Source organism: Triticum aestivum, chromosome 2A (genome assembly GCF_018294505.1).
Source record: "Triticum aestivum cultivar Chinese Spring chromosome 2A, IWGSC CS RefSeq v2.1, whole genome shotgun sequence".
NCBI classification, from domain to species: domain Eukaryota; kingdom Viridiplantae; phylum Streptophyta; class Magnoliopsida; order Poales; family Poaceae; genus Triticum; species Triticum aestivum.
This window is the reverse complement of record NC_057797.1, coordinates 715,373,586-715,445,674: the sequence shown is the minus strand read 5'-3', so window position 1 is coordinate 715,445,674 and position 72,089 is coordinate 715,373,586. Positions and strand designations below refer to the sequence as shown.

At 45.6% G+C, this 72,089-nt stretch overlaps 1 protein-coding gene across 3 annotated transcripts; it reads left to right on the top strand.

Moving 5' to 3' along the window:
- The first annotated feature begins 51,894 nt into the window (after positions 1-51,894).
- Positions 51,895-57,149, top strand: LOC123190477 (polyamine oxidase 3). 3 transcript variants are annotated; one of them, XM_044603126.1, is made up of 12 exons: positions 51,895-52,119; positions 52,440-52,748; positions 54,008-54,099; positions 54,596-54,708; positions 54,823-54,911; positions 55,035-55,148; positions 55,228-55,315; positions 55,404-55,489; positions 55,573-55,675; positions 55,761-55,858; positions 55,946-56,375; positions 56,462-57,149. In XM_044603126.1, the coding sequence occupies exons 8-12, from the start codon at positions 55,425-55,427 to the stop codon at positions 56,777-56,779; spliced, it is 1,014 nt and encodes a 337-aa protein (XP_044459061.1). In that variant the 5' UTR covers positions 51,895-52,119; positions 52,440-52,748; positions 54,008-54,099; positions 54,596-54,708; positions 54,823-54,911; positions 55,035-55,148; positions 55,228-55,315; positions 55,404-55,424; the 3' UTR covers positions 56,780-57,149. The 3 variants fall into 3 exon arrangements, with proteins under 3 accessions (XP_044459061.1, XP_044459060.1, XP_044459059.1); XM_044603125.1 differs by lacking the exon at positions 54,008-54,099; XM_044603124.1 differs by lacking the exon at positions 54,008-54,099 and having other exon boundaries at positions 55,761-56,375.
- The last annotated feature ends 14,940 nt before the right edge of the window (positions 57,150-72,089 follow it).

The window sequence follows — 72,089 nt, the reverse complement described above, 5'->3', positions numbered from 1 at the left end:
TCTTCTCCACTTTAGGCCCATGATGCCCATTAACCCCCCGGGGGGTTCCGGTAACCCCCCGGTGCTCTGGTTTTATCCGAAACTTCCCCGGAACCCTTCTGGTGTCCGAATATAGTCATCCAATATATCAATCTTTATGTCTCGACCATTTCGAGACTCCTCGTCATGTCCGTGATCATATCCAGGACTCCGAACTAACTTCGGTACATCAAAATGCATAAACTCATAATAACTGTCATCGTAACGTTAAGCGTGCGGACCCTACGGTTCGAGAACAATGTAGACATGACTGAGACAAATCTCCGGTCAATAACCAATAGCGGGACCTAGATGCCCATATTGGCTCCTACATATTCTACGAAGATCTTTATCGGTCAGACCGCATAACAACATACGTTGTTCCCTTTGTCATCGGTATGTTACTTGCCCGAGATTCGATCATCGGTATCCAATACCTAGTTCAATCTCGTTACCGGCAAGTCTCTTTACTCGTTCCGTAATACATCATCTCACAACTAACATATTAGTTGTAATGCTTGCAAGGCTTATGTGATGTGCATTACCGAGAGGGCCCAGAGATACCTCTCCGACAATCGGAGTGACAAATCCTAATCTTGAAATATGCCAACCCAACATCTACCTTTGGAAACACCTGTAATGCTCCTTTATAATCACCCATTTACGTTGTGACGTTTGGTAGCACCCAAAGTGTTCCTCTGGCAAACGGGAGTTGCATAATCTCATAGTCATAGGAACATGTATAAGTCATGAAGAAAGCAATAGCAACATACTAAACGATCGGGTGCTAAGCTAATGGAATGGGTCATGTCAATGAGATCATTCACCTAATGATGTGACCTCATTAATCAAATAACAACTCTTTGTTCATGGTTAGGAAACATAACCATCTTTGATTAACGAGCTAGTCAAGTAGAGGCATACTAGTGACACTCTGTTTGTCTATGTATTCACACATGTATTATGTTTCCGGTTAATACAATTCTAGCATGAATAATAAACATTTATCATGATATAAGGAAATAAATAATAACTTTATTATTGCCTCTAGGGCATACTTCCTTCATCCAGAACCAGTGCGGCGAATCCGCCATGACGGATACTAGTGGGATCGTCCCTACGATCGAAAGTGATCGGATAGGAGGACCATGGGTTGAATTTTGGGGCGACTGGCTCCAACGCATATAAGTCCCTAAGCGCACGCTTCCGCTCCCTCTTGGGGATGTGGGTTGTGTATATCATGTTCACCGTCCGTACTTGTGGGGGAAACCTCTTCTGTCCTCTGGTGTGTGGCTGCCGGGGCTCCTCCTCATCATCGCTATGTGGCCCCTTGTCCTTGTTTTCAGCAATTAACTTGCCGACGTGCTTGAACACCCAACAATCCCTGTTGGTGTGATTGACTGGCTTTTCTAGGGTGCCGTGTATTTGACATGAGCGATCGAGTATACGGTCCAAGCTGTACGGACCCAGCGTACTTTGTTTGAATGGCTTTTTCCGCTGACCGGGTTTAGAGCCTTTGAATCCGGCATTGACTGCCGTATCCTCGGTATTTTTGCTGTTAATGCGGCGCTTATGTTTGTTGCGATGTGACCTGCTATTGCCGTCCTTGGTATCCGAGGTACCATGGTTCTTTGATATGTTATTACTGCGAGCCAGTCAGCTGTCTTCTCCCGCACAAAATCGGGTCATGAGTGTCGTGAGGGCTGCCATAGATTTTGGCTTTTCCTGACTAAGGTGCCGGGCTAGCCATTCGTCGGGGATGTTGTGTTTGAAAGCCGCTAGGGCCTCTGCATCCGTACAGTCGACAATTTGATTTTTCTTTGTTAGGAACCGAGTCCAAAATTGCCTGGCCGATTCTTCTGGCTGCTGAATTATGTGGCTCAAGTCATCGGCGTCTAGTGGCCGCACATAAGTGCCCTGAAAGTTGTCGAGGAATGCGGCTTCCAGATCTTCCCAACAGCTGATGGACTCGGCTGGCAAGCTGTTAAGCCAATGCCTCGCTGGTCCCTTGAGATTTAGTGGGAGGTATTTGATGGCGTGTAAGTCATCACCGCGAGCCATGTGGATGTGGAGGAGGAAATCCTCGATCCATACTGCGGGATCTGTTGTGCCGTCATATGATTCAATATTTACAGGTTTGAAACCTTCTGGGATTTGATGATCCATTACTTCGTCTGTGAAGCATAAGGGGTGTGCGGCGCCTCTGTATTGGGCTATATCGCGACGCAGCTCGAATGGGTCTTGCCCGCTGTGTTCGGCCCGGGCGGATTTGCTTTTACTGTATCCGGCATGACGTTTATCGTCTCATAGAGTGGCGCGCCCTCGTGATCCGTAGATCGATATTGCATGATTTGCTTTGTCCTCCAATATGTCTCGCAGGTCTGGCGTATATCCCCATGCCTTTTTATTTGAATGGCGTCGGGGTGGAGGCTGAGTTTTTGGCTGGAATGCCTCTCTATCGCGGCCACGAGGTGGCCGATCAGCCGTATCATACGCTTCTTCCTCCAGTCGGGGTAGTAACCTGCACTTTGGGTAATTCTTGGAGGGGCGCTCGAGTTTATATTCCTCAGCCGCGAGGACTTCAGTCCATCTGTCAGCTAGCAGATCTTGATCAGCTTGAAGCTGCTGCTGCTTTTTCTTCAGGCTATTTGCCGTGGCCATAAGCCCGCGCTTGAAGCGCTCTTGTTCAACGGGATCCTCTGGTACGGCGAATTCATCGTCGTCGAGGCTTGCCTCGTCTTCGGAGGGGGGCATGTAATTGTCATCCTCCTCCTCTCCGTCTGCCGCTTTCTCAGGAGCGCTGGCTCCTCCATCCTCCTGCTCTAAATCTTGCTGGAGGGGATTGTTGTTGTCTTCGGCACTATCCGGAGTGTTATTATCTCCTGTGCCGGTATCACCACTTTTGCTTTGGCGGGACTTAGAGCAGCGCCGCTGACGTCGGCGCTTGGGTTGCTTCTTGGAGGGGTCATCCTCTACTATCTCGTCGCCATTGCCTTCTTTGGGTGTATCCACCATGTATATATCGTATGATGAGGTGGCTGTCCAGTGCCCCGTAGGCAGTGGTTCCTCTTCGTCTCCCGCATCATCGTCCATACCGTCGATGTCTTCGGAGTCGAAGTCGAGCATGTCGGTTAAGTCATCGACAGTGGCTACTAAGTGAGTGGTGGGTGGGTCACGAATTTCTTCGTCGTCCGCATCCCAGTCCTGCCGGACATAGTTCGGCCAGGATCCTCCTGACAAGGAGAGAGACCTTAATGAGTTCAGAATGTCGCCAAAGGGCGAGTGCTGAAAAATATCCGTGGAGGTAAACTCCATGATCGGCGCCCAATCGGATTCGATTGGCAGGGGCGCGAAAGGTTCGGAGTCCGTGGCCGGAGAAGGATCCGGCAGTTTATCAACACGGCTCTTGTGCAAGGTAAGGTCGATGTTCGGCTTGATCGCCGCTGAGGGTAAGGCCTCCGTGGCGGGGTCCATCCACCCGTCCACGAAAGGCGCAACTGGCTCCAAATCGAGGGTCAGAGCGGCTGCCGGTGCGATCTCCTAAACACTGTCCGATGGTAGAGCTAAATCGTACTCATCATGACCGCGTGACGCACAAGGCAGAGGCTCGAATCCGTCGAAGATCAAGTCTCTGCGGACATCGGTCGTGTAGTTTAAGCTTCCAAACCTGACCTGGTGGCTAGGGCGTAACTTTCGATCTGCTCTAAATGGCCAAGCAAATTGGGCCGCAGTGCAAAGCCGCCGAACACGAAGATCTGTCCGGGAAGAAAAGTCTCACCCTGGACTGCATCGCTATTGATGATAGTAGGAGCCATCAAGCCTAATGGCGACGGCACAGAGGAACTCTCAATGAAAGCACCAATGTCGGTGTCAAAACCGGCGGATCTCGGGTAGGGGGTCCCGAACTGTGCGTCTAGGCCAGATGGTAACAGGAGGCAGGGGCACAATGTTTTACCCAGGTTCGGGCCCTCTTGATGGAGGTAAAACCCTACGTCCTGCTTGATTAATATTGATGATATGGGTAGTACAAGAGTAGATCTACCACGAGATCGGAGAGGCTAAACCCTAGAAGCTAGCCTATGGTATGATTGTATATTCGTCCTATGGACTAAAACCCTCCTGTTTATATAGACAACGGAGAGGGCTAGGGTTACACAGAGTCGGTTTCAATGGGAGGAGATCTACATATCCATATTGCCAAGCTTGCCTTCCACGCCAAGGAAAGTACCATCCGGACACGGGACGAAGTCTTCAATCTTGTATCTTCATAGTCCAAGAGTCCGGCTAAAGGTTATAGTCCGGCTATCCGGACACCCCCTAATCCAGGACTCCCTCAGAGCCACTTTTCAGAAAATAAGAAAAATACCTGCAAAAGATAAAGGCCAGGGGGCCCACCACCACTCCACGAGGGTGGGGGGCACGCCTGCCCCCCTAGGGCGCTTCCGCCTACCTCGTGGGCCCCCTGTTGCCTCTCCGACTCCAACTCTAACTCCATATATTGAGTTTCGGGGAGAAAAAAAATCAGAAAGAAGAAATCATCGCGTTTTACGATACGGAGCCGCCGCCAAGCCCTAAAACCTCTCGGGAGGGCTGATCTGGAGTCCGTTCAGGGCTCCAGAGAGGGGAATCTGTCGCCATTGTCATCATCAACCATCCTCCATCACCAATTTCATGATGCTCACCGTCGTGCGTGAGTAATTCCATCGTAGTCTTGCTGGATGGTGATGGGTTGGATGGGATCTATCATGTAATTGAGTTAGTTTTGTTAGGGTTTGATCCCTAGTATCCACTATGTTCTGAGATTGATGTTGTTATGCCTTTGCTATGCTTAATGCTTGTCACTAGGGCCCGAGTGCCATGATTTCAGATACTTGAGAATATTCTTTGGCTCCCCTTGTGTCGAATCAATAAATTTGGGTTGAATACTCTACCTCGAAAACTGTTGCGATCCCCTATACTTATGGGTTATCAGTACCTGGATGCTCATATTGGTTCCTACATATTCTACGAAGATCTTTATTGGTCAAACCGCATAACAACATACGTTGTTCCCTTTGTCATCGGCATGTTACTTGCCTGAGATTCAATCGTCGGTATCTCAATACCTAGTTCAATCTTGTTACCAGCAAGTCTCTTTTACTCGTTCTGTAATGCTGCATCCCGTAACTAACTCATTATCTACATTGCTTGCAAGGCTTATTGTGATGTACATTACCGAGAGGGGCCAAAGATACCTCTCCGACAATCAGAGTGACAAATCCTAATCTTGATCCATGCCAACTCAACAAACACCGTCGAAGACACCTGTAGAGCACCTTTATAATCACCCAGTTATGTTGTGACGTTTGGTAGCACACAAAGTGTTCCTCCGGTATTCGGGAGTTGCATGCTCTCATAGTCACAGGAACATGTATAGTTATGGAGAAAGCAATAGCAACAAATTAAACGATCATCGTGCTAAGCTAACGGATGGGTCAAGTCAATCACATGATTCTCTAATGATGTGATCCCGTTAATCAAATGACAACTCATGCCTATGGTTAGGAAACATAACCATCATTGATTCAACGAGCTAGTCAAGTAGAGGCAAAGTAGTGACACTCTGTTTGTCTATGTATTCACACATGTACTAAGTTTCCGGTTAATACAATTCTAGCATGAATAATAAACATTTATCATGATATAAGGAAATATAAATAATAACTTTATTATTGCCTCTAGGGCATATTTCCTTCAGAGCATGCCCACCTTCTTGCAGAAGTTGGGGTTGATAACCCACAAGTATAGGGGATCAATTGTAGCCTCTTTCGATAAGTAAGAGTGTCGAACCCAACGAGGAGCTAAAGGTAGAACAAATATTCCCTCAAGTTATATCGACCACTGATACAACTCTATGCATGCTTAATGTTCGCTTTACCTAGAACAAGTATGAAACTAGAAATACTTTGTAGTTGTTGTTGGATAGGTTTGCAAGATAATAAAGAGCACATAAATAAAAAATCGGGGATGTTTAGATGAAGACACAACTAAGGTAGTTTTAGTAGAGAGCTTTTTGTCACACAAGAAAGTTATTTGTCCCTAGGCAATCGATAACTAGACCGGTAATCATTATTGCAATTTTATTTGAGGGAGAGGCATAAGCTAACATACTTTCTCTTCTTGGATCATATGCACTTATGATTGGAACTCTAGCAAGCATCTGCAACTACTAAAGATCATTAAGGTAAAACCCAACCATAGCATTATAAGGCATCAAGTCCTCTTTATTCCCATACGCAAACAACCTACTTACTCTGGTCTGTGTTTCTATCACTCACGCCACCCACCATAAGCAAATCATGAACATATTGCAAACCCTACAGCGGGGATCCCTCTCGCTTGCGCGACACAGAGAGCACCATAGGACAGCACCAATAATAAAACATGCAACTCAAACCAATCACGATCATCAATTAACCCATAGGATAAAACGGATCTACTCAAACATCATAGGATAGCCATACATCATTGGGAAATAATATATAGCATTGAGAACCATGTTTAAGTAGAGATTACAACGGGTAAAAGAGGTGTTACGCTGCTTCATAGAGGGGGGAGAGTTGGTGATGATGGCGGTGAAGTTGTTGGTGTAGATTGTGGTGATGATGATGGCCCCGGCGGCGTTTCGGCGCCACCGGAAGAGAGGGGGAGAGAGAGCCCCCCTTATTATTCTTCCTTGACCTTCTCCCTAGATGAGAGAAGGTTTTCCCCTCTAGTCCATGGCCTCCATGGCATGGGAGGGGCGAGAGCCCCTCTGAGATTGGATTTGTCTCTCTGTCTCTCTCTATTTCTGCGTTCCAGATTCTGCCCTTTCACCGTTTCTTATATTCCTGGAGATTCGTAACTCCGATTGGGATGAATTTTGGACATGATTTTTATCCGGATATTAGCTTTCTTGCAACGAAAGAAGGGCACCAACCTCCTTACGGGGTGGCCACGAGGGCCCAGGGCACGCCCCCTGCCTCGTGGCCCCCTCGGGCATCATCTCGCGTTGATTCTTCTTCCCAAAAATCACATATATTCTAAAAAAATCTCCGTCAGTTTTTATCCCGTTTGGACTCTGTTTGATATGGATTTTCTGTGTAACAAAAAACATGCAACAAACAGGAACTGGCACTGGGCACTGGATCAATATGTTAGTCCCAAAAATAGTATAAAAAGTTGCCAAAAGTATATGCAAGTTGTAGAATATTGGCATGGAACAATCAAAAAATATAGATATGATGGAGACATATCAGCATCCCCAAGCTTAATTCCTGCCCGTCCTCGAGTATGTAAATGATAAAAAGATAATTTTTGATGTGGAAGGCTACCTAGCATAATCTTGATCATGTAATCTAATCATGGCATGAATATTAAGACACGAGTGATTCAAAGCAATAGTCTATCATTTGACATTAAGAGAATAATACTTCAAGCATACTAATAACGCAATCATGTCTTTTCGAAATAACATGGCCAAAGAAAGTTATCCCTACAAAATCATATGGTCTGGCTATATGCTCCATCTTCACCACACAAAATATTCAAATCATGCACAACCCCGATGACAAGCCAAGCAATTGTTTCATACTTTTGACATTCTCAAACCTTTTCAACTTTCACGCAATACATGAGCGTGAGCCATGGACATAGCACTATAGGTGGAATAGAATATGATGATGGAGGTTGTGTGGAGAAGACAAAAAGGAGAAAATCTCACATCGACACGGCTAATCAACGGGCTATGGAGATGCCCATCAATTGATGAAAATGTGAGGAGTAGGGATTGCCATGCAATGGATGCACTAAGAGCTATAAGTGTATGAAAGCTCAAACTGGAAACTAAGTGGTGTGCATCCAACTTGCTTGCTCATGAAGACCTCAGGCATTTGAGGAAGCCCATCATCAGAATATACAAGCCAAGTTCTAAAATGAAAATTCCCACTAGTATATGAAAGTGAAAACTCAAGAGACTCTCTATATGAAGAACATGGTGCTACTCTGAAGCACAAGTGTGGTAAAAGGATAGTAACATTGTCCCTTCTCTTTTTTTCTCTTTTTTTGTAGGCTTATTTGGCCTCTATCTTTTGGGGGGGCTTCTTTAGCCACTTTTATTTTGATCATGGGACAATGTTCTAATAAGATGATCATCACACTTTTATTTACTTACAAATCAATATTACAACTCGATACTAGAACAAAGATATGACTCTATATGAATGCCTCCGGCGGTGTACTGGGATGTGCAATGATCTAGCGTAGCAATGACATCAAAAAATGGACAAGCCATGAAAACATCATACTAACTATCTTACGATCATGCAAAGCAATATGACAATAAATGCTCAAGTCATGTATATGATGATGATGGAAGTTGCATGGCAATATATCTCGGAATGGCTATGGAAATGCCATAATAGGTAGGTATGGTGGCTGTTTTGAGGAAGATATAAGGAAGCTTATGTGTGATAGAGCGTATCGTATCACGGGGTTTGGATGCACCGGCAAAGTTTGCACCAACTCTCGAGGTGAGAAAGGGCAATGCACGGTACCAAAGAGGCTAGCAATGATGGAAGGGTGACAGTGCGTATAATCCATGGACTCAACATTAGTCATAAAGAACTCACATACTTATTGCAAAAATCTATTAGTTGATAACCCACAAGTATAGGGGATCGCAACAGTTTTCGAGGGTAGAGTATTCAACCCAAATTTATTGATTCGACACAAGGGGAGCCAAAGAATACTCTCAAGTATTAGCAGCTGAGTTGTCAATTCAACCACACCTGGAAACTTAATATCTGCAACAAAGTGTTTAGTAGCAAAGTAATATCATAGTAGTGGTAACGGTAGCAAAAGGTAACAGTAGTAAAAATAATGTTTTTGGTATTTTGTAGTGATGATAGCAATAGCAACGGGAAAGTAAATAAGCGAAGAACAATATATGGAAAGCTCGTAGGCAATGGATCGGTGATGGAGAATTATGCCGGATGCGGTTCATCATGTAACAGTCATAACCTAGGGTGACACAGAACTAGCTCCAGTTCATTGATATAATGTAGGCATGTATTCCGAATATAGTCATACGTGCTTATGGAAAAGAACTTGCATGACATCTTTTGTCCTACCCTGCCGTGGCAGCGGGCTCCTTATGGAAACTAAGGGATATTAAGGCCTCCTTTTAATAGAGTACCGGAACAAAGCATTAACAAATAGAATGCATGAACTCCACAAACTACGGTCATCACCGGTAAGTATCCTGATTATTGTCACTTCGGGGTTAACGGATCATAACACATAATAGGTGACTATAGACTTGCAAGATAGGATCAAGAACACTCATATATTGATGAAAACATAATAGGTTTAGATCTGAAATCATGGCACTCAGGCCCTAGTGACAAGCATTAAGCATAGCAAAGTCATAGCAACGTCAATCTCAGAATAGTGGACATTAGGGATCAAACCCTAACAAAACTAACTCGATTACATGATAGATCTCATCCAACCCATCACCGTCTAGCAAGCCTATGATGGAATTACTCACGCATGGCGGTGAGCATCATGAAATTGGTGATGGAGGATGGTTGATGATGACGATGGTGACGGATTCCCCTCTCCGTAGCCCCGAACGGACTCCAGATCAGCCCTCCCGAGAGGTTTTAGGGCTTGGCGGCGGCTCCGTATCGTAAAACACGGTGATTTCTTCTCCTGAATTTTTTTCTCCCCGAAACTCAATATATGGAGTTGGAGTTGGAGTCGGAGAGTCAACAGGGGGGCCTCGAGGTAGGGGCGTGCCCCCCACCCTCGTGTAGAGGTGGTGGGCCCCCTGGGCTTCATCTTTTGCAGGTATTTTTCTTATTTTATGAAAAGTGGCTCTGTGAAGTTTCAGGTCATTCCGAGAATGTTTGCTCTTGCACATAAATAACACCATGGTAATTTTGCTGAAAACAGCATCAGTCCGGGTTAGTTCCATTCAAATCATGCAAGTTAGAGTCCAAAACAAGGGTAAAAGTGTTTGGAAAAGTAGATACGTTGGAGACGTATCAACTCCCCCAAGCTTAAACCTTTGCTTGTCCTCAAGCAATTCAGTTGATAAACTGAAAGTGATAAAGAAAAACTTTTACAAACTCTGTTTGCTCTTGTTGTTGTAAATATGTAAAGCCAGCATTCAAGTTTTCAGCAAAGATTATAACTAACCACATTTGCAATAACGCATAGGTCTCAAGTTTACTCATATCAATAGCATAATCAACTAGCGAGCCATAATAATAAATCTCGGATGACAACACTTTCTCAAAGCAATCATAATATGATATAACAAGATGGTATCTCGGTAGCCCTTTCTGAGACCGCAAAACATAAATGCAGAGTAGCTTTAAAGACCAAGGACTGACTAGACATTGTAATTCATGGTAAAAGAGATCCAGTCAAGTCATACTCAATGTAAATTAACAGTAATGAATGAAAATGACAGCGGTGCTCTCCAACTAGTGCTTTTTAATAAGAGGATGATGACTCAGCATAAAAGTAAATAGATAGGCCCTTCGCAGAGGGAAGCAGGGATTTGTAGAGGTGCCAGAGCTTGGTTTTGAAACAGAGGTGAATAATATTTTGAGCGGTATACTTTCATTGTCAACATAACAACCAAGAGATGGCGATATCTTCCATGCTACACACATTATAGGTGGTTCCCAAACAGAATGGTAAAGTTTATACTCCCCCTTCCACCAACAAGCATCAATCCATGGCTTGCTCGAAACAACGAGTGCCTCCAACTAACAAGAGTCCTAGGGGGAGTTTTGTTTGCAATTATTTTGATTTAGTTTGCATAAAGCATGCGGCTGGGCATCCCGGTGACCAGCCATTTATCTCGTGAGTGAGGAGCGGAGTCCACTCCTCTTGAGAGTAACCTGCCTAACATGGAAGATACAGGCGGCCCTAGTTGATACATGAGCTATTCGAGCATACAAAACAGGATAATTATTTGAAGGTTTAGAGTTTGGCACATACAAATTTACTTGGAACGGCAGGTAGATACCGTATATAGGTAGGTATAGTAGAATCTTGTGGAATAACTTTGGGGTTTAAGGAGTTTGGATGCACAAGCAGTATTCCCGCTTTGTACAGGTGAAGGCTAGCAAAAGACTGGGAAGCGACCAGCTAGAGAACGACAACAGTCATGAACATGCATTAAAATTAATCAACACCGAATGCAAGAATGAGTAGGATATAATCCACCATGAACATAAATATCATGAAGGCTATGTTGATTTTGTTTCAACTACATGCGTGGACATGTGCCAAGTCAAGTCACTTAAATCATTCAGAGGAGGATACCATCCTATCATACCACATCATAACTATTTTAATAGCATGTTGGCATGCAAGGTAAACCATTATAACTCATAGCTAATCAAGCATGGCACAAGAAACTATGATCTCTAATTGTCATTGCAAACATGTTTATTCATAATAGGCTGAATCAGGAACGATGAACTAATCATATTTACAAAAACAAAAGAGGTCGAGTTCATACCAGCTTTTCTCATCTCAGTCAGTCCATCATATATCATCATAATTGCCTTTCACTTGCACGATCGAATGATGTGAATAATAATAATAGTGCACGTCCATTTGACTAAGCTGGAATCTGCAAGCATTCAATAAACAGGAGAAGACAAGGCAATATGGGCTCTTTTGTCAGATAAACAATAATGCATATAAGAGCCACTTCAACAATTTAATTATGGTCTTCTCCTATCGACCCCCAAAGAAAAGAAAAGAAATAAAACTATTTACACGGGAAAGCTCCCAACAAGCAAAAGAAGAACAGGAGATCTTTTTGGGTTTTCTTTTTAATTACTACTACAAGCATGGAAATTAAACTAATTAAAAGCTACCACTAATTTTTTTTGGTTTTTCTTAAGGTTTATTAAACACACAAGAAGAAAGCATAAAAAGGAAAATAAACTAGCATGGATGATACAATGAAAAAGTATGAGCACCGACATCTAGCAATGAGTGTGTGAACATAAATGTAATGTCGGTGGGAAATACGTACTCCCCCAAGCTTAGGCTTTTGGCCTAAGTTGGTCTATGGCCACGGCTGGCCTGGCGGATATCCATAATAGTAGCTGGGGTCGTACTGCGATGCAGCAGCTATCTCCTGCTGAGCTGCAGCATGGCGACGAGCGGCCTCCTCTATCCTCTCGTACTCATCTGCCTCCTCTCTGGTAATAGTATATCCTCCTCTTGCCTGATAATCAAAGAAGGCAGGAGCAGGGAGAGTAATACGGACAGCACGGCGTCTATCAAAGATTAGTCGATACTGGAGAGGTGATTCGTTCCTCTCGACAAACTAGTGGTGAACCATAGCATTAAAATCTAGATAAGCAGGAGGTAATTAATTATCATCTTCGCGTATGGCTACACCAAGAAAATTAGCTATGCGGGTTGCATAAATTCCACCAAAGAAATCTCCATTAAGTCTATTAAGATGCAACCTACGTGCAACAATGGCTTCCAAATTATAAGATTTGTCTCCTAACACAGCACTCCTAAGAATACTGAGATCGGGGACACACATGTGACATGCCTCATCTTTACCATTAATGCATCTACCTATAAAGAGAGCAAAATAATGTATAGCTGGAAAGTGAATGCTCCCTATGGTAGCTTGTGTAATATCTCTAGATTCTCCCACAGTTATGCTAGCAAGAAAATCTCTAAATTCAGATTTGCGAGGATCCCTTATACTACCCCGTTGTGGAAGTTTGCAAGCAGTGGTAAAATCCTCTAAGTCCATAGTGTAAGATTTATCATAAAGATCAAACAGAACAGTTGGAGAATTACGTGAAGTTGAAAATTCAAACCTCCTCACAAAGGTACTAGTGAGGTTGTGATACTGGCTGCACTTCTCTTCCTTGAAGCTCACAAGATCAGCGTTACGTAAATATGCGTTGAATTCTTCCTTAATTCCCGCTCGATCCATAAAGTTCTCGGAAGGCCATTCACAAGGACGCACTGGAGCGTCTCTTGGTGGCTCGTCATCAGCATCACGCATTGCAAGCCTGGGTCCTTGCTTCCTTGAAGAACCACCTTGGAACATTTTCCTAAGCATTTTTCTTCCTCTGAAAAATTCTGAAATTTTTAGTAACTTCAAAATAAAAGTAAACCAATCTCAATAATATTGATAGCAACTACTCCTACAAGTGCCTAGAGCCTATATCTTGCATCAAAACTACTTGGAACCATATAAATTTGACATGCAAGCTCAAGGACAGGGTCACCTAAGCAACAAAATTTTGCAATGAATAAAGCACTAGAACAAAAACTAATTGGACCAATGGAGGAGTCACATACCAAGGAACAAACTCCCCAAGCAGTTTTGTGAGAGGTGCTTTGAGCAAGGAGATCGAAAATGGCAGCAAGATGAACTAGAACTCGTGCTTGAGCTGGATATTCGTGTTTGTGGGGGGAAGATGAAGTGTGTGGGTGCAGGAATAAGTGGAGGAGGGCCACCGTGGGCCCACGAGGCAGGGGCGCGCCATAGAGGGGTGGGCGCGCCCCCCACCCTCGTGGGCAGGTGGTTGACCCCCTAGTGTGTTCTCAGTTCCATAAATCCTCAAATATTCTAGAAAAAATCATACTTAAATTTCAGGGCATTTGGAGAACATTTATTTTTGAGGTATTTTTATATTGCACGGATAATCAGACAACAGACAGAAAAATATTTATTTTTATTTTATTTAATATAAATAACAAAAAGTAAAAGTGGGGTACAGAAGGTTGTGCCTTCTAGTTTCATCCATCTCACGATCATCAAAAGGAATCCACTAACAAGGTTGATCAAGTCTTGTTAACGAACTCATTCCGAATAACATGGAACCGGAGAAATTTCGAATAACACTATGTTACCTCAACGGGGATATGCACATCCCCAATAATAAGAATATCATATTTCTTCTTGACAGTGGGAAGAGGAAATTCAAAACCTCCAAATATAATCGATGGAATTTTCCCAATAGAGTTGATACTATGAACTTGAGGTTGTTTCCTCGGAAAGTGTACCGTATGCTCATTACCATTAACATGAAAAGTGAAATTGCCTTTAGTGCAATCAATAACAGCCCCTACAGTATTCAAAAAGGGTCTTCCAAGAATAATAGACATACTATCGTCCTCGGGAATATCAAGAATAACAAAGTCTGTTAAAATAGTAATGTTTGCGACTACAACAGGCACATCCTCACAAATACCGACAGGTATAGTAGTTGATTTATCAGCCATTTGCAAAGATATTTCAGTAGGTGTCAACTTATTCAAATCAAGTCTACAATATAAAGAGAGAGGCATAACACTAACACCGGCTCCAAGATCACATAAAGCAGTTTTAACATAGTTTCTTTTAATGGAGCATGGTATAGTGGGTACTCCTGGATCTCCAAGTTTCTTTGGTATTCCACCCTTAAAAGTATAATTAGCAAGCATGGTGGAAATTTCAGCTTCCGGTATCTTTCTTTTGTTTGTAATAATATCTTTCATGTACTTAGCATAAGGATTGGTTTTGAGCATATCAGTTAATCGCATATGCAAAAAGATAGGTCTAATCATTTCAGCAAAGCGCTCAAAATCCTCATCATCCTTTTTCTTGGATGGTTTGGGAGGAAAAGGCATGGGTTTCTAAACCCAAGGCTCTCTTTCTTTACCATGTCTCCTAGCAACAAAGTCTTTCTTATCATAACATTGATTCTTTGATTGTGGGTTATCAAGATCAACAGCAGGTTCAATTTCTATATCATTATCATTACTAGGTTGAGCATCATCATGAACATTATTATTAGCATTATCACTAGTTTCAGGTTCATTACCAGATTGTGTTTCAGCATCAGAAATAGAAATATCATTTGGATTCTCAGGTGTTTCAGTAATAGGTTCACTAGAAGCATGCAAAGTCCTATCATTTTTCTTTTTCTTCTTTTTAGAAGAACTAGGTACATCTATGTTATTTCTCTGAGAATCTTGCTCAATTCGCTTAGGGTGGCCTTCAGGATACAAAGGTTCCTGAGTCATTCTACCAATTCTAGTAGCCACTCTAATAGCATTATCATTATCTTTACTATTCAATTCATTGAGCAAATCATTTTGAGCTTTAAGTACTTGTTCTACTTGAGTGGTAACCATAGAAGCATGTTTACTAATAAGTTTAAGTTTGACATTGGCCATATAATCACCCAAGTGTTCAACATATTTGAATTATATTTCAATTGTCTACCAAAATAAGCATTAAAGTCTTCTTGCTTAGCCATAAATTTATCAAACTCATCTAAGCATGGGCTAGCAAACTTAGTAAATGGGATTTCAGCTTTATCATATCTATAGAGAGAATTTACCTTTACTACTTGTGTCGGGTTATCAAGACCATGAGTTTCTTCAATAGGTAAAGGATTAAGATTATATGTTTCTTCAACAGGCGGTAAATTAAGACCATGTATTTCTTCAATAGGAGGTAAATTCTTAACATCCTCAGCTTTAATACCTTTTTCTTTCATAGATTTCTTTGCCTCTTGCATATCTTTAGGACTGAGAAATAGAATGCCCCTCTTCATCGGAGTTGGTTTAGGAATAGGCTCAGGAATTGGCTCCGGAGGTGTCTAATTATTTTCATTTGTCAACATATTATTCAATAGAATTTCAGCTTCACCCGGTGTTCTTTCCCTGAAAACAGAACCAGCACAACTATCCAGGTAATCTCTGGAGGCATCGGTTAGTCCATTATAAAAGATATCAAGTATTTCATTTTTCTTAAGAGGATGATCAGGCAAAGCATTAAGTAATTGGAGAAGCCTCCCCCAAGCTTGTGGGAGACTCTCTTCTTCAATTTGCACAAAATTATATATATCCCTTAAAGCAGCTTGTTTCTTATGAGCAGAGAAGTAATAAATCATATCCTGGGGACTACGCACACAACGAGGCTCAAGAGAATTAAACCATATCTTAGCATCGCCCTTTAATGAGAACGGAAATATTTGAAGGATATAAAAGTAACGAGTTCTCTCATCTTTAGTGAATAGGGTGGCTATATCATTTAATTTAGTAAGATGTGCCACAACAGTTTCAGATTCATAACCATGAAAAGGATCAGATTCAACCTAAGTAATTATATCAGGATCAACAGAGAATTCATAATCCTTATCAGTAACAAAGATAGGTGAAGTAGCAAAAGCAGGGTCAGGTTTCATTCTAGCATTTAAAGATTTCTTACTCCATTTAGCTAATAATCTTTTGAGTTCAGTTCTATTTTGGCACGCTAAAATAGATAAAGAAGCTTTTTGATCAAAGACATAACCCTTAGGAATAACAAGTGATTCTTCATCATCACTTTCATCAGTATCATCAAATTCAATATTTTCAATCTCTCTAGCCCTAGCAAGTTGTTCATCAAGAAAATCACTAAGTGGCATAGTAGTATCAGGCATAGAGGTAGTTTCATCATAAGTATCATGCATAGCAGAAGTGGCATCATCAATAACATGCGACATATCAGAACGAATAGCAGAAGCAGGTGTAGGTGTCGCAAGCTTACTCATAACAGAAGGTGAATCAAGTGCAGAGCTAGATGGCAGTTCCTTACCTCCCCTCGTAGTTGAGGGATAGATCTTGGTTTTTGGATCTCTCAAGTTCTTCATAATGATACACAGATATATATCCCAAGTGACTCAAAGAATAGAGCTATGCTCCCTGGCAACGGCGCCAGAAAATAGTCTTGATAACCCACAAGTATAGGGGATCGCAACAGTTTTCGAGGGTAGAGTATTCAACCCAAATTTATTGATTCGACACAAGGGGAGCCAAAGAATACTCTCAAGTATTAGCAGCTGAGTTGTCAATTCAACCACACCTGGAACCTTAATATCTGCAGCAAAGTGTTTAGTAGCAAAGTAATATCATAGTAGTGGTAAGGTAGCAAAAGGTAACAGTAGTAAAAGTAATGTTTTTGGTATTTTGTAGTGATGATAGCAATAGCAACGGGAAAGTAAATAAGCGAAGAACAATATATGGAAAGCTCATAGGCAATAGATCAGTGATGGAGAATTATGCTGGATGCGGTCCATCATGTAACAGTCATAACCTAGGGTGACACAGAACTAGCTCCAGTTCATTGATATAATGTAGACATGTATTCCGAATATAGTCATACGTGCTTATGGAAAAGAACTTGCATGACATCTTTTGTCCTACCCTCCCATGGCAGCGGGGTCCTTACGGAAACTAAGGGATATTAAGGCCTCCTTTTAATAGAGTACCGGAACAAAGCATTAACACATAGTGAATACATGAACTCCTCAAACTACGGTCATCACCGGTAAGTATCCCGATTATTGTCACTTCGGGGTTAATGGATCATAACACATAATAGGTGACTATAGACTTGCAAGATTGGATAAAGAACACTCATATATTGATGAAAACATAATAGGTTCAGATCTGAAATCATGGCACTCGGGCCCTAGTGACAAGCATTAAGCATAGCAAAGTCATAGCAACATCAATCTCAGAACATAGTGGACACTAGGGATCAAACCCTAACAAAACTAACTCGATTACATGATAGATCTCATCCAACCCATCACCGTCCAGCAAACCTACGATGGAATTACTCACGCACGGCGGTGAGCATCATGAAATTGGTGATGGAGGATGGTTGATGATGACGATGGCGACGGATTCCCCTCTCCGGAGCCCCGAACAGACTCCAGATCAGCCCTCCCGAGATGTTTTAGGGCTTGGCGGCGGCTCCGTATCGTAAAACGCGATGATTTCTTCTCCTGATTTTTTTCTCCCCGAAAATCAATATATGGAGTTGGAGTCGGAGAGTCAACAGGGGGCCCGCGAGGTAGGGGGCGCGCCCCCCACCCTCATGGAGAGGCGGTGGGCCCCCTGGCCTTCATCTTTTGCAGGTATTTTTCCTATTTTCTGAAAAGTGGCTCCGTGAAGTTTCAGGTCATTCCGAGAACGTTTGCTCCTGCACATAAATAACACCATGGTAATTCTGCTGAAAACAGCGTCAGTCCGGGTTAGTTCCATTCAAATCATGCAAGTTAGAGTCCAAAACAAGGGCAAAAGTGTTTGGAAAAGTAGATACGTTGGAGACGTATCATTAGTCATCGAAATAAAGTACTACACGCATGCTCCTAGGGGTATAGATTGGTAGGAAAAGACCATCGCTCGTCCTCGACCGCCACTCATAAGGAAGACAATCAATAAATACCTCATGCTCCAACTTCGTTACATAACGGTTCACCATACGTGCATGCTACGGAAATCACAAACTTCAAAACAAGTATTTCTACAATCCACAACTACCCACTAGCATGACTCTAATATCACCATCTTTATATCGCAAAACTATTGCAAGGAATCAAACATATCATATTCAGTGATCTACAAGTTTTATGTAGGATTTTACGACTAACCATGTGAATGACCAATTCATGCCATCTCTCTAAATAGATATAAGTGAAGTAAGAGAGTTTAATTCTTTCTACAAAAGATATGCCCACGCTCTAACAAATATAAGTGAAGCAAAAAAGCATTCTATAAATGGCGGTTTTCTATGTGAAGAGAAACAGGCAATCCAAACTTCAAATGATATAAGTGAAGCACATGAAGCATTCTATAAAGCCATACTCAAAAGATATAAGTGAAGTGCAATGAGCATTCTATAAATCAACCAAGGACTATCTCATACCAGCATGGTGCATCAAAGAAAAGTAGAAACTAAATGCAAAAAGACGCTCCAAGATTTACGCATATCATGTGACGAATAAAAATATAGCTCCAAGTATAATTACCGATGATCGTTAAAAGAAAGAGGGGATGCCTTCCGGGGCATCCCCAGGCTTGGTTGCTTGGGAGTCCTTGAATATTTCCTTGGGGTGCCTCGGTCATCCCCAAGCTTAGGCTCTTGCCACTCCTTATTCCTTCATCCATCATGATCTCTCCCAAAACTTGAAAACTTCAATCACACAAAACTTAACAGAAAGTTCGGTAAGATCCGTTAGTATAATAAAGCAAATCACTACTCTAAGTACTGTTACAAACCAATTCATATTTTGTTTTTGCATTCTAGATACTGTAATATAACTTTTCCATGGCTTAATCCACTGATAGAAATTGATAGTTTCATCAAAACAAGCAAACTATGCATCAAAAACAGAATATGTCCTAAACAGGACAGTCTGTAGTAATCTGAACATTCACCATACTTATGGTACTCCAAAAATCCTTAAATAATTAGGAAAAATAAATAATTTGTATATAAAGACAGTGAAAAATGTTTCAGAACCGTTTGACGTTCCAGTAAAAAAATGTAAAATCGCGCACTACAGCCAAAGTTTCTGTTCTGCACCGCACAAACCAACAAGCAATGTGAACATCCTAAAGGAAAATCTTGGCGCATTATTTTTATAATACAATGGAATTGTACAAGGGGATAATTATTTTTGTTGAAAAGTTTCTGTAATCAAGATTCGCAAAGTTTCCGTGAGCATGAACAAAGTTCAAGGAGCTCCCCCACTTCAACAATGCTTGTCTCTCTCACTTTCACTTTCCTAATTGAAAAGTTTTTGGTTCCCCTCTTTATTTTTTTGTTTTTAAACTAAAAGCACTCAACAGAAATAAATGACTCTCTAAAACTTCTGGGTTGTCTCCCTGGCAGCGCTTTCTTTAAAGCCATTAAGCTAGGCATAAGGTGCTCAAGTAATGGATCCACCCGGATCCCAAGATATATCAAAGTCAATTTTAATTAACAATGATTTATGATTTAGTAGTGAGCACAAAACAACATATATCATGTAATGACGAAGTCTAACTCTCTTCCTATGCATTGGCATGTCATAAAAGAACAATTCATGCACACATAATAAAGGCCAATGCATAGTATAAACAGTTTCTTGCATTTTTATCATATTGGAAACATGGAGAGGCGGAGATGTAGTCCCTCTCTCATAATAATTGCAAGTAGGAGAAGCAAGCACATGCATATTATATCTATCAAAATTATCATGTGTAGTAGTGAAACACAACCCATCAATATAATCCTTAATAAGGGCAAACTTCTCCGATATAGTGTAGTCGGGAGAATTCAAATAGATAATAGGACTATCATGTGTGGGTGCAATAGCAACAATTTCATGTTTAACATAAGGAACTATAGCAAGTTCATCTACATAAGCATAATTCATATTGGCATCTTGGCCACAAGCATAGCAAGCATCATCAAAAAGGGATATTTCAAAAGAATCAACGGGGTCATAACAATCATCATAGCAATCATCCTTCGGTAAGCACGAAGGGAAATTAAACAATGTATGAGTTGAAGAGTTACTCTCATCAGAAGGTGGGCATGGGTAGCTAATTCGATCTTCCTCCTTTTGTTCTTCACTCTCCTCATCATCTTTTTCATCCAATGAGCTCATAGTTTCATCAATTTCTTCTTCCATAGACTCCTGCAAAATATTAATCTCTTCTTGGATAGTGGAGAATCTCTCAATAAATTCATCAATATCATAATGGTATTTATAATTCTCATAGCAATATTTAAGGATAGCTAAATTTTCAGGTCTATAAACTGAATCATCAAAGTCTTCAAACTCTTTAAACAAAGATTCAATTTCTTAAGCACCCATAAAAGCAACGAATTCTTCTATTTGTTTCACATCATAATAATCATATATACCATTAGCATCAGAAGCCAAGGTTTCATCATCATTTAATTCACATGAAAAGGGAAGGTGTGGAGCCTTCATCCTAGAGCAACAAGTATAATCATATCTCAAGCATAGTTGCCGAGCATACCAATGCAACATATAAATTTGATCCCATAATAGTTTTCCCTTTTGAGTCAAGCGATAATTCACGTTGATCCAACGTTACTCCCATTATAAAGTTGAATGGGGTTTTCTCAGGATTATCAAAGTAGTACATAATAGATTTCACATAATGAGCATCGAGGGTTTTAGGAGGTTCCCCATCTCCATGGGTAGCAAGTAAACCTAATTTTTTTGGTATTTCGTGTTCCATATCCATAACTAAAGATAGAGAAAAACTTAGAAAAGCAAATAAATTTTTTTACTTAGTGATAAAGCAAACAAGCACACACGAGAATATTCACCCCACACTATAACTACCCGGCAACGGCGCCAGAAAAAGGTCTTGATAACCCACAAGTATAGGGAATCAATTGTAGCCTCTTTCGATAAGTAAGAGTATCGAACCCAACGAGGAGCTAAAGGTAGAACAAATATCCCCTCAAGTTCTATCGACCACCAATACAACTATACGCACGCTTAACGTTCGCTTTACCTAGAACAAGTATGAAACTAGAAATACTTTGTAGGTGTTGTTGGATAGGTTTGCAAGATAATAAAGAGCGCGTAAATAAAAGTAGGGGATGTTTAGATGAAGACACAACTAAGTTAGTTTTAGTAGAGAGCTTTTTGTCACACAAGAAAGTTATTTGTCCTAGGCAATCGATAACTAGACCGGTAATCATTATTGCAATTTTATTTGAGGGAGAGGCATAAGCTAACATACTTTCTCTTCTTGGATCATATGCACTTATGATTGGAACTCTAGCAAGCATCCGCAACTACTAAATATCATTAAGGTAAAACCCAACCATAGCATTATAAAGCATCAAGTCCTCTTTATTCCCATATGCAAACAACCTACTTACTCGGGTCTGTGTTTCTATCACTCACACCACCCACCATAAGAAAATCATGAACATATTGCAAACCCTACAGCGGGGATCCCTCACGCTTGCGCAACACGGAGAGCACCATAGAACAGCACCAATAATAAAACATGCAACTCAAACCAATCACGATCATCAATTAACCCATAGGACAAAACGGATCTACTCAAACATCATAGGATAGCCATACATCATTGGGAAATAATATATAGCGTTGAGCACCATGTTTAAGTAGAGATTACAATGGGTAAAAGAGGGGTTACATCGCTGCCTAGAGGGGGGAAGAGTTGGTGATGATGGCGGTGAAGTTGTTGGTGTAGATTGCGGTGATGATGATGGCCCTGGCGGCGTTCCGGTGCCACCGGAAGAGAGAGGGAGAGAGCCCCCCTTCTTATTCTTCTTCTTCTTCCTTGACCTTCTCCCTAGATGAGAGAAGGGTTTCCCCTCTTGTCCATGACCTCCATGGCATGGGAGGGGCGAGAGCCCCTCCGAGATTGGATCTGTCTCTCTGTCTCTCTCTATTTCTGTATTCCAAATCTGCCCTTTCACTATTTCTTATATTCCCGGAGATCCGTAACTCTGATTGGGCTGAATTTTGGACACGATTTTTATCCGGATATTAGCTTCTTGCGGCAAAAGAAGGGCACCAACCTTCTTACGGGTTGGCCACGAGGGCCCAAGGCGCGCCTGACCCTCTGGGGCGCGCCCCCTTGCCTTGTGCCCCCTCGGGCATCGTCTCGCGTTGATTCTTCTTCCCAAACATCACATATATTCCAAAAATATCTCTGTCATTTTTTATCCCGCGTGGACTCCGTTTGATATGGATTTTTGTGAAACAAAAAACATGCAACAAATAGGAACTGGCACTGGGCACTGGGCATTGGATTAATATGTTAGTCCCGAAAATAGTATAAAAGTTCCCAAAAGTATATGAAAGTTGTAGAATATTGGCATGGAACAATCAGAAATTATAGATACGATGGAGACGTATCAGGGGTCATTAAAGATGTACAAACATAGACCATAGGTCAATAGGAAGGCTAGAAGACTCCATCTCAAATCACATTGTTTATCGACATTCTTCAAATGGTCCCAATTTTTTCCATGACATTGTATGACGAGTTCATGACACTATGCCAAGTTGTTTTGGTTTCGACAATTTTATATTTCTGCAGTATTCTCAGTAAATAAAAGGCTGACACAATGGTCGGACGTGTCACGACTTGCATACAGTGTTGCAAATCATTCAAACCTGGTATTGATGACTACCATGGGTATGGGTATGTCCACCAGCTTGAAAAAGTTGGAATTATTTTAAGAGTGTCCAAAACTAGACAATGTTCAATGGAGTGTGTTCAGGTTATGCCAGAAGACTCCCTCCGAGAGCACGTTATTTTATCGACATCCTTCAAATGGCCCTGAATTTTTTTTCCACCAACTTCTATGACAATTTTAGGGCGCCATGAAAGTTGTTTGAGTCTTCGATAATTCTTGCATTTTCTGGAGTTTACTCGGTGAAAATGGTCGATAACTGGCTGGACTTGCGCAATTTGCATATGGTGTCTGAATTTGTCTAAACCTAGAATGGATGCCTGCCAAGGGCATGGCCAACTACTAGAAAAGGTTGGGGGTTATTTCATGCATGTACAAAAATAGACCATGTTCAATGAAGGATTTTCGAGTAGGCCAGAAGGGTCCGTTTGAGAGCACTTTTTTAGCATCTGTCAAATGACCCCATTTTTTCCCTGAGCTTATATGACCAATTAAAGGTAGCATGCCTAGTTCTTTTGATTTTTGACAAATTTTGCATTTTCTGGAGTTCTCTCGTAAAGAATGGCCAATAAACGGTCGGACATGTCGCCAATTGCATATGACGTTAGAAATCATTCAAAGCTGACATGTGTGCCTACCATGGGCATGTCCACCTGCCTGTAAAACTAGGGGTCATTTTGGATGTCCAAAACTAGACAATATTCAATGGAGGTTGTTCGGGTATGAAGGTCCCGTCTGAGAGCATGTTGTTTCTCGACATCCTTTCAATGGCCTCAATTTTTTTCATGACCTTGTATGACCAATTCAAGTCACCATGCCGCGTTGTTTTGTTTTTCGACAAAATTTGCATTTTCTGGAGTTTTCTTGGTCAAAAAAGGCCGATAAATGGTTGAACATGTTGCAACTTGCATACGGCGTCAAAAATAATTCAAATCTAACATGGACGCCTACCATGGGCATGCCCAACTTCCGACAAAATTTGGGGTCATTTCAAGGATGTCTAAAACTAGACCATGTTCAGCGGAGGGTGTCCGGATAGCCCAGAAGGCTCCGTTTGAGAGCACATTTTTTTTTGACAACTTTGAAATGACCCCAATTTTTTGCATGGCCTTATATGACCAATTCAAGGCACCATGTCAAGCTGTTTTGTTTTTCTAAAAAAATTGCATTTTCTGAAGTTTTATCGATAGAAAAAAGTTGACAAATAACTGGACGTGTCATAACTTGCATACGGTGTCGAAAGTCGTTCAAACCAGGCATGGATGCCTATCGTGGGTATGTCCACCTGTTTGCAAAGTTGGGGTAATATTAAGGATGTCCAAAAATAGACCATGTGTAACGAAGAGTGTTCGGGTGGGGTAAGAAGGATCCTTTTGAAAGCTCGTTGTTTTTCGACATCTGTCGAATGGCTCCATTTTTTCCACCAGCTTCTATGATAAATTCAAGGCATTGTGCTAATTTTTTTGGATTTTAAAAAAGTTTTGCATTTTCTAGAGTTTTCTTGATGAAAAAGGGCTGATAAATGGCGGACGTGTCACAACGTGCAAACGGTGTCAGAAGTTGTTCAAACCTGGCATGGATGTTTCATATATCCGTGTCAAGCTATTGCAAGAAGTTGGGGTCATTCATCCATAGAAAAAACACCTATTGAGAGGAGTGTGCCAGACTAGGCCAAATGGGTGCATCCGTGAGCATGTAGTTTCTAATTAAGAATGCCTCTGTTATTTCCATTTTTTGGCATTATCAATCAACATGAAGATTCTCCTATATCTTAACAATCTATTGAAATTAGTGAACAATTATGGAATTTAAAATTGTGTATGAAAATTTTATAAACTTGAACACTTTTTCTAAAATTGTGGACAAGTTCCCAACAATTGATATTATCCACAAATTGCAAACATTTCTTAAATTTCAGAATATTTTTAAAAATTGTGAACAATGTTTGAAAATATAAATATTTTTGCATTACAAAAATATTTCAAATTTTTAGATAGGTTTCAAAAAGGAGAAAAATAAATCTATATCTATCTATACTCTATATCTATACTCTATATCTATATCTATATCTATACCTCTATTTACCTACTAATAAAGCAAAGTGATATTCTTAGTTTCGTTCCGCTTAAGTAATTTTGTATTTAAAAGATATATACGCGAGGTGGTACTAATTCGAGGTGGTTCCTATGTATCGCTGCTTTCGGATGGATTGCTGCTGGGGGTTGCGCCTCGCTCCACCAGTAATGGGCCAGAGCCGAGCAAGCAAGCTGGGCCTTCAATTTGTTTATTGTGGGCCATAAGTATACGGGCGCACTTTCTAAAATAAAAGAAACTACTTCAGCTTGCTTGGTTGCTTGATCTCACGACCAGCTAATTACCAAACGAAACTGCTGTGCACACGAAAGTAGACTCACGATATGCAACCGACTGTAAATCAAACGGTGGAGCAGTACAGCTGTGGTGCATGGGATGGCTAGATCAGCTGCGTCGTCTGCAAATCGTCTGTGCAGCGTCGTCTGTGTAGCACGACTCATTACCAAATGTTCACCTAAAAAAGATAACTACCAAACAGAGAGAGAGAGAGAGAGAGAGAGAGAGAGAGAGAGAGAGAGAGAGAGAGAGAGAGAGAGAGAGATTAAATGGGATTGTGGGTCGTGGCTGCTATACAAGATTTCATGGGATTGTAAGAAAGAGTAATATTTAAAAATGTCCACTCGGGTGAACTTTTTGATAAACAGATATTAATTTTTTTTCTCCCCTTGCAACGCACGGGCATTTGTGCTAGTTAAGGAAAAAAGAAAAACTCAAAATGGAAAAGAAAAAAAAAAGCTTATGCTTTAGCTCAACTAGGCAATGTCATCTCTCCTGTCGGATGCCTATTGGGCCTACCCAAGCAATCATGGATTTAAAAAAATCATGAATTTGAAAAACATATGTTCACGAATTTGAAAAAAAATCCCGAGCATTGGAAAAAGTTCATAAAGTTGAAAATAGTTCTTGGATATGTAAAAACGTTCACAGATTTGAAACACAATGTTCATGATATTAAAATAATATTTCTGAATTTGAAATGTTCATGGATTTAAGAAAAGGTTCACGATTTAAAAACAGTTTGTTATTTTCTAAAAGAGAATTAAGATTAAACTAAAATTGAAAAATAAAAAGGAAAAGGGGACAAACAACCCCCCCCCCAAAAAATAATTCACAAATTTTAAAACTTCTTCATGTTTCGAAAGATGATCGGAATTTTTTTGTATTTCGAAATTTTGTTCACTTTTCAAAATAAAATTGCTCAAATTTTTTCACAAATTCCAAAACTATTCGGCCTTTTAAAATTGTTCCCACTTTTTTAATAAAAGTTTCAGATTTTTTTTCAGAAAATATTTCATATATATGTACGCTGCTGTGTTTTCTTATATATTTCTCGCTAAAACTTAACGCAAGCAGTGGTTGCCTGGTTGGTTGAAGTGGCTATCGGCATGTGTTGCTTAGTTGGAATTACAAGAATAAGTTTTAGAATTTCAAAATATACTTTGAAAATTTCTGAACATTGTTTGTAATAGAAGAACATATTTTTCAATTCAAACACTTTTTTCGAAATTCCATACAAAATTCTGAAACCACGAACATGTTTTTAAACAAGAATAGTTTCTGAAATTTTGAACATTTTTTGAAACTGTAAACAAAATTTAAAAATGAGAACATTTTTGCGAAACCAAAAAAATCTGAAATTGTGAACAAAATTTAAAGACGAGATTTTTTTGAATCCATGAAATATTTTTGAAACGTGAACATATTTTGAAAACTATAACATTTTTTCAAAATACTGGACATTTTCTAAAATTGTAAACAAATGTTGAAAACAAGAGCACTTCAAAATTCCAGAACATTTTTTCAAAAATAAACATTTTTTTCAAATTTTGAACAAAAAAACATTTTTAAAATTTTGAACAAATATTTGAAATTTTCAAACAAAACAAACATGAAAAATAACAACAAAAAGGAAAAGATAAAAAACAGAAAACATATTTTGAAAACGCGAACATTTCTTTGAAATTATGAACAATTTTTCCAAAGGAGAAATTTTATCAAATTCCCCGAACAGTTTTTAAATTTTCGAACAAGTTTTGAAAACATGAACATTTTTTTCATTTTAGGAATGTTTTTTAAAATAGGAACATTTTGCAAAATTTCTGAACAATTTTTTTTGGAAATCAGGATAATTATTTGGAAATCATGAAAATTTCTCGAAATGGGAATATATTTCCAAGTTCCAAAACAAAATTTGGAGATGCGAACATATTTCGAAACTCTTGAACAAAATTTGAAAACACGAACATTTTTGGAAACTTGTGAACAATTTACGAAGCTGGGACATTTTTTGAAACTCCGAAAAAAAAAAGAAAACGCGAACAATTATTGCAATTTGCTAACAATTTTTTAAAACAGGAATACTTTTTAAACGCCCGAACATTTTTTTAAAAGTTGTGAAAATTTTGAACAAAAGCTTTCGCAATATTTTTTTAAAAACAAGAACATCTTTTGAATATAGGAACATTTTTTTAAAACGACCATTATTTGAATATTTGAACGTTTTTTAAAAGCAGGAACATTTTTGAAAAATTAAGAACAATTTCTAATATGAACTTAGTTTAAAAAGATAAAATAACCTTGAAAAAGAAAAAGGGGGAAAAGAAAACAAAAAAAAAGAAAGAAGAAACCAAAACCAAAACCGAAACCGAAAAACAAAAAACGAAAAAAAGAAACAAAAAACGGTAAAAGAAACAAAAACCCGGTTTAGGGAGGAACCTTCTAGAAGGTTCCCAAAACCGGCTGGTGTTGTAGGTGCACTGGGCCGGCCCATCACGTCGCTGCTCGCTCGCTCGCCTGTGCGAAGCGCCGACAGTTTGACGCAACGTGCGTCCAATAGGATATTCCGAGATAGGCTTCGCGGCCGGGGTAAGCTCATCAGCAAGCGATCTCATGGCCGATGTAGACAGCAGCGAACCTGGACCCCTTCTGCGCATTGGCAAGCATGATGCAGATGTTGTTGACATGAGAAAAAGATACAGATGAAAACATTCTCATCACAGCCGCCCACAACTCATGGGATTTTTCCATGGAGGCAATTTGGATGATCACTTCTTTGAAGATGTTTTTGAGCATGTACGCAAGCGCCTATTGTTCTTCCCTTGCCCGGATCGCATGCGTTGGGTTCATAACAAATTGATCTTTGTCCTCTTACTTTTTGGTGGTGATGGTCTTGGATGGCTCAGGAATTGATTGATCTAGATACCCACACATGCATACGGCTCTTATCTGCGATAGCACTTGCACGTCACAGGATATAGTTTGTGTGGGTGAGTTTTTTCTGAAACTTGGGATTCAGGGAAGGATAAAGGGCCGAGCCAAAGGAGGACACCACGGAAGGAAGATGATCTAGATAGAGCTAGATGTGATGTAAAGGAAAGACTGTATATCATGTGGAAAGCTATTGAAGCGTCTCACTCTTCAAGGGAGGGCTGCTTGGGTTTTTATTATCAGGATGGGACTTTATTCCGTGGCATGCATCTGGCCTCTCAAACGATTTGGTGAATCCGGCCCTTCAAACGCATGCGGGAGCACTGGCTGGTCACGCCTCATATGTTATCTTTCATATCTGTGTCCCTCGTATCCAAAACCTCAAACCCATGCAACGCTGCGTATAAACACGATCAACACGGAGTTCTCCAAATCACCGTTTCATCACTGGACAAAAGGACCATAGTTCATCGGAGTTCATCGTCGGGCAGTGCACATGCATACTAAAAATACTTAAAACATAAATAAAATGGGGAAGGGTGGAGGAAATCACCATTTCCTCGCCGGCCCCTTCCCCTTCCGGTTGTCGGCGCGGCTATGCCCCTCCTCCATGTAGGCGTCGGCGTGCGTTGGTGTGTCGTCGTCGGAGCTAGAGGTGGAGTCATCCGTCAAGTCGGAGTCGGAGCTGCACCTTTGGCCCGACAGCCTGCGGAGCAGGCAGTCCTTCTCCTTGGCGTGGCGGGCTGTCTTCATCTTTGCCGCCACTTCCTTGTTTGCCTCACGCTCCGACAACTCGATGGCGAGTTGGAGCGCCTTAGCATTCTTGCGGCGAAGGCGTTGCGCATCCGGCTTCACTGTCGTGAGAGAGCGGCGGAGGACCGTGGCCTCGAGACCAGCTGACGCGTGGTCAACGGCTCCCCCCCCCCCCCCCATCGTCCTCTCCCTCGCCCGCTGCAGCTCGCGGCGGGCTGCTCATGCCATAGACTCAAGCGCCCTCGTGCACACTAGCGCCGATGCGATGACCCAACGGTTTGCCAGATTCCACTTCCGGAGCATAGGATGGTGGTGGACAACGTACCTGGAGGATGGGAGCGGAGCGGCCGAAACTTCACGCCGAGCGGGACAGGCCGGCGATGTCGTCGGCACTGCATCGACGGGCAACGGGCGCTGAGGAAGATGATCCGCCGCTACCGGTGCCGCCTTGGTCGAGCCACGCCCGCCTCAACGCAATGCGAAGAGCGACCACCTCCACATCATTGAGCTCCGCTTCGTGCATCCGGCTGGCTCGGTCGTCGGAGCCGCCAAATTCTCTAACGAAGCCAGCGCTACTTCCATCGCCGACCATTGAATCGGATAAGAGGGGATCGGTAGTGAAATGGACAGAGAGGGGAGTGAAGTGAAGTTCGGATTGACTGTGGTCTAGGGGTTTTCGGATGGGGATGTTTGTGGGGCACGGGTGGGCCAGGATGTTGCGGACACACCCAGGATGCCCAATACCCGCCCTACATTTGGGCTGGATATGAGGGGCGTGGGACAGCCCGGGCGTTTGAGGCCCGTTCACACGGCTGGATAGTTTTTTTACGATCGGTCAATAACCGGGGCATCCGTCTGGGCGTTTGAGGATGGATTGGGTGTCCAGATGGAGATCCTCTTACAAGAGAGAGAGAGAGGATTACATGGAGAGATTACAACGAGAATAAGCTTTTTACAAGCTCCTAAGGTCATTTCTAACCGATCCCCTCTAACCTGTTAGTGGAGTATATTTAGCTTTTTACTCTACTAACCGGCACCTGGCCGATCCCCAATCCGGTCTAACGGAGTATAATTTTACTCCTCTTCCTAAAAATTTCCCTATTTATACTCATTCTCTCCTCTACCGAGTCAAACGGCGTGACTCTCCTCTGCTGCCTCTCCCTTCCCTCCCGCGCCGCCCTTCCTACCCCTTCCCCCTCCTCGCCGGCACCGGCCTACTGTCAGGGAAGCCTTGTAGGCCTCCGCCGCTATCCTCCACCACCTCCTCGTCCCGCCGCCGGCCAAAAATCGAGGGGATCTGCGGCTGCTATCGCCGCCGCCGGATTTGGCGTTTCCGACCGCCGCCGGCTGCACCTTGCCATGGATTGGGCCGGTAAGCAGCCCACACAGCCCCGACAAAGTCTTCGCGCTGCATGAAGGTATCGGCTCTTCCTCTGGCCACTCTAATCACTCCCGTCGTTGATTCGCCGGCAAATACATGGTCGGCCGTCGGCCGGGCTCGGCGCTCACGCAGCGGCTCGCTGGCTCGCAGCTGCCGGTCATACAGTGCGATGACTGCACACAGCAAGTGGTTCACCGAGTTTCTACCACGTCGCAACATACCAGATGGGTGTTCTTCAAATGCACAAACGATGGGGTATGTGCTTGTTTTTATTCGGTTTTTCACCGGATTCAGTTCAATTTTTGGTAGCTCATTGATGCTCATCTATGTGTGTAGGATGATGGATGCTTGTTTTGGTATTGGGAAGAAGAATACATCAATCTATTGATAGCACGAAAATTAATAGATGTTCGTGCACTTGTTGCTAGAATTGAGGCTAAAGCTGAGACTAGATGTGAGATTAGAGAAGAAATTAGAGGGCAAGCAACGTCTACTTCTTTAGAATCAAAAAAGAAGAATGAAGTATGCAAGATCGAGAATCCACAGATCAACAATGAAGGCATCAAGAAGATATTAATCCAACCAGTTGAAGCAGTTATGGTAGTTGGATATCTTCTAAAATATCTAATTGTGGTTCTTATTTTCTTTGGTCTTGCTCTTCTAGAAAAGAATTGGTGAATTATTATGTAATCCAATGTCTTTGAATGAAATAAAAAAGTAAATAAATGTGTTTCGGTGGCCGAAATTGAAATGCAAATGAAAAAATACTCCGCTAAGTTTAGGAGATCGACTAGGTCTGGACAATACTTAGTGGACTTCACTAAGGGCATGTTTGGAGACTCGCTAGCTTCTTCAAAACTTCTGGTATCCAGCTTCTAACCTATTTATCACTTTACCTGGCGTGCAGCAAACCATTCTGGAACGAAGGCAACTTCTCCCAGCACACAAGCCAAAAGAAGAGAGAAACGAGCTGGGCCTGGCTTGGGCTTGGAGGCGCGATTGTCCTAGTGTTGCTCCTGGCTCGGAGGGTCGGGGCTAGCTCTTCCGGACGTCAATGGCATTGGCGCTAGCACCTCAGTGCCATGGGGTCGCAGCTCCTGGCACCCCACGCGATTCGCGCCGCCGAGGATTGGATCCGGCGGGAAACAAGCTGGGACGGCCGGATCTGTAGGCAGGGCGAGGATCCGGCCAATGACGGGGGCAGCCGGGTGGGGCGGCGGGGAACGACAGCCGTGAGGGTTCGAGGGGAGAAGGCAATGGAGAGGGGAGATGTTAGCGAGCGGTTCTGTTGCGGGTTCGATCGAGGGATGAGGTGACGAATCGTTTTTCTTGGCGATGGCATACGACCGTAAATAACTCCAACTTCAGATTCACCAAAACGTGGAGCTGAGAATCGATAGCTTCACAGAAATGCACCATAGCCCATCGTGGCTTCTTGGATCTCAACTTCGTGAAGCTATTGCATTCGGGCTGGCTTCGAGCCAAGATTTTCGGAATTTTGGAGTAGGAGGAAATCAGAACAGACCCGTTAACTTATTGGGGATAGGTTAGAGTTGCCCTAACAACTTATGAGAACCGACTAGTATAACACGCGCTGCATAGTCCAACAGTCAAAACATTTGAAATCCTATAGTAATCAAAAATACATTTGAAATCCTATAGTAATAAAAAATACATGAATCACCAATAGAAGTTGTTTGAACCAGTACATTTCAGGGTTTCTTATACTTCAGCTAGCCACAAAAAATCCCACGGTGGTATCAGCATCGAAAGATTACGGTTCGTGCTTTCCAGCTCAAAACTTGTGTACTGTGATACTACCAAGTCCTTGACTCTTTGTATCTCTAGTTTGATTTTTTTTTCCGTGGAACGAGGCATGCAGAAGCACTGTCTGTCAGTTAGACAGGCTCTATGGTTTGATTAGAGAGTCTTTGTAAGTCGTTATTTTGTATGCCGATCTCAAGTGTGCTGAAACATATGGTGCAGTCATTTCTCTTCAGCTTTTTATGTTCTGTTATGTTTCAAACCTTCTCTTCTTTTTTTTGCGAGAAAATTTTTGATCTATTCATTTTCAATCATGACAATACAACAAACACCACAAATAATAAAAATTGAGACCTTTTACGGTGCATCAAATATATTTGGACCGTTCATTTTATGTGATTGGAGGGTCCAGATGAGGCAATGCTACTGTAGATTTCTGATAGTATATTAAGTAGTTAAGGGCATTTTAGGTAGTTAACTTTTTATCAATCAATTAGGCAGGTTCACGCACGCAGGTCTCCTAGTGGCCAAAGTAATTTAGATTGAGTACGAGGCTCCTCGCGGCACGAATTGAACGTCGGCGCTGGCACCGTTGCTTGCCGCGTTCTCATCCGTTGTCATCTAAGATGAGTCGCAGTTGAAGTCGATGTCAATCATATCGCCGGACACCTCTGGCGCCGGCTGGAGGCCGCACGCTTGCCCGCCTTCTACGTCCATCCTTTCGATAAGGCACAATGCTTCCATGCAAAATTGTTCCTGCTCATTGCCGTTGTCAATGTCTAGCCGGCCAAGAAGGGCCTCCATCTCGCCGGCAAACTCTATGAGCTCGGTGGTCAAGCAGAAGCCGACGAGGCTGAACCACTGAACGGGTGCCCGGAGACGCTATTGTAGCAGGTTTCATCGGATTCATCATGGCACGATGCAACGCCTTTGTCGGTTCCTTGAGAGGCGGCGACAGGTAGAGCTCCGCATGGGTGGGGTCGAAGATGGGAACACAGGTACAGCAGGTTCTCCTCCAACGTCGACCTCCTCGTCTCACTTCTGCTCCTCCGACGAGTTCCTGCCGGACGGCTCGGGACAACGAGCCACCTCGACGGGAGTGTTGTGTTTCAACCACGCCGGTAAGACCTCGTCGCTGCGGTGGCTTTCCGCAGAGCCACTCAGGTAACCCAAGGGAGCAGCGACGATGTGGGCGACAGACTCGCTAATGGCTCCACGCAAGGGGGTTCACGGAGTGCACCGAGGCGTCGCTCCCTTGGCACAGGAACATGTACTCCGCCGTGGCACGCACACGCCGTCTTGCTCGCCATCATACTGTCCGTCGCCTTCCCAAAGCTACCGATCAACTGAAAATCAAAGTGGCAAGCCGCACCGCGCACCATACGAAACTAGATTTTATTTCGTGTCTCTTTATGCAGGCATTTGGCTGCAGTGGCTCCGGTCGAAGATCCGCCGCCTGCGTGGAGATTTTGCGGCGGCGTGGTGTCAGGAGTAGCGGACGAATGGGTCGGCGTGGATGGGATGAGAATAACTAATTAGTTAGATCAATCAGGATTTATTAAACTGAAGAAAAACAAATCTATCTTTTTGTAGAATTACCAATATATCCTAGAGTTTAAATTTTACCGATCCATATTAACCGTTAGATCAGCTAAATACTACTCACTTTGTTGGGTAGTATGATGTACCGTAAAAACTCTCTAAAAATTACATCTTGATCCGTAAACCACCTAGCGACGACTACAAGCACTGATGCGAGCCGAAGGCGCGCCGCTGTCATCATCTCTCCCTCGCCGAAGTCAGGCACAACTTGTTGTAGTAGGCAGTCGGAAAGTCATCGTCCTAAGGCACCATAGGACCAGCGCACTAGAACAGCAACCTCCACCGATGAAGAATAATAACGTAGATCAAAAAGACCCAACCCGAAGACACACAAATATAGACGAACGATAACCAGGTCCGAGCAACTCCACCGAGGATAGATCCGCCAGAGACATACCTCCACACGCCCACCAACAATGCTAGACGCATCATTGAAACAGGGGCTAGGCGAGGTCCGGGCCGAGGCTAAACAAACCCATTCGGCACTGTCCCCTTGCCCATATCTGCACTAGCACAATGGGAGTATAATTTCAATCCCAGACGACCGGAACGACAACCAGCGTTATAACAACTCCATGAAATGAAGTTGTGCAGGTTTGGCCGTTTCGGTGAGGCCTAGATGCAGTCTCTTCTCGTCGTAAACCCTGAAGTCTGGATGCATTTTCCTTTCCATCTGCTGACACCAGGACCTCATCAAGCCGGGCTTGAAACCGTCGTCAGATCCAGTGGTGGTTGAAGCCTGCCACGCTACGCTGTCGTAGTTTGCACGTTCTGTCGTTGCACCGTCTTGTTAGCGAACGTGGTGGTTCATCTAAAGAAAACCAACCGAGACGATGACCGACGGACCTTGGCCATGCTCTTTCCGTCAGAGAGTCAAAACGGACCCTGGCCATGCTCTTTCAGCGCCCTTTTAAAAATGAAAGAGAGAGGCCGTGCTCTTTTTGCGTGTTACTTTCATATCACACGTAGATGCAGATGATTCCATGACCTTTTTGTGATCCGCAAGCAATCACCGTACTACATTTAGGCTAGCCACGTGTCTCGCGAGTACAAAGCGTGTTTCCTGAGTCTTTGCCTCCTTGGTAATTGCTCCCCGAAAGTGGTCAAATTGGACGGTTGGGCCGTCGGTGCCGGTGTGGTCTGTGGTCTGTGGTGGTACAAGCGACTACTTCGTGCCATCCTCCAAACATGGCTACGATGCCACACGCTTCCGGTTTGTTTCGTGGCGTGGCACCCGCCAGCTCAAAGCACGACAGTGGTAGTACAACACTCATTGCACGGTGTCCATGCCGCCATGAGAGCATGTTCAACCGGACCCATGCCCGCCAAACGTTTTGATGAGCTGTCCGGGCAAAAAAAAGGTCATCCAACTGGACGTCCCATATCCAGCCCAAACGACCGGACTGACCCACACTCTCCATATTTGGTCTATATTTAAGTCTGATATAGGATGTCCGGACGTGAGCGCCGCGTCGGATTGGCCCACTAGGGCCCACGCCGCCGTCACCGATGCCCCACAAATACCCCGCCCTGTCATACAAACCCTAATCAAGCCCTCACTTTCTCAGTCACTTGTCTTCTTCGCTTCTCTCGTCTCCTTCGCTTTCTCCCAAATCCTTCCCCTCCCCTCCACCATGGCCATGTATGGCCAGGGCTCTGGCAGCGAGCCTAGTCCCATGTGGCTGGAACGGTCTCGTTAAGGAGGACGACGACATATCTAACAGCTCAATGCCAGACGAGGAGGAGCTCACGCTCCGCTTCGCCATCCAGCGCTCACGCATGGACACAGGCGGGAGCTCGAGCTTCGTTGTGTCCGCCACCGGCTCCTTTATGCCCTGACGGGGGAATGTGGGCCACGCCTACCCTTCCAGCTCTGCGTCGCTCCAAATCCGGAGCATGGCGAGCGTCTCCCATTCCCCTTCGATGCCAGTACCGCCCAGGCAATGGTGGATGCTCATGCCCGCAGCTTCCGTGCGGATGCGCATGCTTGGAAGTGAATCGGCCCGACGCGAGCGGCAGCGGGCGGGGGCCGTGTCGGAGCCCGACTCTTCCCGCCAGCGGTCACGCTCCGTCCCCGTCGACCCAGAGGAGGCGCCCCTCCGCGAGGTCATGCGCTGGACCACGACAGAGTCCGGCGCGCGGCACCTCTGGTGCAAGAACGCGAAGGCGCTTCGCCTCGGGCTTGAGGCGTCCGTGTGCCTCACGTGGCAGAAGGAGACCACCCCCTGCCCAGGCCGCCCACCACACGAAGGAGCGGCAGCGCCTCCTCCGCCGCCTCACCGGCTACATTTCGTCTGCATTGGAGAACGGCAGCGTCAGCACGAAAGGCGAAGACCCTCCGGCCGCCGATGCGTACACATAGGAGATGGACCATGTGTCTCGCGAGTACAAAGCGTGTTTCCTGAGTCTTTGCCTCCTTGGTAAATGCTTCCCTAAAGTGCCAAATTGGACGGTTGGGCTGTCACTGGTGGTGGAAACCACTTCATGCCATCTTGCAAACATGGCTCCGATGCCACACGCACTCACAAGGCACGACGGTGCAACACTCATTGCACGGTTTCCATGTCCCATGTCCTCTCCTTCCTCTCCCCATGCACTAGCAGGTACTACCATGCAGCGGCAGCTTCAGGTACGAGCCTAGGAGTAGGAGGAGATATTTCGATGTTATGTGTGGTCGAGCCGACTCCATCTGGCCGACCCATGGAAGCACTAGGCAGTAGGCACATGGCTATGAATAGGGCTGGAAGCTCGACTCAAAAAAAAAAGTGCTGAGTATGAACGCTTTACGTAGCTCGATGGAGAAATCTTAAACCAGCATTGGTTCGCTCAATTTTAGCTCGATAGCTCGATATCATATAAATATATTAAATAATTTTCATGTCTATTACGAAGAATTAGCATCATCCATTGCCATATACTACCAAAGAGCTGAGTATGTTCTCTATGATTACTTTCTTCGTTTTACCTACTAGCAAGCATGGAAATTAAATATAGAGAAAATTTAGTCTCAATATGGCACGTGGCCAACCGTGTGTTCGATACCATTTATTTTGGCCAAAGTTTGATAGCAGCGTTGTCTTCTATCAACGATCTCTTATTATTAAATACTAGTCTTAAGTTGAGAAAGAATAAATTGATTTTTATAGTGATTTCTTCTCTTGTGGGCTATTTTACTTTAAAATTAGTCTTAAAATAATTTTAAAATCATCGTATTTAGCTCAAAACTAGCTCGAGATCGACTCGAAATCATGACAAGCTAAGCACGAGCCACTTTCCATAACTTAACCTGGAGCTTCGCACATTTTGAGCTCGCTCGAATTTTAGTATGAGTTAAGGTGATCCTAGGCCAACTCCCTCGAACTCGACTCATTTACAGCCCTAACTAAGTAACTATGAATGTACAACCTCCATTTCTCAAAAAGAAAAAAAAAGTACAGCCTGCGAGGGCTCGACTGATCGATGATCGATCATGTGGTGGCGGGGACTCCACGGAGCGCACCAACCGCTCTGTTCCCGGGTCGCGCCCTCCCGTACGTGTCCACGCGAGCGCACGTGAAGCTGGGCCACCGGACTGTTCGAAGAGTACTCCGCCGTGCAGCTCCACCGCATCGCGCCGGGTCACGCTGTCGTCGATCAAGGGCTCCTTGTGATTGCACGGCCGGGCTCGTGCACAACACAAGGCTCGATCTTTCGCTACTTTGCTCGATGTCCTGACGGGCCTCGCATCATGTACACATGGCCTTTGGCACCAACACAGAACACGCGCAGGACGCCGTCCTCTCGAGTTAACTGATTCGTCGTCGACGAGCAGAGGCAGAGGTGCATGTGCTCTTCTGCTATTCTCACGTGGAGAAGGGAAGGAAGAAGAAGTCACGCGCTTGCGACCGCGAGGATTTGGTAGGTGGGTAGGCACCGGCCCTTCTTCTTCCTTCCCGTGCGTCGGTTGGCTGGCGTGGCGCGGCCGGACAAACCCGGGCGGACGGCCGGGCCGCCTCGATCGCTCAGCCCGACCGGCCGGCCACACGCTTGCATTCCTGACTTCTGAGTTCTAGACGGCAACTAGCTCGCTCATTCTCTACTAGTACTATATCTACTCCCTCCGTCTGCGAATAAGTATACATCTAATTTTTATTTTAAATCAAAGTCTTAAAATTTTGACAAACTTTATAGAAAACACTTCCGCTTCGGTAAACCCCATATAAACACAAGGACGATCGAGATTGTCCAATACCCCTTCATAACAGAAAACGGGATGGGCATATTTTGAAAAAACTTCCCCGCTGGCCCGACCGCCCGCAAAAAAAAACAGGCGAAGCAATACGTATATGAATACAGCCCGCCCGCCCGGGAGGGAAAAAATTAAATCGGCCGGCCGCACGCGCCTGGTGACGTGGCAGGCATGCAGACGTGCCCGCCCGCGATCACGGCGGCAGTCTCCGCAGTCAACGCGTCGCGCCGCACCCGTCGCGACCCCACCCCCCCCCCCACGTCCCCCGACCCCACGCCAGCCCGCACCCGTCCGCCAATCACGGCGCCCGAGGCGCGCATGCACGCAGGCGGTTGCACGCGCGTGCCGCCTGCCGGACGCCACCGCTGCCGCCGTTGTCATCTCCTCGCATGCCACGCCTCCGCTGCCGCCTGCCGCCGCGCCTGCCGGACGCCACCACTGACGCCTGCCGCCGCGCCTGCCGGACGCCACCGCTGCCGCCTGCCGTCGCTGTCGGCTCCTCACCTGCCGCGTCGCTGCTGCCGCTGTCGCCTGGCCTGCCACCCGACCGGCCCGCCGCCTGGCCTGCCCCCTCCGGACGCGCTGTTCGCGGCGCCCGACGGTCAAAGCGTCGTCTCGCCTGCCGCGCGGTCGTCTCGCCTGCCGCGCGGTCATTAACGAGCCGACGTTAATAGCCACGTTGCCGCCCGCCCGCCTCCTCCCCCGTCCCGCCCCGCCCCGCTATAAAACGGTGACGCCCCGTCCACGCCCGTCCCACCACGCTGTCGCCTGCCCGCCTCCTCCCCCGCCCCCGCCCATACCCGTCCCACCGACGCCCATCGCCGCCTGCCCGCACCCGATGTCGTTCTTCCGCGGCAGCAGCAGCACCGGCGGCGGCGGCGCCGCCGACGACGTCCCTGGCGCATGGCCGACGAGCATCGGTGTGCCGGAGACGCTGGAGCTCCACCGCTACTGCCTCCCTGTGCCGCCGGGCTGCCGTCTTCCACGCAACTGGAAGATCGACGCGGATGGCTACGCGACGCCGGGTCCCGGCGCGACGGAGGAGGAGCTCCGCAACCACAGCGGCGGCCGGCACAATATCGAAGGCCGGAAGCGGTTTTGGTGCAGGAAGGACTATTGGGAGGTCATGGCCGCCTTCCGCCTTGCGGCGGCCGGCGAGACCCCCGACATGACGGGCCGCAACGGCCGTCTTCGCACACCGCCTCCACCGCACGATCGCCACAGACGTGGCGGTGGCCACGGTGTGCACCCGGCACCGGCGCCCGCGCCGGCCGCCCCTCCCTCGCCGCCGGGGATAGACTTGCCGCCGGAGCAGGTCATCCTCCGTGAGAACGGCGATCCGGATGACACGCCGGGGTACCACGTGGCCGTACAGGCGTCGGAGGCTGCAGCGGCGGCGGCGGAGGTGATGGAGGCCGCCGAGATTGCTGCCGCAATCCAGGCGGCCGAGGTGGCGCAGCAGGCGGCGATGGCGGCGCAGCAGGCGGCGATGGCGGCGCCGGAGTGGCAGCAGGTGCCGCCGGAGTGGCAGCAGGAGTGGGAGCAGGCGCCGGCGGAGGAGGAGGATTCCGACGACGATCCGGTGGACTGGGACGACCTCGCCAACCGGTCCAGCAGCGACGATGACGGCGGCGACGGCCCAGCCATGATTGACCTCGTTGATAGCGACAACGAGTAGTTTTTTTACTGTGTTTTTTATTTAATTTGATTATGTCGTTGTAAGCCTAAGTAGTAGACTTTATGAATGAACTTGTAATCATCGAGTTCGCTCGACTATGTAAAATATTTTATCTATGTTGAATGAAATTTAAGTGAAATTTCTTTTGTCCATTTCATTCAAGAGTTTGTACACGAAAATATGCTAAAACATAATAAAATAGTAAGGACGCTAAAGTACGTGATTGCATGCATGTAACAGAACAAAATTTTGCAAGTGTGTGTGCATCCCGAATGTAGTCCTACATGCACGATATGAACGAAATCAGACAGGAAACACACGTCGCTCAGTGTGTGTCCGGACATCGGTGTAGGGTACTTTAGCCTAGGAAACCCTAGAAAATGCGTCGAGGGTTAAAAAATTGCGAGAATTGGCGTGGGTGCTGTGGATGGTGATGGCAACGTGTGGAAAAAGTGTCATGACGTTTGACAGAGTAGAAAAAAAACCATAGTTGGGAACCCACTCCCCGGCAGACCGAGAAGTAGCTGGTTGCACTGAGGCTACGTGATCGCATGCATGCAATTGCACCAAAGTGTGCGTACATGTGGGCATGGCCAACGTAGCCCCCTACGCAAGGTTGAAACGAAAAAGGACACAAAACGGACGTTACGTCACGTCCGGGCAGTGTTTTTGCGATTTTCGACCTGGAAAACCCTACAAAATGCGCCGAGCGCCGGAAAAATACGAGAATTGGCGTGGGTGCTGTGGATGGCGATGGCAACGTGTGGAAAAAGTGTCGTGACGTTTGAAGGAGTAAAAAAAACCGTAGTTGGGAACCCACTCCCCGGCAGACCGAGAAGTAGCTGGTTGCACTGGGGCTACGTGATCGCATGCATGCAATTGCACCAAAGTGTGCGTACATGTGGGCACGGCCAACGTAGGCCCCCACACAAGGTTGGAACGAAAACGAACACAAAACGGACGTTGCGTCACGTCCGGGCAGTGTTTTTGCGATTTTCGACCTGAAAAACCCTAGAAAATGCGCCGAGCACCGGAAAAATAGGAGAATTGGCGTGGGTGCTGTGGATGGTGATGGCAACGTGTGAAAAAAGTGTCGTGACGTTTGACGGAGTAGAAAAAAACCGTAGTTGGAAACCCACTCCCCGGCAGACCGAGAAGTAGCTGGTTGCATTAGGGCTACTTGATCGCATGCATGCAATTGCACCAAAGTGTGCGTACATATGGGCACGGCCAACGTAGGCCCCCACGCAAGGTTGGAACGAAAACGGACACAAAACGGACGTTGCGTCACGTCCGGGCAGTGTTTTTGCGATTTTCGACCTAAAAAACCCTAGAAAATGCGCCGAGCGCCGGAAAAATACGAGAATTGGTGTGGGCGCCGAGCACCCATCCAAACATATCACTCTTCCACTGCACAGGCAATCCATCTCTCGCATTTTTTGACAACCGATGAAGAACACAACATTTTGGTATTTCAGTTATGCTCAGATAATGGAGAACAAAAAGAATGTGTTTGCATGGCAGGCCTTTCCGAACCATCCTAAGACAACTGCATGTTATAGTTTCTTCTGAGTTACCTGGTTCATAAACAACATTATACATGAACTTGTGGTTATCCTTCCATGTCATCATATATGTCTGACGCTCAATTCCCACGAGCGTCTCAAATATCTCCAGCTGACCCATCTTGTGCAAATCATCTTGCAGGATGTAAAAATTAGCAGGTGTGAATACTTTGGCGGCATGCTCCTCAAGTGACTTATATTCAGTAACCAACGGTGGTTCTTTTTGGTGTGCCTCACAGTCATCGTACGCCTCATTATCACGCAGGCGAACTATACAGTTCTCATAATGCACAACCAAATCAACTATTGTCATACCGTAGTCTAGGTGTAGGTGAAGGCAGGAGTTGAGGCTTTCGCTTCTCTGGTTACTTCGCATACCAAGGAAAAAACCATCGGAAAGATATGAAGCTGCCCAAAGTCTCTTCTTCCTGTACATCCAGTCAAGCCACTCTTTAGTTCTATCCGTCTTTCACTTATTATAGAAAGCGGTCCATCTCTGCTCAAAGTTCGCTTGAGAGGTGGCATAGTATAGGAGCGATCTGAACTCATCCAGTGACTTGTAATGCAGGTGTCTCTGCATATTTTTCTCAATATGCCAGGAGCAAAGACGATGGAAAACATCTGAAAGCACAGTCTGAATAGCCCGGATCATTGCAGCGTCACCATATGTGATTATTGACTTTGGCTTCACCTGACAGTTTGCCTTCATAAATGTCTGCAGCAGCCACACATATGTCCCTTCCGTCTCGTCAGCAATTATGGCACATCCAAACACTGTGGTGCAACGGTGGTTGTTAACTCCGACAAAGGGGACGAACGTCATACCATATCTGTTCATCTTATACGTGCTATCAAACACAACCACATCTCCGTAGTCCTGATAGTCCCTCCGCGACTGTGCATCACACCAAAACATACTCTTCAGTCGCCCTTCCTTGTCACGCACATACTCAAAAGAAAAAACTCAGGGTCCTTCTCCTTCCTGCTCCTCATAATGCCAACTGCCGTCTCTGCGTCACCTTTTGCGATGAGCTTCATTTTTTCTCTGCAACAAAGATTGTAAATATCCCTCCTGATAAGCCCGCACTTATCGTACGAACCGTATCTGCTGATAAAGTTGTCCATTATTATATGCTTTCTTATCCCGGCAGCTTCCAACGCCAATATCTTTGCCCTTGTGCCTTCTCCAATCCGTCTGTGAGACCACAGAAAACAAACCTCGTCGGGCCTAGCCATCGCGTGGTTGTGATCATCCACGAATGACGCGACAAAACAAACACCACGTTCTCTGTCCAGCTTCACCACCATATGTGCATCGCAATCGCAACGAGTCTCCGGTCTAAGCCTGCGCTTGCGGCCCTCCATGGTTATAAACTTGCTCTGCCTTCTACCTGCCCTGGAGCAAAGAAATCTCCGATACCGTATCATTCTTGAAGCACCTCGTTTGACTTTCTGTTTTCTGATGCTAAACCCGTTCTCTTAGGCGTGATTGTTATAGAATATGTATGCATCACCTTGCGACCGAAAGGTCATAGCCATCACCTTCCAATGTGTATCCACCATTTGCTACTGCCTTCGAGCCTCCTCAATGTCGATCTCCCCCTCATCGTGATCACCGCTAATACCATCTGACTCCTACAAAATTCATATGAAAATGTATATGTTAACTACTATCATTTAATTCATAATATTCATCGATGTGCAACATCTATCTACGAATCTGGCTCAAGTTATCCGCGAATGATTCCTGTAAACTATTTTCCACATTGTCAACATCCACATCTTCCTGCAAATTTGTATACATAGAGAAATAGTTAGCCATGCCATACATTGCAGGTTCAAAGATGAAATCAAAATATACGGCACTTACGTTTTCACTATTTGCACCATATTCATTATGATCAAAATCCTCCGGAGGCAAGATATCAAATGACGACACGAAATCGTTGTCGCTGCTGTCATCATCTTCATTAAAAAAATCGTTATCATTCCGAGTCGCCTTATTAGTACCATTATCATCCCCTGTCAATGCGGTTTGTTCATCCATGGCAACACGCCTAACTGACCAAACTGCATAACATTGTGAATTCATCACGTGTTAAGTTTGTACTGTGGATCATGCCCAAGTGCAACTCTATCTGCCTACAACATGCGGTCGTCCGGGGAGGCGCCGCTGCGACGGCATGTTTACTCAACCATAAACCCTAGATCACTATGTGTGACTCATATCATCTAGCATGCTAGGTTTAGACGAGGAGATTAGATGGCAAACCTTCGGCCGCGGAGTAGACAGCGGCGACGTGCAACATGAGGGTTAGATGGAAGACGGCAGCGACGTGGAAGACGAGGGCCGCGGTGTAGACGTCGCCGACGTAGGTCGATGCAGGGCCGGATCCGCGGCGTGCGGACGATAGTGCGGTCAGTCGCAGCCGACAAGCTGTCCGACGGCGACGTGCAAGACGAGGGTTAGATGGAAGACGGCGGCAACGTGGAAGACGAGGGCCGCGGTGTAGACGTCGCCGGCGTAGGTCGACGCGGGACGGATCCGCGGCGACGTTCAGATGCGGCGTCGAATGGGGTTCAGTCGGCGGCGATCGCACAGTTGGAAACTGGGCGTGATCGACGTGCGTGATCGTCGGGCGGGCGAGAAGATCGTGCAGCTGACTTTTTTCCTCTACACGTGCGGCGGTTTTTTTTATTCGTCAAGGTATACGGACGTCGGTCTATATGGTATGATAGGAGGTGGGCATACGTTTCTTCCGTATGACCATTATGCCCTTCTACGTTTTGTTGTTGGGAGGGGGGGGTCTACCGAAGCAAGGCCCAATAGAAAATAGTAGTAACATATATGACATCAATTGATATATCATCAAAGTACATTTCAAAACGAATCTAGTGATACTAATTTGGTGCCATAAATGCTTTTACTTTTTCCTAAAAAAGTACGCAAAGTTTCAAAACTTTGACTTAAGACAAAACTAGATGTAAACTTATTCACGGACGGAGGGAGTACCTACGAGTAACTAATTTGATCCATGTTCTCCCGCCAAAAAAAAAACTAATTTGATCGATGAAGCTTACAGTAATCGACGTTGTACGTGCATGGTTACTAACCAATGAACTAATCCAACTACTGTTCAATTGAGACATCTTGCTCCTCTAGTGATCAGTGATCACTGATCAGAAATGTGTGGCGTGTCAACATCATGCACGCTAGCCGTTGGTCGTAGTCCTTACTTCATTTCAGCGCCTGCTTGGCCGGTTGATTGATCGCGTCCTTTTGCCGGTGGATCGAGCTGCCAACGGGCGTGTAACGCGTGTGCACACGCTTATCCATTCTTCTGGTCGCAGATCAATCGTTGAATAGACTCTAGAAAATGACGGGGAAACCCACCAAATAACTTCATGTTTTCATGCATACTGTGCTTTTTTTTTTCCGCATATTTATGCGTACTGTGCTGTGATAGTTTAGAAGTATACAGCCGGCAGATCATTCAGCATGAGTGAGTGGTGAGCTATCTCAAAAACAAATAAAGTATAACCAGAAGAATGCATATGGCAATTTCTTTTGCCTTTTTTGTGCTACACGGAATTTTTTGCCTCCGATCATGACAAATCTACAAAGTTGCCATGGCAACTAATTGGTACTCCCTCCGTCCGGGTTTATTAGGTCCCTTTTATTTTGAGTCACAGTTTGACCATGAATTTTAACTAATAAAATGTAAATTACATGTCACAAAAATTATCCCATGAAAAATCTCTTTCAAATACAGATCTAACATTATTCTTTTTATCAATATACTTTTTTTAGTCAAATAGAAAGTCAAAGCTATATCCAAAATACAAGAGGGTCTGATAAACCCGGACGGATGTAGTAATGACATAACAAGTTTGGGGCGTTCACTAGGAAAACGCTCCCAGAGGACATTCGCCAGATAACGTTTCCCTACCCTTTTCTCTTCTTTTTTCAGGTTTGCCGCTTTGTAAGACTTGTGTCCCCTTGACATTTTCTTCTAATGAAAATGACCATTCAAGAAAAATGGAATCCATCGCGTCCCTTCCTTGAGTAGCTGCTTTCTCTACATAATGTTTCCCCGAATAGGTGGATGATCGACCAATCTAGATATTTTAGTTATATATTAGGCACCACAGATATATATTGTCCAAATTACTCTCAAATTTTGAGTTCCACGGCTTGAGACTAGTATGGATAATATATATTATCCAAATGCACGTGCCAAGTTTGTAGTGTTGTAAACGATCAAGATCAACATGGCAATGACATAGTCCCTTTGAAAACCAGGTGAACGATATGGAATTTTAGTGCATAGCTCCCTCGTGCTCCCTTTTTTACACATGGGAAGGGATGCACTCTTTCTCTGGTGATGATTGGGCTGTTAGCTTTTCGAGGGAAGTTACTTGTTATTGTGGCAATTGAGTAATCAATCCTTAAAAATACACATTTGCAATTTCAGACGCCTAAAATTTTGTGCGCCTCTACTCGAATCTCTAACCGTTGGTCATGTGTGTCATGATTCGTGTGAGGAGAGTTTGGTTTCAAGACTGGGTTAAATTTTACTGAACCTTTTTCTCTTTCCAGTCGATTTTGCTAGTGTTTTGGGCTCTTTCTCACCGCGTCGTCGCCAGTTATCAAAGTGGATAGAGTAATGGAGAGTGGTGTTCGTTCGCTAGCCACTTCTCCACTCTCCCCTCATCGATATTTGTTCTCTAGGGTTTCATGTTCTCCTCTTGTGTGTGTGGAATTCTTGGTTGTGTTTATGTGGGATTGCTCATATCGTCTTGTGATTATGATTTTAAGATGTTTCTGCTACTGATTTTGGTGCGGTCTGTTGCAATTTTTTTGTTCCCCGCATCGTCATTCTAGGATTAATTCACCACTGAGCTCTCGATCGAAGGCAAGATATGCTTTTGTGCTTCCCCTATTTATTTATTTCCTCGAGTCTATGCAACCCTGATTCCTTTTTAAATAGGGGTAATGTGAGAGTCAAAGCAAAGAAGCTAGTTGGGGTTCTATATGAGATTTATTATTAGTTCTTGGGATGAAATAGTTAGATGGTCGAGTTGTTTATATTACTTATCTTAAAATGCTTTGTGTTACCCTTATCGTTTCCTTTCTTCAAGTGATTGCTCTAAATCACTATCAAATAGGGGAACGCTTGAGGCAAATTTTCAACTAGTTTCGGTTGCTTTGTATATCTTCCCCATTTACTAGTTTTTTGTTCTTATTATATTTTCCATTTTTCCATGTTACTTATTTTTTGGTGATTTTTCTAGATAACAGTAGTTGAAAGTGCATCCAACCCCTTGGTGGATTTTGGTAATTAATTTCATATCTCAAGGAACTTACGTTCCCTACAATTTATTTCAGGAAAAGTTCCTTGTGGGTGCAACAAAGGAATATAAGTTAACCCCACAAACTGCATCAAGACAAGTATTGGCCAAGACGAAGGATCCCTCCTTTTCATTTTAGTGATCCAATATCACATTTAGTCCATAGGCTTGATTGTAGTATGAAAATGGCATGATGATGTCGTGATGAGTTTCTTTCTCCATGTGCTTAAAGATTAAACTCCCAAACCCTCAAATTCCTTCAAAGATTCCTCCATTATATCTATCTAGTTCCATTCACGTCAGAACTTTTGAGCTCTTCCAGTCGGAATTGCTGAACTATTCACCATAGTTGTTTCGTAACCCTTTCCATTTGAAGCTTCCAAGTGTTCCATTTGGAATCACCGAAGCGTTCGACAAACCTTCTGTTGCCATGTCTGTATTTTCGAATCTAACTGGTCAAAATTTCTAAGGTGACAGCAGAGTGCATCACTACTGAAGTATACACCTCAGAGCCTCTGTATGATCTTTGGTTGGACCTTCTGAACCGTTTGAAAGTTACTACCTTTGTTCATGTCGGACCTTCTGAGTGGTGTAATTAACTTGGTAACGGTCAAATTTCTGGTCCCTTCTATTTATATCCCAACCTATTCCACCAGTTCCCTCATATTTTGAGGACCGTATCTTATGTGTTCTAACCTTGACTTATATGTTTTGTGGTATGATATTTAGTTTGTCTTTTATTTATTTTTAGTATGTCCTTGCCATATAAGGTAACACATGGCTTCTTTAGTTGCTTGGTTGATCGATTGCATCGTTTTGCCGGTGTATCACGTGACAACATATGTGTAACTCATGTAGCTATGCTTATCATTTCATTCAAAAGGTGATACAACATCAAATAGACCCTAGAAAATGATGTGCACACCACCAAATAGATGTGTATTTCATCCAGTGTTGTGTTGTGATAGTTTTCTAAGTAACCATATGATATTTTCCTTTTTCCGCCTTACCTTGTGTTAGCTTAAGTTGTTTTTGCCGTTTTTTGTAAGACTTTTGTGTCATCTTGACGTTTTATCCAAAAATACCACACTTTTTTTAGGAACACAAGACAAACGCAGACGCTTACGTACACGCATGCCACTCACCCCTGTGAGCACACATATTCCCTATCCAATGGTCACCTCTAAGAGACAGAGTCAGCATATCTTCAAGAGATTAAAAAAGTCGTCATAGGCACCTCGTAGTTAACATGCGCACCATACCACTGAAAGAATAATGTCGAAGAACCTGAAATGAATCCATAAAATATGCGAACACCCATGCCAAGTCTAGGACTTGAAGCCGAGTGTTCTGGTTCCACCACAAGGAAGTTAATCATCTAATCTATGCTTAGTTCACAATGACACACACTCGGGTGACTCTTCAAGGAAAAATGATATATCCAATGTAGCCATTCCTTGGGTAGTTGCTTTCTCTACAAAATGTTTCCCCCGAATAGGTGGATGAAATCAACCATACTAGATTTTTTTAGTCAAAGACCACCCACCACGAATATATATTATCCGAATTTCTGTCAAATTTTGAGTCACACGGCTAGAAACTAGTACATATAGTAATTCATTATCCAAGTAGAAGTGACATGTTTGTAGTGTTGCATACGATCGAGATCGGCATGGCAATGCCATGGCCAACGAGGTGAACGACATGGATTTTTAGTGCATACTTCCTCATGCACCTTTTATACACGTGTGAAGTGTTGCTATCGATGGTTGAATTGACACCTTTTCGGGGGGGAGGGGGGATAGACTGAGCGTGTCTTTTTTCAGAGGGGAGGTAAACTGTTCAAGGAAAAAAATCAATGTATCAATTCCTTGGGTAGTTGCTTTCTCTACCACAATAGCTACATGACAGTCGACTGGGTTTTGATTTTTGGGTCAGTCGATTTCGCTAGAAGGAAGAAACTATCGAAGGGGAGGAAGAAGAGGAAGAAGCTCCCTGGCAGGCTACCCCATCATCTATCTTAGGGGTGGGGTGGGGGGGGGGCAGCACAACGACGGTGGGGCGCGGCAGCGCAAGTTCGCCGGAGAAAAATCGGCCATCGTCGGGGGCTAGAGGGATGGCTGGGGGCGACGGCTAGACCGGCGGTTGGGGCGGTACTGGGGAGGGTGGTGCGGCAGAAGGCGACCCAGCCGGTGATACGCGAGGTGGCTAGAGGAGGAAGATGGGTGGGAGATTGAAGAAGACGTCTTGGCTGTTGATTTTGCATCCGACGGTCCATAATGATTAACTAACCCAAACCTAGTTTTCAGTCGATTGATTGCTAGCCAGGCCCTTTCTCTACATATAATGTTCCCCTGAACGGGTGGATGAAATCATTTGGACTAGATTTTTTAGTTATATATATACTAGCCACCACGAATTTGTGTCATCCAAATTTCTGCTAATTTTCGAGTCATGCAACTAGAGACTAGTACGGATAATACATTACCCGAGCACACGTGACATGTTTGTAGTGTTGCCAACGATCGAGATCGCCATGGCAATGTCATGGCCCCTTTGAGAAGGAGGCGAACGATAGGGATTTCTGTGCATAGTTTCCTCGTGCTCCTGTTACACGCGTGAAGCCGTGAAGTGACTCGCTCTTCTCTGGTTGTGTGATTGAATCGTCGGCTTTTCGGTTGGAAGTAAACTGTTGTTATCACATTAATCGATCAATCAATTGCACTATTATGATAAAAAGAAGATAAACCGAGCGTGTCTACTTGAGGCTGGTTGGACGGGCTGCTGGCATGTGAACTTGGCGCCTATCTGCGACCGATGGAGCGCGACGGCGATGGACGTGCATGTGCTCCTACCACGCTGCCTCACACGCACACGTAGCCGAAATTCGGTCGCAGTCGGCGAAAGTACGAAAAGGACTTGACGCTCACTGCAGGCCAGGGGCTGGAAAATGAAATGCCATGATGTATGCATCATGCATAATAAGTAGGAGTAGCAATTTTTCTGCTTGGTTGGAAAATATACTTTGTTTTTTGAGGATCGGTTGGATGATATACTAGAGGGTAGACATGAATTCTTTTCTTTTCCTTTTCTGCGGGGAGGGTAGACATGAATTCGTTAAAACGAAGTTTCTTCTTCTTCTTCTTCATCTTTCAGTTTTATTTGGGGGTGAAAAACAGCTATATTTTCCCCTTGTTGAGAAAAGTTTCATATGCGAAATGGGCGTAATTCGAGTACCTAACTACAGAATTATTGTTAAGCACTGGTTACAAGCTTATATAAGAAAAAGAAAAACCATTGTCTTTTCAGTTCATGCACGGCTGTGTCAATGAAATCCTCGTGGTAGATAAAGGGTTACCTTTACAAAAAGCGCCAAACATACAACTATCAAACCAGTATTAAGCACGTGCCGTTTTGCGTCAAAAAAACCGTGTAAATATGCCACGCGCTCTCCTCGCTTTCGCCACAGGAACATGCAACAGGCATGCATTGTTCACACAGCAGAATACTAATTTCCTTCCCTTTCCTATGTTTCAAAAAAAATTCCTTCCCTTTCCTAAAAAAAACCAAATGCTTCATCGTGCAGCTGCACGATCTGGCGATCGCAAGCGCGTGCGTCAGAGCCGTCCGATGCGGCCGACCACGCGCGATCGCAACAGACTGTGCCGCAGTGTCACGACACAAGTGGAGACACAGAGGGAGGCCGGGCAGGCGGTGTAGCGGTGGGCCCAACGTCCTTAATTTCCAGGCAAAACCGCCCCGCACACCCTGCTCGCCTTGTTCGAACTCCTCCTCCCTCCTCCATTTTTGAAACCCTCCCCTCCTCCTCCGCTCATCTCTCGCGACGACGACCTGCGCGGGGATGCGGTCGTGTGTTCGCTGAGGATTCGCCAGCGCAGGAGGGCGTCCGCGGGTGCTGTCGGGGATGTTCCCGGGACATGAGACCCGGCAAACATCCAGGAGGGCTCTATGGATCAACTCATTTTCGGGTCACGACGGAGGTGATGAAGCCCAATGTAAGACCCAGCTAAAGGCCAGCTCTTAGGAGAATCTGGTGGGTCGACTTTGAAGAAGGCTTAGGAAGAGGAGGTTTTCCTAACTAGGGAGACCAGATCAGTGGCGGAGACAAGCCTAGGGCAGTTGGGGCTATAGCCCTAGGCTTAGTGACAATAGCCTTTGTAATTTCTTCTTGCAAAGTATAAAAATTTATGAAAGTGCACAACTGAAGCTAGCTTAGCCCTAAGCGTAACCCCACGCTAGCTCCGCCACTTGACCAGATGATTAAGAGTTAGAGTAGGATACCTGGATACAAGTTGATAATACGACCCGAAATCTTCCAGGAACGAACCTGTTATATAAAGCGGAGCCCATATGACCAAAAGACTAAGTTAGAATCTCTCGAAAACTACGTCAGCGAATCTGCATCCTTATAATTGAGATAATCGTTAATATCAATCACGTAGGAGTAGGCTTTTTACCTCCATCGTGAGAGACTAAACATAGGTAAACTTGTGTCCTTCGTTCCCGTACAACCCCGTTCAAGCAACCACCTAGTTGCGATGGCCTCAAGACTTAGTCCTTTCATAAGGACATCTTCATGACAAAATCACGACACCAGGCATGGGTGTGCTCGTCAAGAAAGAGAGAAAAGGGTCGTGACGTGAGAGGAGGGAGAGGGGGGACCTGGTGGGACGCGGCCAGAGTGTGTGAGCGCTGGAACGGACAAGGGCGTGCGGGTCGGTGTCCCGACGTGGGGGCGGGTGTGAGAACCAGGTGTGCGCGCGGGATCCTTCCTTTTCCGGCTGTCCTGGTCGCGCGCGGGAGTGCTCCTTCCTTTTTGGGGGGAGAGCGCTCGCTCCCGCAAACGGGCTGCGCCAGCTAGTCACGTCCAAAAAAAAATCCTTCCCCCCAAAAATACTAATTTCCACCCCTGTTGAAATCCTAGTAATTTACACATTTAGCAGGGCGCAATCCGAAAGAACTCGCCTGGCATGCGGCCGTGCGCGTCCGGGCCGCCCTTGCGAAATCCGGGCCGTCCGTTCCAGAGCGGACGTGCACGATATGCCAGCGCGTCGCCTTGGTCGCGTGCGTGCGTGCTTCCTTCCTTCCGGCGCCGTGTCGCGGGTGCGGTCACCGGGCGGTGCACGTAACCCCCATCCAGGAAACGAGCCTATATATCAACGCCACCTGGGAGGGCGAAGGAGCCCAACACCAGCAGCAGCAACGCACCGTCCCCAGACAGACCCCGAGCCCGAGCCCAAAAGCCAGGAAGGAAGGAAGCACAAAGACTCTCCACCCACCTACTCGAAACCAAAATCCCCTCTCCGACTCTCAGAAATCCAGCGCCGCGATTCTGATCTACATACAGATCCCCTTGAGCTCCCTCGCTCGCTCGATCCGGCCGGTCGTCGAGATTTGGAGGTGAGGGTTTCGCCATGGACGAACGTACGGACTCTGTTTTGGGGGAGGACGGGGCGCTTGGCCGGCCGGCCCTAGGTCCCAAAATTGCTCGATCATCTCGCTCGATTTGGGGCAATTCCGGTGTCGGTTCCCGCCGACTCCGTGGCGATTTCGCTCTGCCCACCCAGATTGAGCGAGCCTCCCCCAGTCGCCCGCCCCCTCCGGAATCGCCGGAGCCTCTCCCGCGATCTGGAGGCTCGCTCCGCGTGCTGCGGAGCGTTTTTCTCTTTGTGTGGGTAATCGGAGCTGTTTAATTGACCCTGTGTTGTCTGATTTTGCAGTGCCTGAGACGTTCATGGGTGTGGAGTGAGATCGAGAGCGGGGACCGTGAATTCCTACGAGGGCCGCCATTCGGCTTGCGCGTCTGCATGAACTGTTTCGTCAATCTGGGACTCAACTCCAACTCCAACCACTACGTCGCCTGCCTCCTCATCTTCCTGCTGCATTTCTCCCCGCAGCCGCTGCTGATAAATCACCCCAATTCCAATTCCAATTCAAGTAGAAGTAATCGTCAAGAAGGAGAATCCAATCCCAGTACTAGTAATCGTTAAGGGGGGAAAACAGAGCTCAACAAATGGCGAACAACAACAGTAAGTTTCTTCGATCTTCTCTGCAGATATTTTCTTCTTCTTCAGCTAGGCGTTGCTTTCAGAACCGTAGACTCTTTTCCAATGTGATGCTAGTGCAAAAATTGAATTTCACCACCATTTGGGACCAGGCGGTCCAGCTTGATTTTGTCATGCCAAACAATCTAGTTGCTTATGGTTGTTGGGAGGGGGCGTCGTGGGCCAGACGAAAGAGGCATCAACCGTCCAGCTGCAATTGCCGTTTCCCTGGACGGTGCTAGGAGGAAGAAAAAACCAAAATACTAGCTGTTTTTCATTTGTTATGCCAACACCTCACGCAAAGGGCACCCACCACTTCGGAAGCTTCTAGGATTTGACCGATTGGCCCATTTGGCAGGAACAAGTCCATGTGGTTGTGGAGTCCCATGCTTTTTTTAGCGCTGAAAGTTAGCTGTGAAGAGTGTGTTCACACAGGCTTCTTACAGTTAGTAAAGAGTAACATTAGATACCTGTAATCAGATTACCCAAATGGCATCACGTGGAAGTACAGTTATGCTTTATTTTACTCCTGTGTTGTGATTCCATGCATATTGATCGATATTATTGTGATGCACGTAGTTTGGCGTGTATTATTGTTCAGAATATTCGCTAACGGATCTAGCTGTTTGTGGACCAATGCCACAATTGAAAATATTTATTTATTTGCGCCATTTAACGTCGCTCTTGTCGGTTTCATAAAAGAACACTTTGCTCTTGTCAGCTTCATTCAACTCATATGCCTTTTTTTTAATTTTTGGGTCTTAGTGCAACTATTGTCATCATAAGAGAAGATGCTTTGGTGATTATGGTTCTGGACTGAAGTTTGACTGCCTTTTTAGTGTCCGAAGCATATCCTGCAGAGGGTTGTCTTGTCTAAAGCTAGGTCTACCAACTAATACCATCATAAACAACAGTCTAAAAATAAAAGCATTGTTCCACATTTATTGGAGTAGCCTCAAGTGTCCAATGTCTCACTTGTAAGGACAGGCATCATGTCAAATCACTGCTAGAAAAAGTTACTAATGATCTTAGGTATAGTTTAATCTGCAGCTGCCTGTCCAATAAAAGTGTTAAATCGTTTTAAGTTTGATCTGTCATACTCGTACACATTAGAGTGTTCACTCTGGAGCTACATACCAAGAACATTGTTAGGAGTTCCAGTCCACACTGCGTCAAGTTGTTGGGAAAATCAGCGAAAATCTTTAATTGTCCTGTCTTACTTCGCCATCATTGTTCTGAGACAGGGAACATGCCTCACTACTAACCCTCCATGGTGGAGGGGGTAGAGGAGGGTTGATGTGAGAAGAACAGACGATATCGGCACTTTCACTACTTGGTAGGCTTCTTTATGTTATTTTTGTATGAACTGGTCTTTTTTTCATTTGGAGGTACCCCGTGCCACATAAAAGCAAATTGTCAGCCATAAGTGCCGGCGCCTCTGCCTGAAAACCATAAATCTCCACATACATCAACTCAGTAACCCCACAGCAGACAAGCATTCTCCAATCACATAATTCATCAGAAGATTAAAGCTGTTGGTTATCCCATCCAACCACCATAAGATATGTGAAAGTTTAGTTAACCCCCATATATGGATAAGCGCAGAAAACATTGCATGCTGCCTGCCTTTCCTCTGGTAGATGTCACCAAAATTTTGTGTTTATTACTTAGTATTTCAATAACTAATATTACTAATTTAATGAGAAATCACTTTGTACATGGACAGATGATCACTAAAATAAATACATACCATTGAACACTTTTATTTCAAATTTTCTAGTTCAGTATTCCACTCTAATTTTAAGGCAATACCTTCTTTTTTTCTTTTTCAGGCACATACGGTGAAAATGTCAGTAGAAAATCCCACACGCCTTCTGCTATCGTTATTGGTGGTGGGTTTGCAGGCATTGCTGCTGCAAATGCGCTCAGGAATGCGTCCTTCGAGGTATTGCATAATGTGGTTTTTGATCTTGTTCTGATGGTTTAGCTGCAATTCATACGATGCTCTTTGATCCATACAATTGTTATCTCATCAACTATGCTATTGTGATCTTTCCAGGTCGTTCTTCTGGAATCCCGTGACCGGATAGGTGGCCGAGTTCACACTGACTACTCTTTTGGGTTTCCTGTTGATCTTGGGGCATCTTGGTGAGTTCCATTATTTCCCTGGCTCCCTGCACTACATAAATAGTATTGTTTATACTGTTTATGACCAGAAGTTCATCTAGAAGCACAATTTTGAATCTTATTTCCAATTTTTGTGTACACCAGGCTTCATGGTGTTTGTGAAGAAAATCCTCTGGCACCGATCATTGGAAGACTCGGGCTTCCACTGTACCGCACCAGTGGAGATGACTCTGTCCTTTTCGACCATGATCTCGAGAGGTACAACTTAATCTAGGTCCTGTATGTTCAGAGATATGATGAAACCAAATAAGGCTGCAACTAACATGTTATCTTTCAGTTATGCACTTTATGACACTAATGGCTCTCAAGTCCCACAAGAGTTTGTAGAAAAGATAGGGAAAGTGTTTGAGGCTATACTGGAAGAGGTAATTGCTTCTCTCAGTTCTTGGTGCTTATTTATTTATGCTGACATTTCTTGGGTTTTGATATCCTGTAACATTGATATGTGCACAGACTGGCAAATTAAGGGAAGAAATGAAGGAAGATATTTCTATAGCTAAGGCCATTGCAATTGTTTTGGAGAGAAATCCACACTTGAGGTTCGTACCATCAATCCCTGTGTTCTTATAGGGTATCCTAAAGATATTGGTTATCTTATCTGACACCATTATCCTCATATCAGGCAAGAAGGGATTGCACATGATGTTCTCCAGTGGTATTTGTGCCGCATGGAGGGTTGGTTTGCTACTGATGCGGATGCCATCTCGCTCCAGTGTTGGGACCAGGTAGTATTTGCACCCCTCTAGTACTAATAAAATAGCCATAGATCTCTGCATTATTCATGACCATATTCTGTGTAATCGAGTGCAGGAAGTTCTTCTTCCTGGTGGCCATGGTCTCATGGTTCGTGGATATCGTCCAGTTATAAATACTTTGGCAAAAGGTCTAGATATACGCCTTGGTCACAGGTATGCATATCTCTGTTTTTCCTCTAAATGTTATGAACATGGTCCCACCTTCCATTTGTTAGTACTGATCCAAGCTCTTCTCCTCAGGGTTGTTGAAATTGTTCGGCACTGGAATAGAGTAGAGGTTACTGTAAGCAATGGTAAAACATTTGTTGCGGATGCTGCAGTCATCACCGTTCCCTTGGGTGTTCTTAAATCAAACACCATTAAGTTTGAGCCGAGGCTCCCGGAATGGAAGGAGGAAGCGATAAGAGAACTGTCAGTTGGAGTCGAGAACAAAATAGTTCTCCACTTCAGTGAGGTTTTCTGGCCTAACGTGGAGTTCCTCGGAGTAGTTTCATCCACCACATATGGCTGCAGCTATTTCCTCAACCTTCACAAGGCAACAGGGCATGCTGTTCTTGTTTACATGCCTGCAGGCCGGCTTGCTTGTGACATTGAAAAGATGTCGGATGAGGCTGCTGCTCAATTTGCCTTTTCCCAGTTGAAGAAGATCCTCCCTAATGCAGCTGAGCCGGTTAGCATTTCGACACAGATCTCAGTATAATTAGCATGAATACTGCTTCCAGTTCTAACTATCATGTTGCCTAAATCCCATTGCAGCTTAACTACCTGGTGTCACACTGGGGCTCAGACGAGAACACGCTTGGTTCCTACACCTTTGACGGGGTAGGCAAGCCGCGCGACCTGTACGAGAAGCTCCGCATCCCCGTCGACAACCTATTCTTTGCCGGGGAGGCCACAAGCGTCCAGTACACGGGCACGGTGCACGGCGCCTTCTCCACGGGGGAGATGGCGGCCGAGGAGTGCCGGATGAGGGTCCTGGAGAAGTTCAGGGAGCTGGACATGCTGGAGATGTGCCACCCGATGGCCGAGCAAACGGCCACCGTCTCCGTCCCGCTGCTCATCTCCCGGCTGTAAACAGTCGCGCCCCTAAACTATCTATCTATTGTCACGTCGGGTTTGCCGGCCATTCATTCCAGTGATTGCTCGGGGAAGGCAGCGTGGGAGCAATCTATCCTTGCTCTTCCTCGTGGCATGAGGCGTGTGGCCGTGTGACCCTATGGTTTGCAGAATAAACTTACTGTTGGGTTAATAAAAAATTGTGGGCGTCTGGTATGTATACTGTCAGCGTGATGTGGGGGTTTGTGTTTGGTAAGGCGCTATGAGCTACGGCCTACGTGACCATCTTTGTAGGGCAGAGTTGGTGGTGTAGTATGTGTGATGGAACACTGTAATTTTACTACATTGACATTCTTAATATTGGCGATGATGGTAGATTATCCGTGAAGTTTGATTTAGTGTTTTATAACTCAAAATTGAATCTGATTGCACCAAAGCCATCGGTGATTCAAGAGGGCGTAGAGAGCACCGTGAGGGCATCTCCTCGCTGCATTCAAACCAAAACGGACATGGCAAATGCCAACGTACATGTCCGGACTTGTCAGTGGACAATTGTATGTCGGGACATGTCAGCGGACAATTTTTGAGAAGCGGGCCATCCAATCTGATGCGCCAAATAGAAGCGGACATGACATTTTCATAATAAATTAGGATTTTTTTTACATCGGAGTTAACCAACCCTAGTCAAATCTTCACCGTCCTTGTCTCACGTCCTACTCTTCACCGGAAGTGGGTACGTATGTGTCCCACATCCCGCTCTTCATCGGAGTCTACCTTAGCGGCCAACGTCGCTGATAGAGGTAAGGTCGCCGATCAACCTAGACGGTCTGGCCTATTGGCATTGCACATGGACTCATAAGGCGCCCACTGCTCATCCACCATGCCCATATTCTCCGTGAGTATGACCGTGATGGCCTACTTGTTTGCTTGCTTGTCGATGATCTGACCTCAGTGAGCCGGTGTTTCTCATGAAGCTAGTTGTGCCTTCGCCATGATGACGTTGTAGTGCGCCTCCGCATACTGAAGCGTGAACCCGGTAGCCAGTGCCTCCAGTGCCTCATCCATAATCACGTCCTTCTCGTTCGATCTCTCCTCCTCCGAAGAGGTCGGAGGCCCTCCCGATGTAATGCGGGCAGCGCGTCGGGCACGCCATGCGTTCACCTCGACCGCGATTTCGTAGCCGCGTAGCGGCGAGAGGGCCTTCCACCACCCACATTGGGTCCCAACATTTCTCACGGATATACCTGGCCAAAACTCGGGCCGGGCCGGGCCTAGCCAAGCCCGAGTCAAAAAACCCAGGCTCGAGCCCGGCCCGGCCATCAGGCCTGGTTTTTAGGCCCGAGCCCGGCCCGAACACATAAAAGCCCGACGAGCCTCGGGCCTCAGGCCGTGCCTCTTCAGGAAATTGCAAAAACGACGGGCCCGGGCCCGCCCTTCGGGCTTAAAGTCTAGGCCCGAGCCCGGCCCGGGAGCAGCATCGGGCCATGCTGGGTCGGGCCGGGCCGGCCGGGCCGGGCTTCCCATGGCCAGGACTACTCACGGAGGTCGAAGAAGGAAGAGGGAAGAGCTGGTGGCTCGGACAGAGGGAGACGGGGCTCGGAGGTGGTGCAGTTTGTGCCGTGGCCGACGGTATTCAAATAGTAGCGGCCCTGGGCAGGCGAAGTGACGGCTTGAATGCGTTCGACGGGGTTGGTTTCTTGTTCGCCGAGCCGACGTGAATGTCGGCCAGGTAGACGGACGACTACTTAAATGCGGTAGGAAGCCGTCCCGTCACCTCACCCAGTCACGTCCGTTCCGAACTGGCTTAATGCTAGAGGTGGGCCAGAGCAGCTTTCTCAGCCACCACACTCGTGTGAATGCCACGCTGTATGCAAGGGCGGACCTATGTATAGCTAGCCGGTGTCACTGGACACCGGGTCCAGTTTGCACGTGCTTAATGTAATTCATTGATTTAGTGTGTATGTCATTGAATTGCTTGACATTTAGGCATGTGTTCTTCTATGTGGACACCGGGCTATTTTCAGTCTGGGTACGCCCTGCCTATATGGCCGGCATGCGGCAGTGACTGGTCATGTTCGCTCTGAGCAGTCATGAATGCGAGATGAGGGAGGGGGGTGTCCTGGATGTCAGAGGCCTACATGGCCAATGTCCTGCAAACCCCCTACCGGTTTGGTCTGGACATATATTTGATGCGAGCCATTGGAGGATAAAAAGTGTCCGGACCACATGGTTCAGACATTTAGGCCAACTCCATCGCGCGACCCCATCCCGTCCGGCCCCATCCGTTTGGGGTAAAAGAGACAAACCAGACGGCCCAGCGCGCGACGGCCTGGCCCATCTGGTCCGTTTTGTGTCCGGGCTGACCCATTTCGAGCGCAAACATGCGTCGGGTTTGGGTCGCGGCGGACAACGAACGGACGCGTCGAACGTCCGCGTAGGGGCCGCGTGGCAGGCGGCCACCTACCTCCCACCCGCCAACATCAATGCGCACGCGCGAGTGGCCCCACCTGTCATCCGCCCAGCGAACATCCTTCTTAAATGGGAAGCCGTGGACCGGTCACCGTCCACACTTCCCACTCCGGCCCCTCTCTGCCCTCTCGAAACCCGACACTCCCCAAACCCTAGCCGCTCCCCGTCCTCGAACTCGCCGGCCGGCCACAACCATGGGGCTATGGAACTACGGCCGCAAGGGGAAGCACGACCGCGAGGCCGGCTCCTCCTTGGGACCCCGCCATGGCTCCATGAAGGAGGAGCCCGCATCACCGCCGCGCACCTCCTGTCGAGCCCCCGCGCCTGCCCCCTTCACCATCGCCCCTAGGGCCGTCGACAAGCGCGACCGGCAGTACCTCAACGCCAACGTATGCTGGCACTACTGGGAGACAAGGACGCCAGTCCCGTGGAGCGACGTCCACCTCCCCAACAATTGGCACCTCTCCGCCGACCAGGTCCCGATCCCGCCGGTGCCGATGAGCGGCCGTGCGCGGCGCGATGAGATCGAGCGCCACCGCCTCCTCCTCCCCGACGACCTCTACTATGACGAGAGGTATGCCCCCGACTCCGTGCTCTGGGACACGTGGCTCCAGGACGAGCACGACGTGCAGCGCGCGTCCTACTTCGCCGAAACGGTGTCGGGGCCGCGACGGCCACGTCGGGAGGTGCACGGGCGTACGCGGGTGCGCGGCCACACGCCCACGCCGTCGCCTTCCCCGTCTCCGTCACCACCTCCACCTCCTTGCATGACAGCGGAGGAGGAGGCCCGTCTCATGGTCCGTGTCATGGAGGACTTCATGCGCACGCACGATGAGTGCCAATGGGAGGGCCTCAAGAAGATGATGCCCCTCTCCGCGGCCGGCGACGTCGCCATCCCCGAGCTGGAAATGGTGGCGAAGGAGGACGTGATGGAGGAGCCGCCGATGGCCGCGTTCCACCCGGGCCTGGTGGGCCAGCACTGGAGCTGGTCGTGCATGGCTCCGGAAATGGCAGACGCTTGGGGGGGGGGGGCGTGAACTGGTGCCCCATGATATGTCTCCAACGTATCTATAATTTTTGATTGTTCCATCCTATTATATTATCAACCTTGGATGTTTTATATGCCTTTATATGCTATTTTATATGATTTTTGGGACTAACCTATTAACCCAGAGCCCAGTGCCATTTTCTGTTTTTTTCCCTTGTTTTAGAGTATCGCAGAAAAGGAAAATCAAACGGAGTCCAATTGACCTGAAACTTCACGAAACTTATTTTTGGAAGGAAAGTCCCCCGGGAGACTTGGAGTCCATGTAAGGGAAGCAACGAGGAAGCCACGAGGCAGGGGGCCACGCCCACCCCTGGGCGCGCCCTCCACCCTCGTAGGCCCCTCGTGGCTCCCTTGACGTACTTCTTCCACCTATATAACTTCATATATCCTAAAACGATCGGGGAGCACAATAGATCAGGAGTCGCGCCGCCAGAAGCCTCCGTAGCCACCGAAAACCAATCTAGACCCGTTCCGGCACCCCGCCGGAGGGGGCAATCCCTCTCCGGTGGCCATCTTCATCATCCCGGTGCTCTCCATGACGAGGAGGGAGTAGTTCTTGTTGGGGAACGTAGTAATTTCAAAAAAATTCTACGCACACGCAAGATCATGGTGATGCATAGCAACAAGAGGGGAGAGTGTTGTCCACGTACCCTCGTAGACCGAAAGCGGAAGCGTTAGCACAACGCGGTTGATGTAGTCGTACGTCTTCACGATCCGACCGATCAAGTACCGAACGCACGGCACCTCCGAGTTCAGCACACGTTCAGCCCGATGACGTTCCTCGAACTCCGATCCAGCCGAGTGTTGAGGGAGAGTTTCGTCAGCATGACGGCGTGGTGACGATGATGATGTTCTACCGACGCAGGGCTTTGCTACCTCTTGAGCACTGCGTTGGTTTTCCCCGAAGAGGAAGGGATGATGCAGCAAAGTAACGTAAGTATTTCCCTCAGTTTTTGAGAACCAAGGTATCAATCCAGTAGGAGGCTATGCGCGAGTCCCTCGCACCTACACAAAACAAATAAATCCTCGCAACCAACGCAAATAGGGGTTGTCAATCCCTATAAGGACACTCACGAGAGTGAGATCTGATAGATATGATAAGATAATATTTTTGGTATTTTTATGATAAAGATGCAAAGTAAAATAAAGGCAAAGGAAATAGCAAAGGAAATAACTAAGTAATAGGAGATCAATATGATAAAGATAGACCCGGGGGCCATAGGTTTCACTAGTGGCTTCTCTCGAGAGCATAAGTATTCTACGGTGGGTGAACAAATTACTGTTGACCAATTGGCAGAATTGAGCATAGTTATGAGAATATCTAGGTATGATCATGTATATAGGCATCATGTCCGACACAAGTAGACCGGCTCCTGCCCGCATCTACTACTATTACTCCACTCATCGACCGCTATCCAGCATGCATCTAGAGTATTAAGTTAAAAACAGAGTAACGCCTTAAGCAAGATGACATGATGTAGAGGGATAGACTCATGCAATATGAAGAAAACCCCATCTTGTTATCCTCGATGGCAACAATACAATATGTGCCTTGCTGCCCTTACTATCACCGGGAAAGGACACCGCAAGATTGAACCCAAAGCTAAGCACTTCTCCCATTGCAAGAAAGATCAATCTAGTAGGCCAAACCAAACTGATAATTCGAAGAGACTTGCAAAGATAACCAATCATACATAAAATAATTCAGAGAAGATTCAAATATTATTCATAGATAGACTTGATCATAAACCCACAATTCATCGATCTCAACGAACACACCGCAAAAAGAAGATTACATCGAATAGTTCTCCACAAGAGAGGGGGAGAACGTTGTATTGAGATCCAAAAAGAGAGAAGAATCCATCTAGCTAATAACTATGAACCCGTAGGTCTAAGGTAAACTACTCACACTTCATCGGAGAGGCTATGGTGTTGATGTAGAAGCCCTCCATGATCGATGCCCCCTCCGGCGGAGCTCCGGAACAGGCCCCAAGATGGGATCTCGTGGATACGGAAAGTTGCGGCGGTGGAATTAGGTTTTTGGCTCTGTATCTGATCATTTGGGGGTACGTGGATATATATAGGAGGAAGGAGTACGTCGGTGGAGCAACAGGGGGCCCACGAGGGTGGAGGGCGCGCCTGGTGGGGGTGGGCGCGCCCCCTATCTCGTGGCCTCCTGTTTCTTTTCTTGACGTAGGGTCCAAGTCTCTCTGGTCTTATTCGTTGAGAAAATCACGTTCCCGAAGGTTTCATTCCGTTTGGACTCTGTTTGATATTCCATTTCTTCGAAACCCTAAAACAGGCAAAAAACAGCAATTCTGGGCTGGGCCTCCGGTTTATAGGTTAGTCCCAAAAATAATATAAAAGTGGATAATAAAGCCCAATAATGTCCAAAACAGTAGATAATATAGCATGGAGCAATCAAAAATTATAGATACATTGGAGACGTATCAGGCTTCGCCTAAGCATCGCTACAATATTATCGAGGTGGACTATGGTGGAGGGGGGCACCGCACACGGCTACAAGATCAACTGATCAATTGTTGTATCTGTAGGGTGCCCCCTGCCCCGTATATAAAGGAGCAAGGGGGGGTGCGGCCGGCCAGGAGAGAGGGCGCGCCAGGAGGAGTCCTACTCCCCCCCTTTCCTAGTTGGATTAGGACTTGGGAGGGGGAAAGAGGAGGGATAGAGGAAGGAAGGGGGGGGGGGCACCGCCCCCTTCTCCTTGTCCTATTCGGACTAGGGGGGAGGAGCGCGCGGCCCAGCCCTGGCCGCCTCTCCTTTTCTCCGTAAAGGCCCATTAAGGCCCATTAACCTCCCAGGGGGTTCCGGTAACCTCCCAGTACTCCGGTAAAATCCCGATTTCACCCGAAACACTTCCGATATCCAAACATAGGCTTCCAATATATCAATCTTCATGTCTCGACCATTTCGAGACTTCTCGTCATGTCCGTGATCACATCCAGGACTCCGAACAACCTTCGGTACATCAAAACATATAAACTCATAATATAACTATCATCGAAACGTTAAGCGTGCGGACCCTACGGGTTTGAGAACTATGTAGCCATGACCGAGACACGTCTCCAGTCAATAACCAATAGCGGAACCTGGATGCTCATATTGGCTCCTACATATTCTACGAAGATCTTTATCGGGCAAACCGCATAACAACATACGTTGTTCCCTTTGTCATCTGTATGTTACTTGCCCGAGATTCGATCGTCGGTATCTCAATACCTAGTTCAATCTCGTTATCGGCAAGTCTCTTTACTCGTTCCATAATACATCATCCCGCAACTAACTCATTAGTTGCAATGCTTGCAAGGCTTATAGTGATGTGCATTTGTGACCCCCGGATAATTAAACTACAGTAAACCCTCGTTAATGGTGCCATGTCATCACTTTACTATTACTAATCCGCGGTTGATAAAAATCGCAATCCAAATTCAAGTTCAAACTAAAGTGCAAAATCCAAATTTCTCAAACATGCAAAATAAAATGTTCAAAGTGTTGCAAATATTCCATCATTATTTATGGTCGTGATCCAACATTGTTTTAAAGTCTTTAATTGCTCCCAAGTATATATATCAGTGGCTAAAAACAATAATTAAATGCCTTTTATAAATTATAAAATATTAAACTAAATTTTTTAGGTGTCAAGCTTTTTGTGGCAGTGCTCAATATTTCCTAGTATTTGTTTTGTCCAACTCCACATTTTTTCAAAGTCATTTGGTGGCTTATTTAAATGCAAATGGAGGCTGTTAAAAGAAAACAGAATAATAAAAAGAAAACCGAGAAGAAGAAAAGGAAGAGAGAGCACGTGCCCCCACTGGGCCTCACCCAAGTCAGCCCACCTAACCCCCGGTCGTCTTCTTCTGTTCACGACCGTGCCCGAACAGGATCGCGTCCCCGTCGAACCACCTCGCCGGCCATGCCGTGGGAGGATAAGGCCTTCACCGAGGCGCCCCTCCCCCCAGATATTTTCTTCCCACTCGCCTCACTCCTCCTCGGCGCCCTCCCTCCCAGATCCATCTTCTCTCTCTCCCTCGTCGTCCTCTTGGCTCACCCGAGCGCCTACGTCGCAGTCGTTGGCCACCACCGCGGCGACCGTCTCCCCCGTGCCTCTCCAACTTGTCCGTCTACACCAACGTCGTCGACTGCGTCCTCCCCGTCCACAAGATCGAGCTCGGACCCCCTCGACCATCGGGATCGGGTTCTTCCCCGCACCTACGGCCGCCGACGAGCTCCGTCCGCTGCGACCGTCCTGCTACTACTAATCCATCGCCGGCCTTTCTTGTGCCACACCGTGAGCCTCTACTCCTTCTCCTCTTCCCCGTTGGATTCGGTCCATTAGCGCATCTTCCGCTTGTTGCCGTAGCCTACGGCCGCTAGCACGACTCCCTCACCCGTGCTCCGTTGGCCTCTGGCCATGACCGGCTGCACCCGACCGCGTCCCCGTGCGTGCTCGCCCGCGCGTGGCGGTGCCTCCGCCGAGCCCACCGTCCTGCTGCCGCTGCTCATCGTCGGCCGGTGTTTCGGACGCCATGGCCGGAGCTCCGCTCCCACGCGCGGTCATGCACCCCTGCCGTGGCCCTCACACGCACGCGAACCCCACACATCGCCGCTCCCTGCGTTGCCGCCCACCGCGCCCTGTCTCTGCTCGCGCCCGCCATGGCCACGTCCTTGGACTGCATCCTGTAGCCGCCCCACGCCTGCTTCGCGCGTCCTGGCCGCGACCGCCTGCGCCCAGCGCGCCCTTGCCCGCACGCCCGTGCGTGGCCTCGCCATCGCCTGCTGCTGCTCGCAGCACTGCTGCCCGTGCTGCAACCTGCTGCTCTACTGAATCTGCTGCTGCTGCTAATTAGTGTAGCTATATGGCTAGCTTTAGGGATTTTACACCGATTAACACCCTAAACATCCCCTAATCAGCAGTTAAACAGTTGTTAGTATGTGTGAAAATAATATGAGTAGGTAGTACACTTGACAAGGCTCAAATGTGTTCATTGGACCAAATCCATTTGATGCCTGGATGAAATCATATGAAAATCACAAATTGCTATCTTCTGTTAATAGAGAACATAATTAACACCTAGCATAGTGTGTTGCGTGTCGTGTGTGGTCTGTGCGTGTGTGTGCACAACCAGCCTCACGGTTGTGCCACCAGGCCGGCCCTTGTTTAGTTTAGTTAGTAATACTTTAGTGCTCAATTAGTATAATAACAAATGACAAGTGGTCCCCTTTGTTTATTAGCTTTAGTTAGTTGTTCTAAAACGGCTAAGTCTATAACAAATGGGCCCCGTTGTTAATTAAGCAAGATTTCCTAAACTACTAAACTTAGAGTCAATGACATGCGGACCCATTTCTACTATTCACTGGTTGACTAGTCTCTATTGACCTGGTCAACTGGGCCCTCTGGCCCCATCTGTCAGCCACATGTGCACAATGTTGGGTACACTTCTGTGTACCCGTAGCATTTACTGTTTATTTTCGAAATAATAATAATTTTAGAAAATCAATTAAAACTTTGAAATTCAATATAAAATTAACCATAGCACGGATGAAAAAACTTTGTACATGAAAGTTGCTCAGAACGACGAGATGAATCCGGATACGCAGCCCATTCATCTGCCACGCATCCCTAGCATAGCGAACACGCAACTTTCCCCCTCTGATTCATCTGTCCGAAAAAGCGAAACATCAGATATTTTCCCGGATGTTTCCCCCCTTCATCGATATCACCTCATACTTCGTTAGGTCACCCCTAACACCGCGCATTGCCATGTTATGCTTTGTGTTGCTTTGTTTGCTCTGTTATTTATTGTGTCCCCCCTCCGTTACTTCTTTCCGGTAGACCCGAGACCGCTGCCGGTACCCCCGATCGACTACGGTGTTGACAACCCCTCCTTGCCAGAGCAACCAGGCAAGCCCTCCCCTTGATCACCAGATATCACCTATTCTTCTCTATACTGCTTGCATTAGAGTAGTGTAGCATGTTACTGCTTTCAGTTAATCCTATACTGCTGCATAGCCTGCCCTTGCTACTACTGTTGTTACCTTTACCTGCTATCCTACTGCTTAGTATAGGATGCTAGTGTTCCATCAGTGGCCCTACCCTCTTGTCCGTCTGCCATGCTATACTACTGGGCCGTGGTCACTTCGGGAGGTGATCACGGGCATATACTATATACTTTACACTGTTACATTACCGGTGATACTGTTCGGAGTTGGGGGCTGAAGGGGCAGGTGGCTCCATCCCGGTAGAGGTGGGCCTGGGTTCCCGATGGCCCCCGACTGTGACTTTGTGGCGGAGCGACAGGGCAGGTTGAGACCACCTAGGAGAGAGGTGGGCCTGGCCCTGGTCGGTGTTCGCGGATACTTAACACGTTTAACGAGATCTTGGTATTTGATCTGAGTCTGGCTACTGGCCTATACGCACTAACCATCTACGCGGGGACAGTTATGGGCACTCGACGTCGTGGTATCAGCCGAAGCCTTCGTGACGTCAGCGACTGAGTGGCGCACGCCGGATTGGACCGTAAGCCTGCTCTTGTATTAAGGGGGCTAGTTCTGCTTCCGGCCGCGTACGCAACGTGCAGGTGTGCAATGGGCGATGGGCCCAGACCCCTGCGCCATAGGATTTAGACCGGCGTGCTGACCTCTCTGTTGTGCCTAGGTAGGGCTGCGACGTGTTGATCTTCCGAGGCCGGGCATGACCCAGAAAAGTGTGTTCGGCCAAATGGGATCGAGCGTGTTGGGTTATGTGGTGCACCCCTGCAGGGAAGTTAATCTATTCGAATAGCCATGATCTTCGGTAACAGGACGACTTGGAGTTGTACCTTGACCTTATGACAACTAGAACCGGATACTTAATAAAACACACCCTTCCAAGTGCCAGATACTACCGGTGGTCGCTCTCTCACAGGGCGACGAGGGGAGGATCATCGGTTAGGGTTATGCTATGCGATGCTACTTGGAGGACTTCAGTCTACTCTCTTCTACATGCTGCAAGATGGAGGCTGCCAGAAGCGTAGTCTTCGACAGGATTAGCTATCCCCTCTTATTCTGGCATTCTGCAGTTCAGTCCACCGATATGGCCTTTACACATATACCCATGCATATGTAGTGTAGCTCCTTGCTTGCGAGTACTTTGGATGAGTACTCACGGTTGCTTTCTTCTTCTTTTCCCCCTTTCCCTTCTACCTGGTTGTCGCAACCAGATGCTGGAGTCCAGGAGCCAGACGCCACCGTCGATGACGATTCCTACTACACCGGAGGTGCCTACTACTACGTGCAGCCCGCTGACGACGACCAGGAGTAGTTAGGAGGATCCCAGGCAGGAGGCCTACGCCTCTTTCGATCTGTATCCCAGTTTGTGCTAGCCTTCTTAAGGCAAACTTGTTTAACTTGTGTCTGTACTCAGATATTGTTGCTTCCGCTGACTCGTCTATGATCGAGCTCTTGTATTCGAGCCCTCGAGGCCCCTGGCTTGTAATATGATGCTTGTATGACTTATTTTATTTGTAGAGTTATGTTGCGATATCTTCCCATGAGTCCCTGATCTTGATCGTACACGTTTGCATGTATGATTAGTGTACGATCGAATCGGGGGCGTCACAACATTACCGAGTGGGCCCATAGATACCTATTTGACAATCGGAGTGACAAATCCTAATCTCGAAATACGCCAACCCAACAAGTACCTTCAGAGACACCTGTAGAGCACCTTTATAATCACCTAGTTACGTTGTGACGTTTGGTGGCACAAAAAGTGTTCCTCCGGTAAACGGGAGTTGCATAATCTCATAGTCATAGGAACATGTATAAGTCATGAAGAAATCAATAGCAACAAACTAAACGATCAAGTGCTAAGCTAACGGAATGGGTCAAGTAAACCACATCATTCTCCTAATGATGTTACCCCGTTAATCAAATGACAACTCATGTCTATGGTTAGGAAACATAACCATATTTGATCAACGAGCTAGTCAAGTAGAGGCATACTAGTGCCACTCTGTTTGTCTATGCATTCACACATGTATTATGTTTCCGGTTAATACAATTCTAGCATGAATAATAAACATTTATCATGATATAAGGAAATAAATAATAACTTTATTATTGCCTCTAGGGCATATTTCCTTCAGTCTCCCACTTGCACTAGAATCAATAATCTAGTTCACATCATCATGTGATTTAACACCAATAGTTCACATCTTTATGTGATTAGTTCACATCTCCATGTGACTAACACCCAAAGGGTTTACTAGAGTCAATAATCTAGTTCACATCGCTATGTGATTAACACCCAAAGAGTGATCATGTTTTGCTTGGGAGAGAAATTTAGTCAACGGGTCTGCCAAATTCAGATCCGTATGTATTTTGCAAATTTCTATGTCTACAATGCTCTGCACGGAGCTACTTTAGCTAATTGCTCCCACTTTCAATATGTATCCATAGTGAGACTTAGAGTCATCTGGATGAGTGTCAAAACTTGCATCGACGTAACCCTTTACGACGAACCTTTTTTGTCACCTCCATAATCGAGAAACATATCCTTATTCCACTAAGGATAATTTTGACCGCTGTCCAGTGATCTACTCCTAGATCACTATTGTACTCCCTTGCCAAAATCAGTGTAGGGTATACAATAGATCTGGTACACATTATGTCATATTTTATAGAACCTAAGGCCAGGGCATAGGGAATGACTTTCATTCTCTTTCTATCTTCTGTCGTGGTCGGGCTTTGAGTCTTACTCAGTTTCACACCTTGTAACATAGACAAGAACTCTTTCTTTGACTGTTCCATTTTGAACTAATTCAAAATCTTGTCAAGGTATGTACTCATTGAAAAACTTATCAAGCGTCTTGATCTATCTCTATAGATCTTGATGCTCAATATGTAAGCAGCTTCACCGAGGTCTTTCTTTGAAAAATTCCTTTATGCTTTGTAGAATAATTCTACATTATTTCCGATCAATAATATGTCATTCACATATACTTATCAGAAATGCTGTAGTGCTCCCACTCACTTTCTTGTAAATACAGGCTTCACCGCAAGTCTGTATAAAACTATATGCTTTGATCAACTTATCAAAGCGTATATTCCAACTTCGAGATGCTTGCACCAGTCCATAGATGGATCGCTGGAGCTTGCATATTTTGTTAGCACCTTTAGGATTGACAAAACTTTCTTGTTGCATCATATACAACTCTTCTTTAATAAATCCATTAAGGAATGTAGTTTTGTTTATCCATTTGCCAGATTTCATAAAATGTGGCAATTGCTAACATGATTCGGACAGACTTAAGCATAGATACGAGTGAGAAACTCTCATCGTAGTCAACACCTTGAACTTGTCGAAAACCTTTTGCGACAATTGTAGCTTTGTAGATAGTAACACTACTATCAGCGTCCGTCTTCCTCTTGAAGATCCATTTAATCTCAATGGCTCGCCGATCTTTGGGCAAGTCAATCAAAGTCCATACTTTGTTCTTATACATGGATCTCATCTCAAATTTCATGGCCTCAAGCCATTTCGCGGAATCTGGGCTCATCATCGCTTCCTCATAGTTCATAGGTTCGTCATGGTCAAGTAACATGACCTCCATAACAGGATTACAATACCACTCTGGTGCGGATCTTGCTGTGGTTTACCTACGAGGTTCGGTAGTAACTTGATCTTAAGTTACATGATCATCATCATTAGCTTCCTCACTAATTGGTGTAGTAGTCACAGGAACAGATTTCTGTGATGAACTACTTTCCAATAGGTACAATTGCCTCATCAAGTTCTACTTTCCTCCCACTCACTTCTTTCGAGAGAAACTCCTCTAGAAAAACTCCGAATTTAGCTACAAAAGTCTTGCCTTCGGATCTGTGATAGAAGGTGTACCGAACAGTCTCCTTTAGGTATCCTATGAAGTCACATTTCTCCGATTTGGGTTTGAGCTTATCAGGATGAAACCTTTTCATATAAGCATCGCAGCCCCAAACTATAAGAAATGACAAATTTGGTTTCTTGCCAAACCGCAGTTCATATAGTGTCGTCTCAACGGATTTAGATGGTGCCCTATTTAACGTGAATGTAGCTGTCTCTAATGCATAACCCCAAAACGATAGTGGTAAATCGGTAAGAGACATCATAGATTGCACCATATCTAATAAAGTACGGTTACGATGTTCGGACACACCATTACGTTGTGGTGTTCCAGGTGGCGTGAGTTGCGAAACTATTCCGATGAAGACCAAACTCGTAACTCAAATATTCTCCTCCACGATCAGATGGTAGAAACTTTACTTTCTTGTTACGATGATTTTCCACTTCACTCTGAAATTATATGAACTTTTCAAATGTTTCCGACTTATGTTTCATCAAGTAGATATACTCATATCTGCTCAAATCATCTGTGAAGATCAGAAAATAATGATACCCTCCGCGAGCCTCAATATTCATCGGACCACATACATCAGCATGTATGATTTCCAACAAATCTGTTGCTCGCTCCATTGTTCTGGAGAACGGAGTCTTAGTCATCTTGCCCATGAGGCATGGTTCGCAAGCATCAACTGATTCATAATCAAGTGATTCCAAATGCCCATCAACATGGATTTTCTTCATGCGCTTTACACCAATATGACCTAAATAGTAGTGCCACAAATAAGTTGCACTATCATTATTAACTTTGCATCTTTTGGCTTCAATATTATGAAAATGTGTATCACCACGATCGAGATCCAACAAATCATTTTCATTGGGTGTATGACCATAGAAGGTTTTATTCATGTAAACAGAACAAAAATTATTCTCTAACTTACATGAATAACCGTATTACAATTAACATGATCCAATCATATTCATGCTCAATGCAAACACTAAATAACATTTATTTTAGGTTTAACACTAATCCCGAAAGTATAGGGAGTGTGCGATGATGATCATATCAATCTTGGAACCATTTCCAATACACATCGTCACTTCACCCTTAACTAGTCTCTGTTCATTCTGCAACTCCCGTTTTGAGTTACTATTCTTAGCAAGTGAACTAGTATCAAATACTGAGGGGTTGCTATAAACACTAGTAAAGTACACATCAATAACATGTATATCAAATATACCTATGTTAACTTTGCCATCCTTCTTATCTGCCAATTACTTGGGGTAGTTCCGCTTCCAGTGACCAGTCCCTTTGCAGTAGAAGCACTCAGTTTCAGGCTTAGGTCCAGACTTGGGTTTTTTCACTTGAGCAGCAAATTGCTTGCCATTCTTCTTGAAGTTCCCCTTTCTTCCCTTTGTCCCTTTACTTGAAACTAGTGGTTTTGTTTACCATGAACACTTGATGCTTTTCTTGATTTCTACCTTCGTCGATTTCAGCATCACAAAGAGCTTGGGAATCATTTCCGTTATCCCTTGCATATTATAGTTCATCACGAAGTTCTACTAACTTGGTGATGGTGACTAGAGAATTCTGTCAATCACTATTTTATCTGGAAGATTAACTCCCACTTGATTCAAGCGATTGTAGTAACCAAATAATTTGAGCACATGCTCACTGCTTGAGCTATTCTCCTCCATCTTTTAGCTATAGAACTTGTTGGAGACTTCATATCCCTCAACTCGGGTATTTGCTTGAAATATTAACTTCAACTCCTGGAACATCTCATATGGTCCATGACGTTGAAAACGTCTTCGAAGTCCCGATTCTAAGCCGTTTAAGCATGGTGCACTAAACTATCAAGTAGTCATCATATTGAGCTAGCCAAACGTTCATAACATCTGCATCTGCTCCTGCAATAGGTTTGTCACCT

What these genes read in the sequence shown, in the direction of transcription:
- LOC123190477 (XM_044603124.1), top strand. An exon ending in TCAGGAATGCGTCCTTCGAG is followed by an intron (nt 54,709 to 54,822) that starts GTATTGCATAAT and finishes TGATCTTTCCAG; the next exon opens with GTCGTTCTTCTGGAATCCCG. An exon ending in TCCCTAATGCAGCTGAGCCG is followed by an intron (nt 56,376 to 56,461) that starts GTTAGCATTTCG and finishes ATCCCATTGCAG; the next exon opens with CTTAACTACCTGGTGTCACA.